Source organism: Mixophyes fleayi, chromosome 2 (assembly GCF_038048845.1).
Source record: "Mixophyes fleayi isolate aMixFle1 chromosome 2, aMixFle1.hap1, whole genome shotgun sequence".
NCBI classification, from domain to species: domain Eukaryota; kingdom Metazoa; phylum Chordata; class Amphibia; order Anura; family Limnodynastidae; genus Mixophyes; species Mixophyes fleayi.
The window spans coordinates 226,270,028-226,342,116 of record NC_134403.1 but is presented as its reverse complement, the minus strand read 5'-3'; the positions used below and the strand labels follow the sequence as shown (position 1 = coordinate 226,342,116).

Sequence of the window (72,089 nt, the reverse complement as noted above, 5' to 3'; positions counted from 1 at the left end):
ATCCTGAAGTCTGGGGACAAGATGTCTGCACTCTGGATCACAAGCTGCTGCTTATATACACAATCAAATACAGTAATACAATGAAGATGGTATGGCTTGCATCTATTGGCCCGGGTCTCAGGAATGTCCAAGGGGTCGTCAATCATTGGCTGGTTCATCCTAAGGAATCCAAAGGAGGGGGTCATCTCGGCAGGGGGTATGCTCTGCTCTTCCCGCCAGGATTCCTTAGTCTTAAGTAGTTCATAATTCCCTATCATTCATAACTTGCGTATGCACTCTGCGATTCCCTCGCAGAGTGAACCAAACAGTAGGATATGTAACAAGGTTCATTATGATACAACTCATGATGTTATTCCTTTAACCCGTTCCGTGTATTTCACTAATATGCATGTAACTCTGATATAACATATAAATACTACTATATTTCGACATAACTGACTATGTGTTGCAAGTAGCATTAATGTGTACTATTTTATAAGTATGCGTGTTTGTGCGAATGTATGGTAAAAGACCAATTACTGTTGCTGCCACGTGTAGTGGATGCGTACGCCCTTTCACGCCGTAGCGTGCCCTTGTACCTCGATGCGTACCGTACGCATCTTTTCAAACAAAGACAACCAAGTTTGCTAGACTTTAATTGAAATGACTTTATCCAATTTGCTGACTTCGACATTCATTATCCAAATCTGTAACTGCAATGTGGGTGATCCTTCCAGCATATGCAGAGGGCGTGCTGCAAATGGTGGAAGGAGCCACCTCTTCCCATACAGTGATGGGAAGGTCAGGCTTCGCAACCACCAACACCCTTGGACTCGCCTTGGGGATTTGTGATGCCATGTCTTTAGAAGGCAGAGTTGTTTGCTGTGTTGTTGATGACAGCTTAACTCTCTTAAATTTTTTAGAGGTGGGGGAGAAGGAGGGCTTAGATCATTGTGTGAAGCTGAACCACTAGTCTTGAACACGGGCCAGGGTTTAAGCCGTTCCTTGCCCCTCCGTGTCGTAAATGGCATATTGGCAAGTTTACGTTTCTCCTCAGATGATTTGAATTTCTTTTTTTTGATCACTTTAGTGACCTTTGGCTTTTTGGATTTTACATGCCCTCTACTATCACATTGGGCATCGGCCTTGGCAGACGACGTTGATGCCATTTCATCGTCTAGGTCATGACTAGTGGCAGCAGCTTCAGCATTAGGAGGAAGTGGTTCTTGATCTTTCCCTACTTTATCCTCCAAATTTTTGTACTCCATTTTATGCAGCACAAGAGAGCGTACCCCTAAACCACACACACCCGGCAAAGGCTTTAAAAATTATATGCGGCACAGGACAGTACCACTGGACTGGAGTTATATAGCAGTACCACTGGACTTATACTGCAGGATCAGTGAACTTTGTTATATAGCAGTACCAATGGACTTATACTGCAGGATCAGTGAACTTTGTTATATAGCAGTATCAATGGACTTATACTGCAGGAACAGTGAACTTTGTTATATAGCAGTACCAATGGACTTATACTGCAGGATCAGTGAACTTTGTTATATAGCAGTACCAATGGACTTATACTGCAGGATCAGTGAACTTTGTTATATAGCAGTACCAATGGACTTATACTGCAGGATCAGTGAACTTTGTTATATAGCAGTACCAATGGACTTATACGGCAGGATCAGTGAACTTTGTTATAAAGCGGAGGTAGCGAAAATTGGAGGAAACTGAGTAGCAAGAATCGCTGGGGTTATGTGAAATACCCTAGCTAGTAAAAACTGGGGAGCGATTCTTGATTGAAATAAGAGGCAATGAGGATAGGTGAAACAAAACGCCAATGCTTCTTGGCTTTTTCAAGGCAAAAGTCTGAAAGCTGTTTTCAATCCAAGCTCCAATGCCCGAGTGAAGATGGCGGCGGGCAGCGGGGAATAATATTAATCCGGATCTGGCGAGATCCGACGGTGGGATGAGGTTTTGCCTCGTCCCGAGTTTTGCGAACGGCGGGAATACCCGAACAGTGCTCGGATCAGCACTGTTCGGGGGTGTTCGGATTTCGGGAATCCGAGCCCGCTCAACCCTAGTCTAAAGTGCCCAGGCCCCCCCCCCCCCCCCAGAGCCTTAATCCAGCTCTGGGCCTGGGCATAAATATATATATATGGATTAAGCAACACTACAATAGCCTCTTTTTATATAGATAAATATATATTGCCCCAAAAACCGCCCTTTAAGGATGGGCTTGCTGTAGTGTGCTGAAATCTGCCAGGCCTCCCCTGGTGATCTTACATGTCCTAATGTGCATTGCAAAAACAATCTTCATAAGTATAGCATTTTTAAATAGAATAAAATCAATGATTTTAAAAAATAGAATGTAAATGCAATCGTTATGAGTAAGTTAGTTATATATTAATTTACCACACAAGTACAATAGCAGAAATCTAGATATTGTCATTTTAGCTACTTCTGAATGCCCACCCAACAGAGTCTGAAACTTAAACAGCAATTTGGGACAATTGTTTTGCAAGCCACAGAAAAGGGATATTTAACTTAAACAGATTAAACATACAAAATAGCATGTAACAGATCGTGTCGCATTTTTAATTTCTGCAATGTGATAATAATGGGGATTTAAACAAATATGGGACCTTTATAACTTAGTGGGATTTTCTTTCAAAGCGTCAAGCAACTCCACCCTAAACTATTTTTTATTTAACGAATGGCAACGTAAATGTTTTGGAAGGCTGTATCAAGAAACCACCTCCTATTTTCAGTCCTGGTTAACGCCTCCAGGATGTATGGTTGAAAACGAAGTTATCCAGACCCAGGCTGCACCCTCCTCCATAGGCCACTCCCCTGACATCGCTTTTGTATTGCATTCTAATGAACCGCTCGTTCCGGGTGACGTCGTCCTGTGACCACGCCCCGGCTATGGACTTCCCTCAGCGTCCCTCCCTTCTGATGTTGTGCAATTCTAATGTAGTGTGCGCGGATTTTCGAGTGTGTCGTCACGTGCGGTGTGCGCGCGCGCGAGAATCAAAATGGCGGCGGCCACAGGAGAAGAAAGCTGAGGTGAGAGCAATGGAAATGGCTCGTGTTTTAAGCGCAGCACGTTCGTGACATCATTGTTAATTGCGATAACCTGTCGCCGGTACATGTCTGAATCTCCACTCACGATTCTCGCGTTAGGCGACTAAGGAGCTTTAGAACCAATTGTATGTGATAGTGGAAGATGTAACAATAAGATGCAATCACACACTAATGTATTGGTATATAAGAGCATTCTATACTGTTTGTTAAGAGAGTTTCTGAAATGCTTGGGTAGCTTTAACAAAGTAAAGCAAAAACGGTACGATTTTGTCCTATGGAGCCCCTTAGTAGTCCATGTGTTTAAGACAAAAGGTCTCAGGCCTTTGTGTAGTAGTATACGTATGGATACCTATTAACCCTAATAGAAATGTTGCAGAGTATTAACAATTTACAAAGACAAGACTTTGAAGATTTAGCTATGTCAATTTCTAGAATACAATAACCCAGTCTTTTTTATTTTTTTCATATATATGTGCTGGAAACATTCATTTGTTGTTTTGCTGTAAAAGTCAGTGGGGCATATTAGTATTCGCCTCTGCGATTACACGTGGCTGCATGGGTCCCGGTACCGCAACATGTAGATTTCTGTGCATACCCCATAGGGCTGCACACGGAAATCCGTGATGTTGCAGTACCGTAATGACACTTTACATGCGCAGCTGCGAATCCTAATTGTATACCCCGCCAATGTGTTTTCAGTATTAGGAGGGAATTCAATTGGCTGTGTTACTGTAACAAGTAACGTGGTCTGTGCACTATTACCGTTATTAGGGTTAATAGTGTGCTTAAATACCGTTATTACAGTAGATTAAATGCTGGCTTTTTGAAGACAAGTAAAATTTACCGTAATAATGGTAATAGGTTTAGCGCTGCACTTATTCAGGGGGAAAGATTGAATTCTCCCCTTAAAATACAATAACATTTCTTTGTTGTCAGGTCTGGTCATGTTGGGCAGAGGGTTACAGATTTGCTTTCAGATCATTTTGGGAAAGTATAGTGTTCAATGTACTTAGTTAACATGATCTTTCTCCAGGGTTGTGGATTACTGTTGTTGAAAAGCATCAAATTTTTATTTTGATAGCCGACTACAGACATAAACTATACATGTCACCCAAACAGTAAATTAAGGTGGGATTAATTAAGCATGCTGATAAGACATTGCCATCCAATCACGCACTAAAGCTAGGTACACACTACAGAATTTGCCACCAACTTTTTATGCCGATCGATTTTACATGCGATCGATGTTCCGATCGCTCGGTCCATGGACTGCATACACACTAGCCTTGTTTAGGACGATAAAGGGAAGAGTGGACGTTCCTTTAGCGACTTTTTACAGCCATGTTGTCGTGAGCAATGACTGTAATTTCGTACTCACTGTTGTGGATCGGTTGGAAGTTTATACACACTCCACAACAGAAACGAGATTGGAACGAAAATATTAAACGGTACGACCAACCAAATGAGACGACAATCATCCATTTGGGCAGACTTTCGACCATCGTGTCACTGCACACACTGACCCGACTTTTGAACGAGTGGTCGTATTTCGGCTGATTTAGCCGATTATTGGATGAAAACCGTGTAGTGTGTACCTAGCTTAAGCAACCACATAAACTCTGGAATAATTGTAGTAACTGGCATCACATTCATTACATTTTCCCAGTAGGGAAATGAATTACAATTTGCCTGACAATTTGTATGACAATAACAACCTATATCGTGTCCTTTTGCTAACTGTAGTTTCCTTTGTATACAGAGTGATAAAATGTATTGGGATTGTGTTCTATATGTGTTTAATATTACACACCTAACAAAATGTTCTTGTAAATTCCTTGAATATGCTGATTTAACTGCTACATGTAACTACACTGGAAATAATTAATTATGTAGTTTTTCAGTTTATTTCAACCTCTGCAGAAATTATAGATCTTCCTCTCTTATGACTGTTTTTGATTTTTGTTCATGAAAAATATATACATAACTTAATTACCTACTGGATTCTTTCATTCCAAGTATAGTTTTCGCTAACTACAGAAGTAGCAGGTGGTGTTGCATCCTTTTTTCGCAATGCAAACTGCCATTTGGCGCACTGGTGTGATACTGAAAATCCCTGGCGACCATGCATGTGATCTAAAAGCTTTTTCGACTGAAGGCATGAAGAAAGGTATTACAGACCTTCAACATCTGTATGTCTGTCTTTCCACGCTTTCTGTTTTCCACTTTTATATTTGTGAAAGAGTGATGTATTAGCATATGTTTTTGGTGTGGTTAAATGATGTTCATTGATATAACATAATTACTTTAACACAATTGTATGAACACAATGTATCATTTCTTGGACTAGAGCAAACTGGCAATAAATACATTTAGCAGAATCTTATATACCCCCCAAAAAACATCTCAAGACTTGTTTAGTTTTTTGCACTTTAAAATGTTTTACGCATAAATAGCAACAGTGCTTTTGAAAATGTAGAAAGTGGCACAACCTATTTCTCATTTGTTAACGTGTGCTGCCAGTATAATTTTATTGGTGAAAGTAAACACATGGGAAACGTGTTAAAAATGTATGACAGTTAACGTCACTAAAGTGCATGTTTGTTTTCATTTGATTTTACCAAAAACATGTGTGAAGAAGTCCTTAAGGGTTTCATTACCTGCTAACTAACTGGTGGTAGTTATCTGAAATAGCATTAGCTGGCTTTGTTTCTGTGGGGCCAACCATTAAAGCCTGAGTTGTTGTGGTAATTAATGCAAGAGTTAGAAAACTGATGGCCTAAAAGCTAGAGAAGCAAAGTGTATAATATTACGTGTAAGCACCCTTTTTGACCATATTGAGAAATGCAGTCATTTGCAGAAACCCGACATAGCTTTATGAAGTTTCTATTAGGAATACTTAGACGTACGAGACCAGCAGCCAGCCATAACCAAAAACAGTTAGGAACTGCTCCATAAAGACCAAGAGCTGTTATGTTAGTAAAAAAAAATGCATTTTGCACCTCCTAACAAACAGACACACTTTATTAGGACAGTTTGTACTGTGAAAGTTTAAACCTGCCTCTGCAGATTCACACTGTTGAGATGATTGCTCTGAAATTAAATATTGTATAGTTTTAACTCTATATTTGTGGAACCTATATTGATGGCTATACAGTGAACATTCTTCTTCTTTTTTTTGTTTTTTTTTTCCCCCTCCTAGTGAACTTGAAGATGATCAGCAGCCAGCCAAAGTATGACCTGATAAAGGAGGTGGGCCGTGGCAGCTATGGGGTGGTGTATGAGGCATTAGTTCGCCGGACTTGCCAGCGAGTAGCGGTGAAAAAAATCCGCTGTCAGGCACCAGAAAATGTTGAGTTGGCTCTGCGTGAGTTTTGGGCATTGAGTAGTATCCAGGGTCAACACCCTAATGTAATTCACTTGGAGGAGTGTGTCCTGCAGAGAGACGGCACAGTACAGCGCATGTTACATGGATCGAGCTCTTCACTTTATCTTCCGGTGAGGAGAAGGATGCAAGTTTGAAATTATGGTTTGTCTAGTTCAGAAAGTGATTGTTCTGGTTGTACACACAGTTGTCTCTTGTTATTGTTCATTTTTATTTTTATGTATACCAGTGATCTGTTTTCCAATGGCATTTGCTTCTCAAGTGTATGTACTGAACTTCCACCTCTGGAAATAGTATTTAACTGAATAGTTGACATTATTTCATATACATTTCTGCAGAAAGAAAAGGTGAGGAATGGTTTTATGAAGGGTCAGTGGACAGCCAATAATAGTCATTGCAGTGTTGGCTCCCTATTCACTGCTTCCCATTCATTGCACTTTCATTCAGTCTTCTGTTACAAATATATAGTTGATCAGATGTGGCGAAGTGCTATCTCGTTCAGCAGTGAAGGGAATAGACGTTTCTTGATTATATCCACCCTTTGGGAACACCATAACATAGTTTTGGGTCTTATTGACAGACCTGATCTGTTGGTGACATCATGAGACATGGCTGGCAAACCTAGAATGAGGACTGCAGTGTAATATTATAAACGTAACATATATATATATATATATATATATATATATATATATATATATATATATATATATATATATATATATATATATATATATATATGTGTGTATGTATATATATATATATATATTTAAAGTTTGAGGCTATTTGTTTGTACAATGTATTTTTATTTTTTTATGTACTGTACAAGTATGAATTTCAGAATGCTCCAGACATAATGGCGACTAACTCATGGGGAGCCATACCATTTGTGAATCAGGAAATCTCAGTGTATTTTGCAGCAGATAGCATGTAGTGAGCTTTCTGATTAGGCTACCAGCACCAGAATCTTGGAATACTGTGTATGATCTGGCATTTTTGAGAGCCAAATTTATACTTGTTCATAGGGGAACTGATCACGTCAATTCCTCTGTGATCGATTGGAATCTGCGGTGGTATGTTAGTTATCGGAGAATAACTTCTGTATAATCAGTTCTTCTCTGTGTAAATATGGCTGAGCAGTGCGTCAGTGAGAGAGAGGGGTCAATAAAGGAGGGGTTAATGAGGATATGGCAGGTTATTGAGGGAGGTTATTAATGCTGAATGCAGGAGTTTATGATGTAGGTTTGTGTTCGTTTGGGGAGGAGGGTAGGGAATGACTGAAGATGGGGTGTAATGAGGATGATAGGCTTAATGTTTGTAAGTAGGGTAATCTGTATGTAAGTGGCTATGTATATGGTCAGCTAATAATTAGTGGATACAATATAATGTTTTAAAATGTGCCTGTTTCCTACATTTCGCATATTCAATTCTTTTTTTTTTTTCGCACCGCGGAAAAACTTACAGTTAATACGGTAATAGTTAGCTGGATTTCAGCTTGCGGCTCAGGGAGCTGCGAGTAAATTACCGCATTAACTGTTTTTCCACACACGATTACCGTAATAACTTTAATCGTACGCGGACCGTGATATTTTCGGCGTTTCCGCCGAGAATTGAATATGCTCCCTAGAGTCTAAAATATTTCAGTCTGGGCTTGGTTACATTTTTAAAAATATCAATGTCTTTCCTCAATCTGCCTCCCTCATTACTTGTCTATCTATCTATCCCTTGTTTTCAGGGCCTAGACAACAGGTCTCCAGATTAAAAAAAAAAAACATAGTTATATTTCCCCTTCTATCTTCTATTAACTGAGATAATTCAGCAGCTAATATAACTAGAATTAAATATACTAGCTTGGTGAAATATCTTTATTCACTCATTCAGCAGACCATTACTATTGTCTTTGAGATATATACTGTATATCTCATAAATGCAGCAGAAATTGTCACTCTCCCTTAAAAACACACACAGGACATAGTATAATCTTTTCAGCATGCTCATATATAACATTGTCAATGACTTTTTGTTTTACATAAAACATTGATCACAGTAAAACTTTTTTCCAATATATTTCAGCTGAGGTAGTGTGTGCTTGCTTCCCAATGCTAAAGTAGTACACTATAAATCATTTCAAGAGGATTTTTATGAGTGATAAAGGAGGTTTTGGTTGCTATGCAGGGACTGTAGGAAAAGGTTTGCTCCGCAATAGTGGCCAAATGCAGTCGTCTAGTTTCAGGACACCTTGTTTATTAAATGTGCTATTGCTATTTTCAGTATATTTTGCAATAGTCAGTTGTATCAGGTATACATGTACTTTTTAGACTAATCATTTTATTTAGTTTTTATAATCACTACAGTGATTTATATATGTGTGGAAAATAAAATTAGTGTTTTTGGTGACATACACTTTTTTTTTTTTTCCTCTTGTAAAAAATTAAAATAGACTAAAATGTATACTTATATTTGGGTGGATATCGCTGTAGTTTTGACATTTAATAGTTAATGGTGGCTGATGCATATGCGGTTTTGTTTTTTCTCCGAAGTGCAATTAAAAGTTGACTCCACCATATTCCGTCTGACTGTGTGATGCATTAATTATTCTGTACTCCAATTTTCTGCATAAGAATTGGTTATCAATCGCCTTCATTTCCCAATTGTATTTTTTGTTTTTTATTTTCTTGAAGTTGGTGGAAACCTCTCTGAAAGGCGAGATTGCCTTTGACCCACGCAGCACCTATTGTCTATGGTTCGTGATGGATTTCTGTGATGGAGGGGATATGAATGAATACATCTTAACCCGAAGGCCAAGTCGTCGAACAAACACCAACTTTATGCTTCAACTAAGTAGTGCTCTTGCATTTCTACACAAGAACCAGATAATACACCGTGACCTAAAGCCTGACAACATTCTGGTGTGTAAAGCCCGGAATGGTATAGATGAACCTACCTTGAAGGTGGCTGACTTTGGATTGAGCAAAGTGTGCTCCAGCTCAGGGCTGAACCCAGAAGAACCAGCCAGTGTCAACAAAAGCTTTTTGTCTACAGCTTGTGGTACTGATTTCTACATGGCGCCTGAGGTATGGGAGGGTCACTACACAGCAAAGGCAGACATATTTGCACTTGGGGTGATTCTGTGGGCCATGCTGGAGCGTATAACTATTATAGACAATCACACCAAGAAAAGACTGCTTGGTGGCTATGTGCAGCGGGGTGCTCAAATAGTTCCTGTGGGAGAGGCACTGCTGGAAAACCCTAAAATGGAACTCCTGCTTCCCATAAAAAAAAAGTCAATGAATCGATGTATGAAACAACTGTTGCATCAAATGCTCTCAGCCAACCCTCAGGAGCGCCCAGATGCCTTTCAACTTGAATTACGTCTTATTCAGATTGCCTTCAGAGACTATACATGGGAAACGTGACATCCACCCATACCAAAGGGTAGAAAACAAGGAGAAGAAATATATGTTTGGGTTTGCAGGGAAGTTTGACTTGAAAGATTATAACTGGGTATTTTCTAGTCACGTGACCAGCATGGTGACCCCAGTATACAGAACTTGTACCTGTAAAGTTCAACATATATAATGGTGTATTTGTATCATGCTTACTTTAACTTTCTCTGATATTTTCTCCTTTCACATGAAGTGGCTGGAGTGGGCTGCATTACCACAAATGGGGGTAACAGAGGACATCTAATTTAAGTTTTTCCACAGTGCTCTTCAAGAGAATTGTTTGCTATTGTATAAAGATCTTCTTGAAGAAAATAGGTATTATTGTACCTCCTACAGGGCTGCTATCATATTTACCATCCCATGGAGAAGAGATCAAATTTAACATTGCACATTACAATGGGATTACTAGACTTCCCAAAGAATGTATGTGATCAGCTGCTGCTGCGTGAATAGACTGTGTGATTGCATGGATCACTCTGAATGTGTATTTATTAATACAACATATGTATTTTGCTCACTGTCACTATTGACATCTACATATTGGTAAGTAGTCTAGTTAAATCAATTTAGTTATATGTGAGAAGGCCTGTCATGTCTTATTTTAAAAGACACCCATTTATATCTTGTGAACAGCAGGAGATAAATGTCTGAAACATCGGTTTCTGCTAATCGCCGGAAATTGGCAACTTTGCAGATGGAATTCAAAGCGGCATACTTGCCTTTAAAAGCCCTGCAAAGTCGTCAATTTCTGGCGACTTGCAGAAACCGAAGTTTCATACATTTATCCCTAGATCTGTTATAAACCCTTATTGCTGACACTAGAATGTTGGGTTTGTTAGAACAGTGTGTGAAAACCATGCAGTTTGGAGTCTACATACTTAATGCTTCATAGTCTCCTTCAAAAAGGTTTCATTTCCCCATGACACTGTAACTGAATTCAAATGGGTAAAACTATGTTCTATATAGTCTTGCTCAACTGCTACTTGGAACAGTGGTTTTTGTACCGACTGTGTGCTGCCAGCCCAAAAAGAAGTATCTGCTCATTTTCAGACTTGTAGACGTTTAAACGCAGCACAAAAATAAGGTAACCCTATGTCTGATATTTTAGAAATAAAACAAACCGTTTCACAAATACCGGAATACAGAACAAAATATTTTAAACATACCACATTGTATTGCTTTTCTAAAAAAAAAAATTTTGTTCATAATCATGTAATTACAATATTTTGAGAAAAATCATGGGGAAATGTGTTAAAATATGTAACTTATTGTGGAATGTTTGCTGATTAATAAATTGCAAATAGAATAAAAGCAGTGTGTCTGTGTCTATGTGATAGTGTTTATTTAGCATTTCATTGGTTTTGCAAACCATGATGACTTAAACACTTTTTGGTTCTATCTTGAGCTGCTTAGCAGTTATAGTTTATGTAGCATTTTGTTTGTTTTGAAACGCCAAACAAAATAAGTAACTTTGTTTTAAATTTCAAAATGAGTGGGCGGTAACGCCCTTAGCCTTTTATTCTTCCACAAGTGTGGCAACACAGACTTTGTTCTGAGATAAGCACACACTACCAAAACAGCTCTTCTCAGCATATTATACAGTGTTCATACCTTCTAAATGACAAGGGTCCAAATTTGTGCTGCTAAATGAAACAGCATGATTTAACCATTTGTAAATCATAAACATTTTTTAAATTCTAAAAGAGCAAGGAAACCTGCTTTTTGAGATATATATATATATATATATATATATATATATTTATTTTATTTGTTATTTTTAATTAAATTTGAGTGTGCTTCATTACCCATTCACTTTGTGTACATGTAAATGGTCACCCTTGAAAATATAGTTCTGTGTCCAGTTGCTAGAAAATATCAGCAAAGTAGATCCTCCAAATGCCTCCTTGCACCAAGACCTTTCAGTAGTCTGCTGCTTTCCCTTTTAAACAAGTGCCGGAATCTGCAAAAGAAAATTGCTTTCTATAACAATAATTATAAAGGAAACACTAGTCACTAGTGCATTAAAAACAGCTCGATTTATTAGGCAGCTATAACAGTACACGAAGTGCATATCATTAACTTCATGAAACAGCGCTTTTATCAACAAGAAGCTCTTTCAGAACTAGAATAGATATTTAGCTGAAATTACAGCAACATGAAATGTATACCACAGAGCTTTTTCCACGTCCCTTTTCCCTTTGTCATAGGGACCTTATTAGAGGGCTGTTCTGCTGCAAGGTTGCCGTGTTAGAAGGGAAGTTTACTAACTTAACAAGCAGATGGGAACAGCTAAACAGCATGGTTTTGTAGAAATGTACAGTATGAATTGGAGGAATCGTACTCGGGCAGGGTCAGGGATGTCACAGCGACTTAGTCTCAAGTTTTTGGCTTGTCTCATATCAAATTGTGAAGTCCTAAACTGCTTAGTATTGCTAACCAGAAGAGGAGTAGAGTCAAAACGTTCTGTCGGATTGCAATGCAGCTCTGTCCAATCAGCATCGGTGTAAGACACAGCACAGTTTCAGTTTGAATTGTTCCTAGCGAGCAGCTCGTGTTGTAGGCTCTGGCTAATTACATGATCCCTGGCAGTGAACTCTCAGTTCTGATAGCTAAAAACATACTGATAAGTTAACGGACTTCTATCAAAATGAAGCTGTTTGTGTGGTAGGGAATATACATTGTAAGCTACCCTTGGAAAGGGACTGATGTGAATGATTAAATATTTTCTGTAAAGTGATGGATAATATGTAGGCTCTATATAAACGTTAATAATCACCTGAAGTATTTATAAAATGCTTAGTGTAGTTTATTCAAGCAGTAACCACTAACAGACATTTAATATTGTAAAGCAGTTATCATTTATTTGTAAGGTTTCAAAAAATTCCACAACACTGGATCGTTGATCTAACAAATTGTATTTAAATATAAATGCTCCTTTTTCGTCATCCTAGTAAGAAAACATGAGACAGAGTGGATAAGGTCTTGCTCTTGAGTTTACAGGTTAATGTTTTGCTATGCAAATAATTTAAAAAAAAAGTCATACTATGGAACTTTCATCTGTCATGTTTTGAGCCATCACCAGCCAGAATTACTGCTTCTCCTTTCTTACCGTCTTTATGAACTTCTGGAAATGGAAGGTTTGTCCTCATTGAGAAACTTATCTGCTCTTTAACACAGTAGTTGTTTTTGGTTTTTATTATTTGATGTGGGAAATTTTAGATGCACAGATTTTGCACCATGTTTAAAGAAGAAAATATTTAGCAGTTTAAGACTGCATACCTGAACTATATATCTGAATATGTTCTATTCTGCAACATTTGAACGTACATTTAAAACATCAAATTCTTAATATGTTTTGTAATAAAATCAAATGCAGTAGCAATGCTGTTGTCCGTAGCATTTCTTCCTTTGATACTTGCATCTAGATATGCAGCGGTGTGAATTGATTGGTCCATCTGTCTTTAACTTCCTTCTGTTTTAAGTTGTGATGCACTTATTCTCAACAACAGCTGATTTTATCAGGGCCACATGACAAGGAGTGTCTGACAATCTCATTCAGCTGCAGTGATAGCTAAAGTACTTGGCTTTAAAATATTCAGGGATTTCTGCTGCTGAACCCAGAAGACCTCATCAAGTGTGTCTCTTACACTACTTAATACTTTATGATCCTCAGTTATTACAGTGTTTGAGCATTACTATATATACTAATTGGTGGATACTTTTATGCATTATGTTCTCTAATGTGGCTTTTAAATTACTTGAATTATCAATTGTCAGAGGACATTCTTTACCATTGCCAGTCTTCTCTAGGACTCCACATATACTTGTGGTATACACTACAGTATGTGTTCTCTCCTTTTATCATGCTTCTGTTAAATAAAAAACTGGTGTTGTTATTGGAGGTAAGTTCCATCTTTCTAAGTGTTGCATAGTCTGTTGGTTTTCTCCTTGGACATATTACATTAAAATCAGGCTGACAGAGAATATCTGCAGGGCAAAACATTTTGCTGATCTTATTGATTTAAAAGCTTCCTGCATGTATACATTTTCAGCTAGAAGAGGTCTCCCCTGGATTAAATATGAAGAGCTTCCCTCACTTCCAGTCCATCTTCAGTAAAAGGGTTAGATGAGTTCTCACAAAATATCAGATTTGTGGGAAGTCATTTATGAGTTAGGTTAAAAAATATACTAAACCAACTACAGTATCCTATGCTGAATGCAAAGAAAGGTAAACTTTCCTTTCATTACAAATGTGTACTTTCTTTCAGCTCCATTGTGCAGCTTCTGTACTTTTGCATCTCACGATCACCGTTTCAGGAGGATGCAGGTTTAAAATCTAAAACTTCGAGACACTTTTCTCCTCTGAGGCTTTTTATCAAGCAGGGCAATAAGCACTTGTCCTGAATTGCTACAAGAAAAAAATGACTGCCATAGAATAAGGCAATTCCATGAATAAGGAAGGAATACAATCCTTCCTGTAAAAGTAGCTGTGCCCCCTGAATCTTTCATTTGAGTGTTGTGTTTGCTGCCTGTTCTCCAGTTACAGGAATTGTAATAGTCTGAATACATATTGTAAATAGCCTGGGCAACCTGTGGCTCTCCAGGTGTTGTGAAACTACACGCCCTAGCATGCCTTGCCATTGGTAGATGGCAAGGCATGCTGAGACTTGTAGTTTCACAACAACTGGAGAGCCAAAGGTTGGCCAGGTCTGTTCAATTATATTTTGGGGAAATAAAGCATACCATAATTGTTCAAATAAATGTTGGCACTATGTGAGGGTTGATCTCTTTTGAAATAAAGAAACACAAGGTGAATAAAAATGATTCATTCACTAGCTATTCATATAAGAGTGTAGGTGTTGTGAAACTACAAGTCCCAGCATACACTTTCAGCAATAAGCTGGTATATATTGGCAAAGCATGAGACTGTAGTTTCACAACACCTGGAGTGTCACAGGTTGGCCAACACTGCCATATAATAAATCAGTGCAGACTTTTAAGGCAATAATGTTTCTTCTGTCAGATTATAAATGAAGTAAAGATGCCATACCATAGTTATACACAGAATGAAGGTTGTATCCCATGTAAAAAAACATGTTATAGGATCAAAGAATTTGATGGGAAACAAATAGATAAAAGGTGTTGGGTATCAGAATGCTGTTACTGATAGGAGATACGGTGAGTCTTTGCAGATATTTAACAATAAACGTTCATGCATGTTTTAGTTTGTTTTTTTTATTTCAAATTGTAGGACCTGATCAGGTATCTGCCATCTGGTGCAAAAAGTACTCTTTTGTGTAATTTTCCATGGAGCCCGCCACACAGCAAAGAACACTTCTGAAAATATGCCTTCTTCACCCGTATCTTATTGCAATAATTTCACTGTACAGAATAAAATCTCAGGTTTGAACTGTTTCACAAAATGAGGCTCTGCGGTGTGCCTGTTCTGTATTTCAGTGGAAGCCAACACTCTCCCCACCACTTCCCTTCTACCTGTTTATATGTTTCTGCAAATATGGCTAATTTGCTTCACAAACCTAGGCACATTTTTGCAAAATGATCCACACACTGGACCCAAAACTGTATTTACACTATATAGCAGCCATTTTGCCCTTTGCAAGTGACCTCCATTCTCTTCATAAAGTCTAAGCACTATATCTCAGTTCACACCTAATTTGGACAAGTTATTAATCTCATGATATTCTATTAACACATGCATGTGTAAAAAAAAAGACTGATTCCGTGTAACAAAAGAGCATCCTTGGTTTGAAAGGTGGACTTTTTATAAAAGGGGCTTTGTTAAGATAACCCTTTTATTTTTTAAGTTACGTATTTTTACATGCTTATTGTGGTTAGATAACCACAGCCTGCTATGTTTAATATTTGTGTTTTGAACAATTTATAATTATTTGCAAGATTTATTAGTTTATTTTTATTGTGAATCTTCCCTCAGAAATATTTTGTTAGGAAGGATAGCTGTGCAGTTGGCACCTTCCCCACACATACGTTTGACATAACCCATACTTGCCAACGCTCCCGGAATGTCTGGGAGACTCCCGAAATTCGGGTCGGTCTCACGGACTCTCGGGAGAACAGGCAAGCCTCCCGCAACCGCCTTCTCAAAAATTACACGATTGCAGTGAATCGTCTAATTTTGGCCCCGCTGTTCGTGACAAAACGGCATTTCCGTTGCGGGGTTGGGGCCAAAATGCTGCATTTTGCCATGCCCCGCCCTCCAGTCACGCCCCGCTCCTGGAAAGAACTTGCCAAAAGTAGGCAAGTATAACATAATCCAGTATAACTGATGCTTTTTACATATTCTTTATACCACTACCTATGTATCATCACTTATGTTAAAGGTTGGTTTTGACTTCACTATTTTTTCATCTTACATAATCTTTTGTGCCTTATTAGACAAATTTATTTTGTTAATACTTCGGCTATTGCTGACAATCTTGTGTCTCTATCAGTGGAATTCAGGATCCCTTACATATTTAAATCAATTCTTCATTCTACAAACCAAAAGGATGTTGACATATTTAAGTTGATTGTCATAGAATAGCTAAGGATATATATGTAACCACTTTCCCTAGCACTCTGAAAAGGGTGGTGAAATGTTGTCTCTGCCTCCACCGAGTCTTCAAAACAGTATGATAGGATGCTGACTGTAACTGGTTCCACCAAGGGTTGACTTGGGAAGCCCCTTGTACCTGACCAAACTAAAGCTCTGAATAATAATGGACAATAATTAATAAGTCGTTCACTGCAGCAGATCATAAACCACAGATTTCCCTAAATGACTAGCAGCTAATCTGTAGCTTCCTTTTTTCAGAAGAACTATAATTTCTTAGATACCTTTTCCATTTTGACTTGCCCTGAATTCATTACAGGAAGAGTTCTGTAGCACTTGCATCCCCTCATACCTTCTCCCCTTCTGACCTCTCTCTCACTGTCGACAACTCGTCTATCTCCCCTGTCCCCCAACTTCACTGCCTCGGTGTCCTCCTCGACTCCTCTCTCTCCTTTGACCCTCACACTCTCTCTTGCTAAATCCTGCCACTTCCAGCTGCGGAACATCGCACGCATTCAACCCTTCCTCTCCCAAGATGCCACTAAATGTCTTTATTCACTCTCTGATCATCTCCCGCTTGGACTACTGCAACCTTCTCCTTACTGGCCTTCTCCACTCTCATCTCGCTCCCTTTCGATCTGTACTTAACGCAGCCGCTAGGCTTATCTTCCTTTCTCGCCGCTTCTCTTCTGTCTCCCCCCTCTACCAAGCCCTTCAATGGCTCCCCTTCCCCTTCAGAATCCTGTTCAAGCTCCTCACACTCACATACAAGCCCCTTGCCAACTCCACTGCTCCCTACATCTCCAACCTCATCTCTATTCACGCTCCATCTCGCCCTCTCCGATCTGCCATTGAACGTCGCCTCTTCCCCTCTGATTACCTCTTCTCACGCTCGTATCCAAGACTTCTCACGCGCTGCCGCCCTCCACTGTAACAAGCTCCCTCCCTCCATCAGAACATCCCCAAATCTGTCCAGTTTCAAACGGACTTTAAAAACCCACCTTTTTCTAATAGCCTTCCAGTCTCCCACTTAACTTCCTTCCTTTTCTTCTGCCTCTTCCCCCTGCCCTGTTTCTGCCTCTGTTTGCCCTTCTCTCCCTCTCACCCCTGTGTCTCTCTGTCTGTCTACCTCTCCACTTAGATTGTACGCTCCCTTGAGCAGGGCCATCTCTCCTCCTGTTTCCACCACTTCTAACTCTGCTCTCCAGCTACCTAGCCCTCCTCCTCGAGGAGCCTTTGCCCTCCAACCCCTATTGCTTCTCTCGTCCCCGCTGTGGGTCTTCCTGTCATCCGCGCCCTCCCTCTTGGGCCCCGGCGTTTTCGGATCTTCCCTCTCCCCCTCCCCCTCTCTCTCTAGCTGTGCTTTGAGCTTACTGATTTACTGTGCTTATTGTTTATTGTACCGTGCCGTCTCACCTCGTACTGTTATTGTTTGTTCCTGTACAACGCTATGGACACCTAGTGGCGCCCTATAAATAAAAATGAATAATAATAAAATCTCAATCAGACTTTTGGTCGAGATATCCATTTGCACAAATTGCCGACTATTAAGGTACGGAATCTCTGCTCACTTTTCTTTGGGGTGCTGTCAAGGTTCCCAGTCTCAAAACCACGGAGAGTTATTCAAAATTAAAACAGTTCTTTATTTAAAGCAATAATCACAGAAAAATTACTTGATGCAGTTAATGGTAATTACAGATAGCACAAGTCCATAGGCACTACAGATAACAGCCAGAGTTAAATGAAATTGATAATGCAATTATTGGCAGTAGTAGTTTCAACAATATAAAACAGATGCTGCACTAAGTGAACAGGAACTGAGTGCTGCACAAGTAGCAGCTATAGCAGACATTGAATATAAGAATATCCTCAAAGGCACAGTCTGTAAATGACAGAAGCCGAAGACTTACATATGGATTGTTTGCAGCAAAAGCAGGGCTGGAATATCCTCAGGAGATAGCAGAAACTGAATGCTGCACCTGTAGCAGCTATAGCAGATGCTGTATAATCCACAAGAGATAGCAGGAGACTCCACGGAAGGAGAACAAAGTAGGATGGGTCAGCAAGCCAGGATCAGAAACCGGAAGATCCACAACAGTACCAAGGAGCAAGCAGAAGCGAAGTCAACAGAACCAGGGGTGGATTGGCCATTGGGCTTACCGGGAATTTTACCGGTAGGCCGGGGACCTGATGAGGCCGACCGTCGGCTGCTTGAAGTTTTTGTTTAATCACATCTTATTTTTTAATCTGTTTTTTTTATTTTATTTTTATCATAGATGCCGGCCGACAATCAGTGCCAGCCTAATATGGTGACGGATTGGGGGGCAGCGGAGGCCCCCTGAATCAGGGGTGCCAGCAGGGGAGCATTGTTGTGGCCGCGGAACTTATCATAAACCCCGCCCCCATGCGTGGCCGCGTCCTTGACCTATCCAGTAATAAACAAAGGTCACATGGGACGTGCATCATGTGACAGGTGCCGTCCCATGTGTACTGTGCAGGAAGCGCCGCTGGAATAAGGTAAGTGTGAGTGTGTTATATGTCAATGTAGCGTGTGCTAGTGTTATGGAAATGTAATAAGGGTCAGGACAGGAGACCTTATGTCAATGTAGTGTGTGTTAATGTAGTGTGTGTGGGCAGGGGGGCTAATGTCAGTATATTGTGTGGGGGCACTAAATTTCCACTTCGATCACTGGGCTAGATTTCCAAGGCAGATCCGGCTCACAAAAAAAACATTATTTTCTTTTACACTCTTTATTTCTCACCTATATCCATGTGGGCACCTATGGAATATTTCTCTTATATAGACCAACCTATTGGCAAAGAAAAGACATATGTAATGATGCAGTACGAGTTTGATAAGAGCTCTTGTCATGAATGAGCTATTGGCGGTTATGCAGTCACATCTACAATGGGTGATTTCTCTTGCCCTGGCAGGTATGAGTATGCTGGCACTTGTAGCACTACAAACACCAACATGCCAAAACAGGTAATGGTGAAACCTGTAGCGCATCAAGGACAAAAGGGTTTATTCTATCTTTTTGCTTACTTAATCCACAACAACCTTTCCAGTGGTGTGGGAATAGCCCTAATAATAATCAGCATGGGGCTGGTTAAACCTTAAACCTGCATTGTGTTGCATGCCCGATCCCCTTAGGGAATCCAGGCCTGAGCTGTTCCACCTAGGGCTGGTTTGGCACTATGGCAGGGAGAACTCACACTGGGGATGTGTCTGTTTATAGTAAGGATGAGCGGGCTCGGATCCCGCTAATCCGAGCCCACCCGAAGAGTGCGGATAAGACGGGATCCGAGCACTGTTCGGGTATTTCCGGCGCCCAAAAAAATGAAACTGAGGCTCTGACATCCAAGTCTCGCGTCGGATCTCGCGAGACTCGGATTGCATAAATTCCCCGCTAGTGGCCGCCATTTTCATTTGGGCTGTGATCAGGGTAGAGGGAGGTTGTAGGGTAGTGGTGCTCCTGCGTGATCAGTCCAGTTGTGCTTTATGCTTGTGTCCAGTGCTCTGTCCTTGTTGAGTCCAGTGGTGCTTTATGCTTGTGTCCAGTGCTCTGTCCTTGCTGAGTCCAGTGGTCCTTTTGTCCTGTGGTCTGTCCTGCTGAGTCCAGTGGTGCTTTGGCCAGTGTCTGTCCTGCTGAGTCCAGTAGTGCTTTAGTCCTGTGCATTTTTGTGCTAAGTCCATAGTAATTGTCTAATTATTAAAAACTCCAAAAAAAATATATAAAAAAAAAATGAAAAAAAATAATAAAAAATAATTTAAAAAGTATAAAAAAATTATAGAGAAATATATTATTGCAGTCCTGAAATATTAGTACTGCAATACCTACATTCACTGTTTCTGCAGTCCAAAAATAGGAACTGCAATCTATATTACTACGTTCACTGTTTCTGCAGTCCCAAAAAATAGGAACTGCAATCTATATTACTACGTTCACTGTTTCTGCAGTCCAAAAAAATAGGAACTGCAATCTATATTACTACGGTCACTGTTTCTGCATTCCAAAAAAATAGGAACTGCAATCTATATTACTACGTTCACTGTTTCAGCAGTCAAAAAATAGGAACTGTAATCTATATTTCTACGTTCACTGTTTAAGCAGTCCAAAAAATAGGAACTGCAATCTATATTACTACGTTCACTGTTTCAGCAGTCCCAAAGTGTGTGTGGTTTAGGGGTACACTCTCTTGTGCTGCATATAATGGAGAACAAAAATTTGGAGGATAAAGTAGGGAAAGATCAAGACCCACTTCCTCCTAATGCTGAAGCTGCTGCCACTACTCATGACATAGACGATGAAACGTCATCAACGTCGTCTGCCAAGGGCGATGCCCAATCTCCTAGTAGAGGGCATGTAAAATCCGAAAAGCCAAAGTTCACTGCAATTAGTAAAAAAGAAAATTTAAATCATCAGAGGAGAAACGTAAACTTGCCAATATGCCATTTACGACACAGAGTGGCAAGGAACGGCTTAGGCCCTGGCCCGTGTTCATGACTAGTGGTTCAGCTTCACCCAAGCATCTAAGCCCTCCTCCTCCCCACCCCTCTAAAAAATTTAAGAGACTTAAGCTGTCATCAACAACACAGCAAACAACTCTGCCTTCTAGAGAGATGTCGTCACAAATCCCCAAGGCGAGTCCAAGGGTGTTGTGGTTGCGAAGCCTTACCTTCCCATCACTGTACAGGAAGAGGTGGCTCCTTCCACCATTTGCAGCACGCCTTCAGCATATGCTGGAAGGATCACCCACAGTCCAGTTACAGATTTGGCTAATGAAGGTGTGAATGTTGTACACCGGGAGGAGGATATTGATGTAGCTGGCGCTGAGGAGGAACTTGACGAGGAGGATGCGGATGTGGTTATCATAAATGAGCCACCAGGGGGGGAAACAGTTGTTGTCCATGGGATGAAAAAGCCCATTGTCATGCCTGGTCAGAAGACCAAAAAATCCACCACTTCTGTCTGGAGTTATTTTTATCCCAATCTGGACAACAAATGTATGGCCATATGTAGCTTATGTAAAGCTCAAATAAGCAGGGGTAAGGATCTTGGCCACCTAGGGACATCCTCCCTTATACATCACCTGAAGAACCTTCATAATTCAGTGTTTAGTTCAGGACCTGTGGCTAGGACCGTCAGCAGTCCAGGGACACCTAAATCCCTTGGTCCTGTTGGATACACACCACCAACACCCTCCTCATCAACTTCCTCCACGATCTCCATCAGATTTAGTCCTGCAGGCCATGTCACCAGCCAGACTGAGTCCTCATTAATACGGGATTCATCCGAGGAATCCTGCAGCGGTACGCCTACTACTGCCGCTGCTGCTGCTGGTAGTCGGTCATCTTCCCAGAGGGGAAGTCGCAAGAACGCTACGTCTTTCACCAAACAGTTGATCGTCCAACAGTCGTTTGCCATGACCACAAAGTACTACAGTAGTCACCCTATTGCAAAGCGGATAACTGCGGCTGTAACAGCTATGTTGGTGTTAGACGTGCGTCCGGTGTCCGCCATCAGTGGAGTGGGATTTATACAGATGATGGAGGTATTGTGTCCCCGGTACCAAATCCCGTCGAGATTCCACTTCACTAGACAGGCGATACCCGGGATGTACAGAGAAGTACGAAAAAGTGTTCTCAGTGCTCTGAAAAATGCGGTTGTACCCACTGTCCACCTAACCACCGACATGTGGACAAGTGGTTCAGGGCAAACGAAGGACTACATGACTGTGACAGCCCACTGGGTAGATGCATCGCATTCCGCAGCAACAGCAGCAGCTGCATCAGTAGCAGCATCTCCACAACGGCTGCTCGTTCCAAGGCAGGCAACGTTGTGTATCACCAATTTTAATAAGAGGCACAACGCTGACAACCTCTTAGATAAACTGAGGGAAATAATCTCGCAGTGGCTTACCCCACTTAGACTCTCCTGGGGATTTGTGGTGTCAGACAACGCCAGTAACATTGTGCGGGCATTACATATGGGCAATTTCCAACACGTCCCATGTTTTGCCCACACCGTTAATTTGGTGGTGCAGCATTACCTGAAGAGTGACAGGGGTGTACAGGAGATGCTTGCGGTGGCCCGCAAAATTGCTGGACACTTTTGGCATTCTGCCAGTGCCTACTGCAGACTCGAGCAACATCAAAAAAGGCTGAACCTGCCCTGCCATCACCTCAAACAAGAGGTTGTGACGCGCTGGAACTCCACCCTCTATATGCTGCAGAGGATGGAGGAGCAGCAAAAGGCCATTCAAGCCTACACAGCCACCTACGACATAGGAAAAGGAGTGGGGATGCGCCTTAGTCAAGCGCATTGGAGACTGATTTCCGTGTTGTGCAAGGTTCTCCAGCCATTTGAACTTGCCACACGAGAAGTCAGTTCCGACACTGCCAGCTTGAGTCAGGTGATTCCCCTGATCAGGCTGTTGCAGAAGCAGCTGGAGAAAGTGAGGGAGGAGCTGGTAAAGCATTGCGATTCCACCAAGCATGTAGCTCTTGTGGATGAAGCCCTTCGTACGCTTTGCCAGGATCCGAGGGTGGTCACTCTTTTTAAGTCAGAGGAATACATTCTCACCACCGTGCTGGATCCTCGGTTTAAAGCGTATGTTGTGTCTCTGTTTCTGGTGGACACAAGTCTACAGAGGTGCAAAGACCTGCTGGTCAGGAGATTGTCCTCTGAAGAGGACCGTGACATGCCAACAGCTCCTCCATTTTCTTCAACACCTGTGGCTGCGAGGAAAAAGCTCAGTTTTCCTAAAAGACCCGCTGGCGGGGATGCTGAGAACATCTGGTCCGGACTGAAGGACCTGCCAACCATTGCAGACATGTCTACTGTCGCTGCATTGGATGCTGTCACAATTGAAAAAATGGTGGAGGATTACTTTGCTGACACCATCCAAGTAGACTTGTCAGACAGTCCATATTGTTACTGGCAGGAAAAAAAGCCAGTTTGGAAGCCCCTGTACAAACTGGCTCTATTTTACCTGAGTTGTCCCCCCTCCAGTGTTTACTCGGAAAGAGTTTTTAGTGCAGCGGGGAACCTGGTCAGTAAGCGGCGAAGGAGGTTGCTTCCGCAAAACGTTGAAAAAATGATGTTCATAAAAATGAATTATCAATTCCTCAATCAAGTACAGCACTGCCCTCCAGATAGTACAGAGGGACCTGTGGTTGTGGAGTCCAGCGGGGACGAATTGATAATGTGTGAGGATGAGGAAGTACACACTGAAGGGGGCGAGGAATCAGAGGATGAGGATGAGGACGATATCTTTCCTCAGTAGAGCCAGTTTAGATTGTACAGGAAGAGATGAATAGCTTCTTTTGTGTGGTGGCCCAAACAAACCAATCATTTCAGCCACAATAGTTTGGTAGGCCCTGTCGCTGAAATGATTGGTTTGTTAAAGTGTGTATGTCCTATTTCAACAACATAAGGGTGGTTGGGAGGGCCCAAGGACAATTCCATCTTGCACCTCTTTTTTTTCTTTCCCAGCTCGTTTTGTGGGGGTCCAAACAAACCAATCATTTCAGCCACAGTTTTGTAGGCCCTGTCGCTGAAATGATTGGTTTGTTAAAGTGCGCATGTCCTATTTCAACAACATAAGGGTGGGTGGGAGGACCCAAGGACAATTCCATCTTGCACCTCTTTTTTTGCCATTATGTGCTCTTTGGGGCCTAGTTTTTCAAACTGCCATCCTGTCTGCCACTGCAGTGCTACTCCTCTAAACCGAAATATGGATTTTAGCACTTTTTATGCTTTTTTTAAAAAAAAATCAGAACCCAAAACCCAAAATCAGAACCAAAATCTTTCGTGGGGTGTTTTGGCAAAACAAATGAGAACCCAAAACCTCAAGCTAATCAGAACCCAAAACACCAAAAGTGCCCGGTGCACACCCTTAGTTTATAGTACCAGCAGCCCTGACTGGCATAACTTAGTGCTGGTACTGGTAAATTCAACGTGACCCCATGTTTTTGCCCCTCTGACTTTGCTGGTACCAGCCTAGGCTGACAGCCTTAGGGCTGGTTATGGGGGTTTTGTTTGTTTTTTGGGTGGGCAGACTATTTTTAATAACACACACGATCCATGATGCTCATCATCATCATCAACACAGATCTTGCAGGAGCTGCAACAGCAGAGATGTATCTGCAGTTAGTTCTCCCTCAGTTCTCCCTAACGTAAGAAGCGTTAATGCCCTAACTGTACTATGTCTATGCCTGACTGCCCACTCTCTTCCCCATTGAAACTGAGAGATACATCTCGGTCTAATAGCAGACTGAGACATAGATGTGTATACTATACATGCACAGTAAGACAAAATTATTTTTGCTCTTACGAGGTGGACGTAGGTCCAGTTCTACATGACCCCCACAGTGTTTTCTGCTTTAGGCCTTATACCCAGCAGTATGTTTAATGAATTCTACATGTGTTTTAATGCATATAAATGTGTATGCTCTGCATTTGAAACTACATGCACCAGGAAGACTACAGTGAGCTTAAAAACAGAAGTAAAAATGCATTGAGTTTTTTAAACATTTTTACTAGTACTTTTTAATGAAAAATCATCAGTCAGCACCATGGTTGGTTTGGGCCCGAATTATAGGCTTTGCAGATTGTTAATGAGTGCACATGAAATAAATCACAACTAAAGTCAAAAGGAAACAAACATAAACAACAAAATAATATATCTCTAGGTTTCCAGTTGCCCATAAGCCTCCCCTCCTGATGTCGGCCACAAGGAAATTTACAAAAAAAAGGTGGGCGGCTCCTTTAATCTCTCCCCATTCTGTCACTGCTGTAAACTTAGGCCGCAAAGGATCTTGCTGCAGCGCATGGCCCAAGCAGGATTCTCTTCCTCCTCATTATGGGCCATGCTCTGCTTATTGAAATTGAGATGTTAGTGAGTGGCCACTTAGTTAGAAAACACCTCTATTCAGGTGAGATGCTCCTGTGTTATTTTCCTTCTACCCAGCTTCCAATAGAGATACATGTATTTGTACGTATCTCTCTCTGTCTTCCTATATATGGCTGTGATAGTTGTGTATCACTTCTCTTTGTGTGTTTCTTGTTTGTTTAGCTCTCTGTCCTCATGTGTATTTCTCTGCATTGTCGCTGCCTGTCCTTCTCTTTTTTCACCATTATATTGTTATGTTCATAATTATTGTTACCAGTAAAGGTTGTCCAGTGCGATCAATGTGGTTCCAACACACAAACAGATTTAATAGCAAAATATAGCAAAGTATAACTGATACATACGCTTGCGCACTGGATCCAATGACAGTTCATCAATCCTGAAGTCTGTGAAGTAAGAGAGAGAGCCTGATACTGCCCAGTGTTTTTTTTATACAGTTTAAATTGAAAAAGACAGTGATGATCTCACAATGTACACAAAGATAACTCTAAGATCAATTTTTATTGGTTCAGGTTTTAAGATAGTCCAGTACAGTGCAGGTCATAGGCAGGGCCGCCAAGAGGGGGGGTGGCGGGTACTATTTACCAGGGCCCGGATCCAGACTGCCAAATTTATTTTTTTTATCCCCAATTTTTTTTTCTTTTGTCTTCCTTTTATTATTTTTTTTCCGCCAAGGGGGGGCTGTTGGTAGGATCTCCGACCCGTTCATTGGTGGGGGGAGCTGGATAGTTTAAGAAGAAAAAAAAACAACTCACGTTCACACTGGAAAGCAGCATGGAGGGTGCAGTGTGATCATAAGGGGGCACAGTGTGGTTGTGATGAAGGGGCACAGTAATGTGTATGTGATGGCACACAGAGCAATGTAGCGTGTGTGAGGTAGGTGGTGGCTAATTAATAGGTGCTATTTTGTTTGTGGGGTGATGGTGGGGCAATTTAATAGTGGGGATTATTAATTTAAGATGGGTTGGTTTGGGGGCTATTGAATGCGGGGCTGAGTTTGAGGAGAAGCAGGTCTCTTTATTAAATGTGAGTATGAATTATTTAATGGCAGTGATGGTTGCGGGAAATCGGTATATTTCTGAAATGTAAATACTATTCATTTATTGCTGGGGGTGTTTGTAGGGAGGGAAATAGGTTTATTTATTAAATGGGAATACTATTATTTTAATGGGGCTGGAGGAAGGCCTAATTATTACTTGTGGGTGCTATTGATTTAACAACGGGGCTGGTTGTAATTTTCTAAATGTACCCATTTTTTTCCAAATAGGGCCCCCAACTTTCCAGGATCCAGACAAGCCACAACTAAAGAAAGCAGCAGCCACAGGTAGTGAAAGTGAGAAGAGCAGGTAGGACAGTCTGTGAAATGTTGTGATTCTAGTGGGACAATCCCGATTTTTGATGACTGTTCTGCATCTAAGGGGCAGGCCAAGACTGTAAACTCTTTATGTACACACTACATTCTTTCTACACTAAACTATGGTGCTAGATGTCCTGAAAGTCAGGAGTGCTGGGACATAAGTTACGATCCGGCAAGCGGGCACTGCACCCTTGTGTCAATGGTGTACACAACAATGCATTTTTTTTGTGTAGGAGGGTAGCCTAGCACCTTCACCTGCTAGCCACACCCCAATGATGGATAGCCACGCCCCAAATAGTATGACCACATCCACATAAAAACATTTTTAAACACCCTCAACTGTAAAGGGGTCCCATGAAATTGTTGTATCGGGGCCCTGAATTCCTCTTGGCAGCCCTAGTCATAGGCCAGTTCAAATGATGCTTCTCCAAAGGTGGGGGCAATTCACTCCAACAGCTCTGTATGTGTCTTCCCTCAGAGGACCGCCGAAATTCTGGTTTAAACTAACCCATTAACAGAACATTTTTGAGTATTAATCTTATACAAATCATAACTTGCGATCGCAATGTGAGATCGATTATCCAATGATACCTGATTCCTGCTGGTGAAACATGGATGAATATGGTGAAACACATTACATTTATTATAACCTGAACCATAAATGTAAACAATGTAGGTTTACCATTGTGTAATAAATCTCTAAATTATTTTATATGAATAATAAAAAAATGTGAATTGAAAACTCTATTAAAAATTAACTATTTACAAATGTGAGTGTGACTGTAAGTGTATTTACTATGTTTTCCTATGTGATTGCATATTTAACCTTTGTACGAAGATGCGTATGAATCAAAATCACACAGGAAACTATAACCACCAAAATTTAATTTAAAATGACTTCATCCAATTATTTGACTACAACAGTATGTATATCTGTCTCCTTTTGTTCTCAAATCACCCCCTTCTAAAACAGATTACATTTATTAATAAAAATGTAAAAAAATGTTTTAAACAAAAAACCTTTCATTGATTAGAAAAAATGCTCTATTCAAAGCATATTTTAACAATATTATTCTGTAATTGCCATCCTGAGACTATAATAAAATAACAGGTGTTACCGTGGTGCAAATACCACTGCAATACTTAATAAACAGGATTCCCCCTGCAAGCATTTGGAAACTCCCCTCTAAAAATCCTGCATTTGCCCTTGTATTTAAATATATGATTCTTTTATTTGAATTGGCTGCTGCTTTGCAATACAGTGGTTGCAAAACTTATTAATAGTGACATAAAGGAGGCATGAATAGAAAGAAAAATAGGGTGTCAAATAGATTCACTTTCCTAGTCCTGTGTTTCATTCTCACTACATTATGCTTTTAGGGCCTGATTCATGAATGCATGTATCTGCCGACTTTGAGCGTATGGTATGCAAAAACATTCTGCGCATTCCCAGAACCAGACCATACACCACTAAACACAGCCATGTCTGCTCCGTGTTTGAGCACAAAGGACACTTACTACAGCCTATCATTTGGGTGAGTGAACAGAGCAGGAAAGGGGCGTTTTGCCATAGTCAAGCTACAGTAAGGTCGTGCCAAACTCAAGCGCACACAGTCACATCTCAATCAAACTCTGGGCATCGCAAAGTTACTTGTTTTTCTGCCGTATCTCAGCCTCCAGCTACAGGGCTAGTCGAAGTCCTGAGTACTGGTTATAACAGTCTTGTATGCATGCTATAACATGTGTTTGCAAACATGAGCAACTTTAAAAAAAAAATTATGTTCAGTAGCCATTAAGAATATCCTAATAAATGTATTTCATGGGGAGAGGGGAGAAAAATGTTTTATCATTAATGTCTATTATTAACTGGTGACATTTATATTATATTCTATATATTTTTTCTGTATGTTATAATCCACATAGACTTTGGACGTATCATGCATTGTCTTGTGTAGTGGAGTACAGCAGACCTACACGCTAATTCATCAGCGCAGGTATCTTGAGATATACTTCTTGATGAATCCGGCAGTGTGCAGAGTTAATTTACATGCATTTTAAAACAAACGCACGTTGCGTTCAGTATGCATGCCTTGATTAATTAGAACCTTAGTGTTCACCTTCCCATTACTATTGAATATCATTTTGTTCAACTTGACAGGCTTCTGGACATATGTTTACACAGTTGCTACTTAACAGCGTGCCTCATATTACAAAGAACATGGCTAACCACATAACTTTTCTTGAGTTTTGAGAAATGTCGCTGAAGTGCAATACACCAAGAATAGACCACCTTTTGCTCAGTTGTCAGACACAAGGTACTTTGCCAGGCAGTGTTATAGTTTAAGAACAGCTGAATAGTCGCAGCCAACACCATCTGTAAGCTGTCGGTGGGAAGACTTCAAGGGGAACACAGTTCTGTGGATCATAATTCATTTTAGATCAAAACCCATAAACTTAAATTTTACGGTTTGCTCCAATACTGCATTGCAGTATGTTGCTATATTTTTCATGAATCAAAAAACGTATTTTTTCATAATTACAAGATTACATACATATATCCAGGTTACATATGAAAATACTTGCATATATTTTACATTTAACTGAAGGATTTGAACATAAAAGGAGCTGGTAGGGTTTTGTGAAGTCTGTAATAAACAAACTGTGCAATTATTCCCAGGAAACAAACATTCAGTAACAGAAACACACACTCTTGGATGTTTAACTGACCATTATATATTTATTCATTTGCTTGCCCTACCCTAAACAGACTTTGCCATCTGCTATCTGCAGTTGGAATGGGCTATGTCATGAATCATCTGTTAAGGCAATAAGTGTTAACTCCTTGACTTGCTACAACAACACGTGAAATCTTGGATACTCATTTTAGTTTACCTGCATTGAACAGTTTGCAGAGATTTCCTATATTTATTTGTTATACAACACGCAAAAAAATAGCATACAACAAACACAGTTTCACAATATAGTTAACAAAAGTTATAATAGAAACGGGGTATATACATAAGGTAAGTGAATGGAAGGGTGAATGGGAAAATGAGGCATACTCCTTTGAATATTGAATTACCCAAATCAATTTCATTTAGGATTTTTAGAGCAAATTCTACTTATTGGCATCCTAAGAGGTGCACTGTGTTCCTGCCGTTGGACTGTTGGGAGAGTTATACACATTGAAGTTTGGGACATTTATACATCTATCTTCTCCAGCACCATCTGGTTGGAGAAATTGCTATACCTGTTATAATTTGATGTGTTTGTTTTTAATAAAGAAATTAGTTTTCAAGGTAATACACCTAGATCAAGTTTCTATGTTTTTGAGTATTTCCTGTGAGCAGGAGATTACAGAACGATAAAAAAGAAGAGCCGCTGGGAGAGTTCGCTTATAATTGATGTTACAAGGCTGTTACGATTCAGAATTGATATAAGCAGAATATCATTGGGGGTGAAATTAACCCACATTGACTGAATACTTATCTAATTAGTGCACTGGGAGCTATGTTTTGGGGAAATTCCATCTACTCGGTGAGGGACCTATTGGTGTATATAGAAGGTCCTTCCTTGATGTACTTCACCAAATATTTCTATTCTCTACTTTTGTCGCTTTGATATCTTCAATTGTGGAGTGGTGAAGAGGAAAAAAAAGGATAAAAAGAAAGTGGATTAAGAAGACACCTATTGATAGCTAGGACTATTTGACAACTCTTTGGGGTCTATTTATTACCCTTCGTTTTTTTTAGTAGAAACTTTTCAATCCTCATCGCATAGATGCGAATTGAAAAGTTTCTCATATTTATTAAAAAATCAACACAGGAACAGCCGTTCCGAAAAACGGCTGCTCCTGTGAAGTATAACACTTACCTAACACTGTCTTTTCTCTTGCGGTCCTTCAATGAAGTTCTTCGGCTTTTTACATTCCTTGTGCGCATGCGCACAGAGCAGGTTAGTGTAAAATGATAAAAGACTAATTATTATGTGATAGGGAGGGATCACATGATCCCTCCACACAAGTGCTGTGCAGCTCTGCTCTTTGGAGCAGAGCTGTTTTCAGTGAAAGTTTTCAATCATGTTAATGTACGCCAGCTTCAGATGGCGCCAGCTTCAGATGGCATACATTAACATGATTGAAAACTTAGTTTCGGCCATTAGTACATAGCGTTACTGAGCACTTCCCATACACTGTTATGGGGAGTGCTTAGAAAAACGATGAGAGAAGCAAAGCAGCAGATATCTGAGATATCTGCTGCGTTGCTAGAATAATACCTAGTAATTTAGTGGTAAATCCCTGAAAACAACAGTTTTCTGGGATTTCACACGGGGGATAGCTTTGATAAATAGGCCCCATTATGACAAAGAATCTAGCGCCTTTTGATCCATTTTTTTGTTATATATATTGTTTTTGGGATGGTGGCATCCTACTCATGTGATTTGGGCTGCTGTGATTTATTGAAGCGCTCTATGGAATATCTATATTTTTATTGTACCAAATTCTACTTATGTCTGAGTAGATAAAAAAAAAAAGTGCTTATAATAATTATTTCAAAGATTATTATTAGTAGAAAAAAGGATAAGCGGAGCCTTACAATAACAGCTTAAGAGCTAATTAGGGAAAAGTGTAGCACACAGAGGGTGTATGAGGAGTTAATGTCCAAAGCAGTCAACAAACGGATGAGAAGGGAGAGTCTGTCTGGAAAGGGTGGAGATTTCCTTGTGTGCCAAACACACACATTCACACTTTACATTGCACTGTGACACGGTTCCTAACTTATTGCACTGTCTCACGCACCCATACTGTACTTGCCTCTTTCTTCGCCCACACTAATAAGGAAGCTTTCAGTTTATTTCATTCTTTTGCTTCCTTTTATCACATACCTACCCTGCTCCACACTTCTGCAAGTTACAAAATGTGAGTCACGGACATTGCGGACACTGAACAGCTGGTTGAGGTGAGAACTTATTCTATATTGCTAGTATTAAAAGGATTATATACAATAATAAAAACATGTTGTTATTTACATGAACGTTAAGTTCTTTAGGATGTAAGCTTTCTTACTTAATACAATGTAATATTCAATTATTTTAGAGTATTGTGGTCTTTATCTATTTCTAACAATGTTAACGTTTTACTTTAGAAAGTGCTCTACTTGAATTAATCATTTTTGATTGAGTTACCAAATTTCTGTCGGTCTGACTGTATACTTTTTTCTTTTAGGTATTTCTCATTTTCTGTTGTGTATGTTTCTATATTTCCTGTTCTTTGATATATTCCTCTTAAAACTAAAACAAAGATTGTGATTGTAACTGGTTTTTGGTCTGACTTTTGTTGTGGACTGTGATGTGCTGTGGTCTTCTGTGCAGATTTATAGCTATTTCTGTCTGGTCTCAGATGTCTTTATTTTTAGCTCTATGAGTTGTTGGTTGGAAGTTGATGCAGGGAATGTGTACATATATTTTAAGCTTTGTTGAAAGCCTATTTTGATCAAGACTACACAAGTAACATACTGAACATTAGCTTTACACATATTTCTTATTTTGCCTTCTGCAAATGTCCAGACCTTCTTCTATTTAGAACTTATTGTATCCCATTTACTTTACTTTTTAAATTTATTCAGTTCTTATATTATTATTATTAGTAGTAGTAGTAGTCTATAACTCTCTCTCCGCTTTTACTTACTTATTCAACATTCTTTACAAAGTTTTTGCATCTAAAATGTTACAATTAAATTCTCTATGTTTTTCAGCTGTTTTCCCCATTTTATTCCATGAAATGCAAATACCACCAACTGCATTGCAGGCCACATGGCATGATCCTTTGCTATCCATGACTCATTTAATGTGACCATGACACCTATCACTCACCCTGCATCTGGTATTGTACCTACTGGAAGAGTAACCGCATCTGACCGCCTGGAAGCTGATAAAGCAAAATATGTGAAATCTCCACAGGTGATTCACCGCAGACAAAACCCAGTCATAAATACCAACTTTACCCCTGGTTTATCAAGAAAATTGAGCTCATCACCTTGTAGTTCCAATTCACAAAGTGAGTACTATTTCACCAGCCCTGCTAAGCAACAGCTGCCACTTCAACACAATGACTCTGAGACAGATCATTATCCTTATCAAAGTCAAACTTCTGCTGTAACCAGCCCTTGCTTACCAAATCAAAGATTTGAACCCAAATCTGTCTTCTCCCACTGTAGTAGCCTCTCTCCTAGCGTGCTACGAAGGCAACTAAATCTTAGTCAAAGTGAACAGCAGAAAGGTCACACACTAACTCCAAACAGCAAACATCCAATGTGCCAGGGTTTCCTGACATCTCATCATGGAAGTGACCCACAAGCAGTCATTGGAACCCCAACAGTCAATCCACACTGTTTGCGGCGATTCAGCGGTAGAAGACTGAACCGACCAGACTCTCTTATTATTTACAGACAAAGGCGAGATGTGGCAGTAACTAGCAAGGAAAACAGCAATGGGGATGCAGGGCTGGTCATTCGACTTCTCCAAGGAACTCCACTATTAAAAAGAAGCACACGGATGTCACAGAATCCCCCTCAAGCCTGCAATCAGGAAGTACCAGTTTCACCTAGGTTACAACAAAGAAAAGAGGGGACTTGTCTATGTCAGACAAATGGCTGCAATTCCTCTAACAAGCAAGATGTTCCACTGAATGAGCAGTTGACTTTTTCTACTTCCGATGCTCAAACATTTTTTGAGAGCTGTGGTCTTGAGGGTAGTTTGTTGAACTTACTTAATAGCTACCAAAAAGGAGAGGAAACATCAATGGGTAGTCTGGAATCTATGGACAAAGTGAGTTGTGGACATGCTGTTGCTGAAGAAGAGAGAGAAGAAAAGACACCAGTATCTGTAATAGAGCGGAATGCCCGTGTTATTAAATGGATCTACAGCTGTCATCGAGCACGGACTATTGGAGGTCATGGAGATAAGCAGATGTCACGTGAATCTACAGTGTGACATAGTTCATAATACAGTGCAAATCACAAGCCAAATAAATTTCTACATCATACCTTTTTCTATCACATTTTTTTCTTATTTAAAATACCTGTGAAATCTGCAATTAAATGCACATTTTAAGACTAAAGTGTTTACGTTATATACTCATGCATGCCCTCAAAGACTTTTTTGGCAGCCCTTTTATGTTTTTTTGCCTCACTGCTCTGTGCTACCTATTACTTTGTCATTTTCACAATATCCTAATGTATGACAATATTTTATTTAAATCTGGAAAATATTACTAAATCATAGAATTTGTGATTATATACAGTACATACAATGGTTAAAGTGGAAATTTATAAGTGGCAGTAGGAAAAATGTAACTGAATGGCCAGGAAAATGATAAAGAAAAATTAACTGAAGCAAGGTTATCCCCACTATGTATGCCACCAATTGCTTGCCCATTTAGCTCTCCCCTGTTTCTTAACCTATACCTCTTGTCTTCTATATGTCTGCCCACTCTTCTTATCTCCAAGTAATTCTCTCTCTCCCTGTCCAACTACTCCCCACTATGCCACATGCACTGTTTCTTTCAATCCCTTTATCTACTCTTGTCTATAATCCTCAGTCCCAGCTGCTCTTTGATTATAAATACTCATTCTATGGGGCCGATTCAATTCAGCCACGTTAGTCTAGGATTAACACGGTGCTAGTACTATCACATTTCATACGGTAATTTTAACCCGGATTTTTACTCACTTCCCCGAGAGGTGCGAGTAAAATCAGCATTAAAATGACCATACTAATGGTAATATTGAGCACTTTTACCGTACTAACGGTAATAGTGCGCAGTATTCTAGGAATTCTAGGAGTAATGTGGCTGAATTGAATTAGCCCCTATTAGTATAATTATTACAGTTAGTACTGTGTACTAGAAGGAACCAGCCGGGAGGAGAGAGACAATAACCGCCACTATTTTCCTCTGCAATGTCTCCAGTATAGCACTTAAGATGGTGTCATTAGTAAGTGACATCATATAGTGTGCCTAAATCACGTCAACAATGACGGATCAGTACAAGACCTGACTGTAGGGTGAGATTAGCATAGTGTCATTTACTTTAAGTGAAGCCATTGTTGCAGCAAACAGCCAACAAAAACTGACCTTCTAGAACTGACATTGCCAACCTGGAGCAGAGTTTACAGCTCACCGTTGATGCGTTAGCTGAGCAGAGTGGAGCAGAGACAGAGGAGGATGCACAGGTAGGCAGCTGGGTAACAGTTACTAGGGGAGCAGAGGGAGGAAGAGGCAGGCCAGCTCTGAGCTAAGCAATCCCAGCAGATTTTCCAGATTGGATGAAGATACCGTGGAAGGCAGTTCAGAATTGGTGGAGTTGGATGAGACTGCTTCCTCTAGCAACCAGGGGAATGGTCTCTCCAGCACAGAGGGGACCAAAGTTACTCAGGGACCCAGGCAGATTGTGGTGGTAGGGGATTCAATTATTAGGAAGGTAGATAGGGCAATCTGTTACCGGGACCGTGCATGCCGAACAGTGTGTTGTCTCCCGGGTGCTCGGGCTCGGCATATTGCGTATCGGGTGGACAGATTGTTGGGAGGGGCTGGGAATGACCCAGCTGTTTTGGTGCATGTTGGCACCACTGACCGAGTTAGAGGAAGAAGGCGTGTCCTAAAGAATGATTTCAGGGACATAGGTCGCAAACTTAAGGCAAGGACATCCAAGGTAGTATTTTCAGAAATACTCCCTGTGCCACGCGCTAGTCCAGGGAGGCAGCGGGAGATTAGGGAGGTTAATGTGTGGCTAAAAGATTGGTGTAGGAAGGAGGGTTTTGGATTCTTAGAGCACTGGGCTGATTTCTCGGTCAGTTGCCATCTTTATTGTCATGATGGATTGCACCTGAATGAGGAGGGGGCTGCAGTGCTAGGGGAGAGGATGGTTAGAAGGTTGGAGGAGATTTTAAACTAGGCTCCGGGGGGAGGGGCAAGCAAGTATTTATGGGATAGACATTGAGAGTAGTAAGGAGGAATTTAACAAGAGTCAAGGGGGTGGAGAGGGGGGAAAGGGAAGCATAGCCGATAAGGAGAGGCCCTTTTTAAAGCAAAAAGAAATACCTAAGGGAGGCAATAGACTTAAGTGTATGCTTGCAAATGCAAGAAGCCTGACAGGTAAAATGGGGGAGTTAGAGCTAGTAGCAATGAATGAGCAGTATGATATTACAGGTATTACGGAAACCTGGTGGGATGATACACATGACTGGGCAGTCAACTTGGAAGGCTATTCTCTCTTCAGGAGGGATAGGGTAAATAAAAGGGGAGGAGGAGTATGTCTTTATAATAAGCCAGAATTAAAACCAAGTATTCAGGAAGTTATATATGAGAATATTGGTGATAATATAGAGGTATTGTGGGTGGAAATATCCAGCGGAGGAAAAAGTTCAGAGAAGTTGCTGATAGGGATATGCTATAAACCGCCAGATATTAGTACAATTGAGGAAGCCCAACTTCTACAGCAAATTGAAAAGGCTACACAACTAGGTCAAATTTTAATTATGGGGGATTTTAATTATCCGGACATTGATTGGAGTACTGAGACCTGCGGTACAGCTAGGGGAAATAGGTTTCTGAGCACGCTAAAAGACCATTACATGTCCCAATTAGTAGAGGAACCAACAAGGAACCGGACTATACTGGACCTAGTAATAACAAACAAAGTAGACATAATATCAAATATTCAAGTAAGGGAGCACTTGGGAAACAGTGATCATAATATGGTCTCATTTGAAATTAGTTTCCAGAAGCAACGGTATAAGGGATCAACTAGGACTTTAAACTTTAGAAAGGCAAATTTTAATATGCTAAAGGAGTCTATAAAGAGCATAGACTGGGACAAAGCCTTTGAAGGAAAAAATATAGAAGAAAAGTAGGCTGTCTTTAAAATGTTGTTGGAAACATACACGTATAAGTTCATTCCTATGGGAAATCAATGTAAAAGAATTAAGTCTAAACCAATGTGGCTAAATAAAAAGGTAAGAGAAGAAATGCAAAGGAAGAAGCGTGCATTTAAATTGTTTAGGTCTGAAGGGTCAGAGGAGTCCTTCCGTAGGTACAAGGAATGTAATAAAACATGCAAAAAGGAAATTAGATTGGCTAAATTAGAAAATGAAAGGCACGTTGCAAAAGAAAGTAAGACAAACCCCAAAAAGTTTTTTAAGTATATAAATGGCAAAAGGATTAAAAAAGATAATATAGGACCCGTAAGAAGTGAGATGGGTGAATTGATAAATGATACTAAGGAGAAAGCAGAGGTATTAAACACTTTCTTTTCTTCAGTATTTACTAGAGAGGAACAAATGGTAGAAGTAATATATAAAAATGGAAATGAAACCATGCCATTAATTAATACTTGGTTGTCAGAGGAAGAAGTCCAAAGGCAACTGGAAAATATTAAGATAAATAAAGCTCCGGGTCCAGATGGCATACACCCAAGGGTCCTTATGGAGTTAAATTCGGAAATAGCTAGACCGCTATTCTTAATTTTCAGAGATTCAATCTCATCAGGCTCAGTACCAAGGGATTGGCGAATAGCAGATGTGGTGCCGTTGTTTAAAAAGGGGATGAGATCACAACCAGAGAATTATAGACCTGTAAGCCTGACATCAATAGTGGGGAAACTACTGGAAGGTATTTTAAGGGATAGTATTCAGGATTACTTGGTACGCCATAAAATTATTAGTGGCAATCAACATGGATTTGTGAGGGATAGGTCATGTCAAACTAATCTAATTAGTTTCTATGAGGAAGTTAGTGGAAACTTAGACCAGGGTAGCACAGTAGATGTGGTCTACTTAGATTTTGCAAAGACCTTTGATACAGTGCCACACAAGAGGTTGGTTTACAAAATTAGGGAACTGTGTCTAGGAATCAACATTTGTACTTGGATCAAAAACTGGTTAGAGAATAGGGAACAGAGAGTTGTGATAAATGGAACATTTTCTAATTGGTCAAAAGTCTTAAGTGGAGTACCTCAAGGTTCCATGCTGGGGCCACTCCTTTTTAATATATTCATTAATGACCTTGGTGATGGTTTAGAGAGTAAAGTTTCTATTTTTGCAGATGACACTAAACTCTGTAAGGTAGTAAAATCAGAGCAAGATGTAGCTTCTCTACAGAGGGACTTAAATAAACTGGAGGATTGGGCGGCCAAATGGAATATGAGGTTTAACACAGATAAATGTAAGGATATGCATTCAGGGATCAAAAACAAGAACGCAATCTATAAATTAAATGGAATTAATTTAGGAGAATCTATAATGGAAAAGGATTTGGGAGTGCTCGTAGACAGTAGACTTAGCAATAGTGCTCAATGTCAAGCAGCAGCTGCAAGGGCAAAGTATTGGCATGCATAAAAAGGGGCATAGATGCAAGGGAAGACAGTGTAATTTTGCCACTGTATAAATCGTTGGTAAGACCTCATCTTGAATCTGCAGGAGATACAAAATAGGTTGAACTTGATGGACTGTTGTCTTTTTTCAACCTCATCAACTATGTAACTATGTAACTGATTTGTCAGCATAAAATTACATTTGTCAATTTCACATATATGAAGAGGTGCATCGTACAGGTTTTTAAATATAGTAAATTATTCAATATTTAAAATGCTTATTAAAGTTTAGTATCGAGTTAAATTATTTTTTAAATATTTGTGACAAGACATTGATATATATGTGCATTAATATGAAAGAACAATTAATCATGGTATATAGGAACTTCAAAACTAAATAAGATCGCCAACGGCTTATACATAAGTTATATTTTACCTAAATATGTGATCAGGATGTAGGTTACATATGGTTGCAGCAAAGACATGGGGGTCTATATTATATAGTTTTGAAAATGAAGTTAAAACAAGGATATGAAGGCAGTCTATCACTTTCTTATTCCTGGCCATAGCAGTTTTGTGTTGCCTAGCTAGGTCATATGAACAGCAGATACATGACTCCTTGATGGTACAGTCCAAAGTCATTGTGGGTGGTCAAGGCCAGTCTCTCGACTTGTCATATTGGTTTGTGTTTTTGATCCAAGCTCAAATATCTTCTTTGAGATGGAGTATGAAATCACATCTCCGTGTAGATGTTTCTCAGGCAACAGGCCCAAAAAACTTTACAGCAATTTTTTTGTTCAAAAGATACACCAACAACAATGAAAGGAAACAATATAAAAGAAACAATAACTAACTTGCTAATAGTAGAAAGATAGAGGATAATAATTTTACTTAGATTTTGCTAGTCACAAACAAATGGACTAGCCCCTCTTATATCACAGGATTCCACTATGGCAGAATCTGTTCATAATACCTTGCAGACAGGTCATTAAGATACACAGTTATGGAAACAACTCTAGTCATTGTTTTCCCTAGGACGTAGTCTTTAGTCGCTCTTGCTTGTTAGGTCTGCTAGCTTACTGGTGAGGAAACTCCACCTAAAAGGTGTCTCCTGTGCTTGTTGAGCTTCATTATGATCGTCTGGAGGCTCTGACAGTACCCCTCTTGCTTCAGAACGCTCAGCAGTGCTTTGATGCCATCTACTAGAGAATACATCCCAAAGAGCCGAGGGCTTTTTCTGTGGAGGGTTGTCTGGAGGGTGAGATAACGGAGATCTGCAGAAAATCAGTGATCATTAGTTCTCTGTTGACCAAAAATTGCTTATCAAAATCATTCTAGAAATCATTCATACTTACTGTTCTACTGTCTGCTCTGGCCTCTCCTCAACTTTCTGATCTGTTCTTTGCTCCTCTTCTTTAGTGAACAGTGAAGTAACGCTTCTCCAACCGAAAGCTCCTTGAACCTGTGAACATTACAATCCTGCATGTGAACATACATCACTCAGCAATATCCTGCATCTTCAGCATAACTGGAACCCAATGCATGTAGACACACAGATCACACGTAAAAAACCTAAACATGAAAACATTAATTTATACATCACATAAAAAAATACACAAAGGTGCATATCACATTACCAGCAACAGGAAAACTTCATTACACAGTTAATGTACACACAACTCCTAACTATCTCTTTTTTTTTTTTTTTTTTTGAAAGGCTGTCCCCCGTTTGAACACAAATTATGTTTTTCCTCTTTTCTTCCAAATTGTCCCTCTTTCCCTCTTTTGTATCTCATGTGATGTATAGATCTGAATAAACTCATCAAACTTGCTACCAATAAAAACAACTGCTCTGTACAACAAATACAGTATGCTTATACATATGGCTCTAAAAATGAAAATAAAACAAGAAAACTAGAAAAACAGAAAAAAGTACAATATTATAACATGAAGTCTGTTTGGCCTTTTCCTGCTACTGCTTTTTTCCTATTGGACACCAAATGCATTAAAAAACTTATAAGGTAAAACTCCTGCTAATTTTGTAAATCTAGGTACATCAAACCTGAATTATTGGAAAATCTAGATACTATTTTAAAATGAAGCACAGAAAATGAAAACACTGAGGCATGTATTCTAAAGGTTAGAAAAATTATTCTTCACCGCACAGAGTTATAACCCCATTACATATATAACGTATATCTCCAAATATCCACATGAGGGGAGGTACACCTACACAGTTAAGTTAATGAGAAAAACAACTGAGTGACAGAATAAATTGTGTTAACAAGGCACTGTTTTTAAATTGGTTTTGTATAATAAACACATATTAAAAAGTATAAACTTTATTGATATAATTGTTAAAAACAACTATAGCGAAATATTTTTATTTTTTTTAAAAAAGAGAAATGATAATATGAATACCAGAAAATCTAATTACTGATAAAATGGTGGAAAAACTACTATGTTGTCTCGCTGTCCTCATATGACTATATAACGTTAATAAAGTGAATCCTGGTGATTATCTTATTAATAAACCCAGGGATCTTTGATTTTTGTTAGGTAAATGTCTAATATGATATTACAATATTTGGAGTGTTCCCAATAAGTGCTGATATGATACTGCAATAAATCCAAAGTGAGTACACCTATTTAAACCAATCAAATCTTTATATAAACATGCTGACACTAAAGACAATTGTAACTATAGTGTGGTATCCTGCGATAGTGCGCCAAGGAAAATATCCTCATTAAGTGCCACAAAGTATATATATTCTATTTCTCATATAGACAATTATATTGCATCATACGGACATCTGCATATGTATTATTGGTGTGCATGTAAAACACGGAAATGTATATTTCACTAAATAAAAAACAGACATACATTCAACACTACATGAGCCCACACATCTACAACTTCAGTTTTTGCTGACAGATTTACCATCAATATGTTTCTTAAAATAGATAGTGCTGTCCTGTATGTATAGTGAAAAAAAATGAACTTTCCTGACCTGACTCATTAACCAAGGCAAATGCCGTTACGTGTCATATTTTGCGTAAAATTGCACTGTGAATGCCCAGATTCAGACCATACACCAGGGAACGCAGTACCGTCCCTTGAATCTTCTAGCGCAAAGGAGCCTTACTACATACTACGATTTCATGGGCGGAGCAGAGAGGGGAAGGGGTGTATGCACGTAGTCAATCTACAGTTCCCCAACAGTTACGTAAGATTCAAGCTCCAGCGCATGCAGAAGTTTGCTTACGCTGTTTTTCAGATGTAAGATTTACACCTGCTCAAGGTCAAATGTAAATGACTGATGATAGTGATGACTAAACACAGCATTCACATCCTCACCATCTAATGAGATAATTGACTATTCACCTGCATACCTGACACCACTCATCTTATTATACAACACTATATAAGACTATAGTGCCATTTCATGTGTTAGAACAATTTCTAAAAAGGATTCTATATGATTGGCTGGGAATTAAAGAGGTAGGTGCATTCTTTCAGATTTAAAAAGCAGTTCATACTATAATCAAGTGCAAAAGCTTGAAATTGTTTCAGCCATTACAAAAATTTTCATACATTTACAAAGTAGTAATTGCTAACAATCATAGCAATGCTGTTGTCTAATGTAAAATAATATACGCCTATTGTCTAGTTCCTACATGGTTACATAAATTTGCAGCGTGGATGTGTGTTTTAAAATCTTGAGACAGTCTTGTCTATGGTATCTACTATGTATGCCTATATAGTAGCATACATTTGTAATGTGGCTCTCATTTTTTTTAGTTGGCTTCTAAAGAAATTAACATCTTTAATAATTTTCATTTCATTTTAATGTACAAGGAGACTCCAAAATCTGCATTAGGTCATGTTTTGTATCCATCTTTCTCACATATAGCCAGGAATGAGCATGATGGAAGCCCGGAATCTGGAGGACGACTAGTGTTGCCCTCCCCGTGGTGAAACAAGGTATTAATATCACCTTAACCAGTCTGCACCTCGTTTCTCACAAACCGTGGACTATAAAAACATATACTTTTTCTAGCCCTCTGGTTCCCCATATTTGTCAGTCATATTTAAACAGAGTATGCAGCAGTGGGTCATAGCCAAACCGTGGGTATAATGGGTCCCCGCCCCACAGCAATTACAGTGCGTATCAGTCCCACCATAAAGATGGCCCTGAAGAAGGGAAGAAAGGGCCAAAGCAGTAACAGCGCAAGGACCAGCACAGATGGGGGCATCCCATTATACCTCCAGAGCTGTCGCTGTCCCCCTGGAGGTAATGGGTCTGTTTGCCCTGGGAGCACCTCTACATGGTCTGGAATGAGGTCAGGAGCTGGAAAGGAGTTGACAAGCAGGAAAAGTTGGGAATTCTGTTTGATGTGTTTGTGCAATGTCAGGCAGAGGCCAGAGCCTGGCACATGGTGAAAGTACCAGAGTGGAAAAATGCACTGGAGTGGACAGCCCATAAGATGTTACAAAATTTGCCAAGAGATTCGAGCAGTTAGTTCAGAAGTTCCAAGTCAGCAGAGAAAGGAGGCTGACCTTGATCAGGTGGATGATAGGAAGCACCGCCTGCAACCCCTTCTCTTCTCAATAGGGAAAGGTCACAGCGGAAATTCTCAGTGACCAGCTTGAGCTGTGTTACAACAGGCCATTTGTATGCTTTTAGGGTGAGGACTTGGTAAGTGAATTCCAACCAGAAGCTGCCATGAATGTTACACTGGGGGAAGCAAGCATCAAACAGGTGAATGCCAGGATACACTGACTGCAAACCCTTCTTCCGTCTAAGGGAGAAGGACACAGAGTGGACTGTATAGAACCAGCAGGGAACACTTGCCCTGATCAAGTGGATATCAGAAGTTGTCGCTTGCAACCGCATCTTTCATGCGTCAGAGTCACATTGTCAGAGAGCGTGGAAGAGTTCCAGGTGGAGGACAGTACATCCACGAGTGAAGTACTGGAGTCTGTCCTTGCCCTGACATCTACAGCTGCCCAGCATATTCAGCCAGGGAAGGTTCCAAATGAAGTTAGACTGGTGGGGAAAAAAACAGAGAAGGCTCAGCATAGTGTAGCCAAAGGGACAGATGATGAGTTACATTGGCGGGAAGAGAGTTGTTATGATCCTGTAACCTCCCTGCAGCCTGCTGTAAACCTGGGTACCACAACAGAGATTCCAACAGAGTTGCATGCAGGATTTGGCACTGGTTCCCCTAGCCCAGTTAACCCTCTGTGGAGGAAATGCTCCCTCCAGATGCGCCAGAGGCAAAGGAGGTGAGCACAGACAGTGAGAAGCCCTTATGTACCCCAACTCTTGTACCAGATTAATTTGGGAAGGAGAACTCGGGCCCAGATTTTTTGGATGGCATTCTGCTGGGACCACTCAATATTTTAACTTTAAACATTGGAGACTTGGCTTTTGAGGGGGGAGCGCTGACAACAGGACCTTTTAGGTCTATTTACTCCTGTGCAGCCAGTCTTGACTTATTGGGTGGGAAGGGCCAGCGGAGAATGCTGTGCAGTAAACCTGTTTCCCCATATAGATTTGCTGGGGGCTGTGAGTTCCGTGAACATAGACAAGTGGAGAAAGAAATGGGGCTATTGGAGTCTGCCCTAGTGCTGCTCAGTGACTGTACTGGCTGAAATTTGTGTAGTGCCACTGGACATATTGACATGTACTGTTTCCCTTGCTGCTTGTCCAATCAAGCAGCCCCTTCCACCTTGGGATTTGTTTGACCCAATTCCTTGGGATACCGGTGGGGAATTCATAAACTATAGACTGCATTCTACTATCACCACGGACCCAGATGACAACCCAATGGATTAGACCAGAGACTTTGGGGGAGGAAATTTGCTTGGGGCATACCACAGCCACCCTGGAACCAGGGCTAAAAAAGTGTGGGAGGAATGTGGTGAAACGAGGTATTAATATCACCTTAACCAGTTTGCACCTTGTTTTTCACAAACTGTGAACTATAAAAACACGTATTAAGATAGGGCAAAGGTCAACAGATAGATGACTACATTATATATCATCATCATCATCATCTTAAATGTAATGTCTCTGGATTGTATCCATACTTGTTTAAACAACTTCTGCTGTACTGCCACAGAACAATACCTATCCTTAATTATATCAAGAGTGTGGCTCATCTGCTATCCCTTTGTCTGTATGTTTACCTGTGAAAAGGAAAACACAGAAAAGGACCAATCAGGCAGGTCCTGAAATTGCTCAGAAGGTCAGTTATGGCTTTAAAAAGGAGCTCCAGAGAACAGCAAATTAGTATTCACTACCCAGTGACAGCTGAATTCAGGCTGGCATTGAAATCCAGATATCTGCCCTGACAGGAAAGGGACAATCGGTCCTTGGAGTACTGTTGATAAATAAAGTTATTTAGTTTATTTCGGATATTTGCCTTGGTGATTTTGAACCTTGGATAGTCATCGGGTAGGCCAGCTGTGCGGCACAAAAGGCTACAGTAAACCTGGTCTCTTCACACACCCCGAAATCAGCAACTCGTACACCATAGCCAGCCCAGGAAGCGTGTCTTCAGGCCATATGTTAGCCTATTTGGGATATCTGATGCTAAGGTGGTCCGTCACTATCAGCAACCACCTCATGTCATCATGAACAACCTGCGCATTCTACAGAGTGACCTAGAGCCATTGCACAATATCCCGATAACAATATCACCGCTGACCAAACTCTTGGAGGTATTGCATTTCTGTGCGTTTGGATCTTTCCAGACCACAGTAAGTGTTGTGGCAGAATTGTCCCCAGCTACCTTCAGTCATATGTTGAAGTTTGTACTGTGGTCTTTCCTGTCGCGCATCTGGCATTTCATCCATCTGTCACTCGATGAAGAGCTCCTTGTGGCCAGAAAGCAGCCGTTTTCCACCATGGCTGGCATTTCCCGTTGAGTTGAAATGTTTCTATTTATTCGAATAGAAAGCATTTTCACTTGATCAATGTCCAGGCTATATGTGATGCGTCTCTCCAGATTCAATGTCTGGTTGCTAGATGGCCGGGGAGCTCCTTATATAAGTAACGAGCAGAAGAATGCAGCCTGTAGTACTGCAAAAATTTGCATCAGGTGCAGGTTCAGTAGCATGCGCACAATCATGCAGATGTAGCGTCATTTGCGTCACATGCTAAAGTGCCAGCCCCAGCTCCTTTCTGAACTCAGTGGTGAAATTACAAGGTGTAAATCCTCAAAAAAAAATACAAAAAAAATATAGATTACAGTATGATCTATCCCAATGTAAAAGAGAAAGTATTGTACTTTGTAATTTGGTTTGTGTGTGGCTTCATCTCACAATGTACAAGGCCAATGTAATGTAATAAGTTAATTTCTCTTAATGAATCAGTATAAGTATGTGATTACATACTGAAGTTTTCAAACAACTCCAAGGTCAGCACAGTGGCCTAGTGGTTAGCACTTCTGCCTCACATCACTGGGGTCATGAGTTCGCGACCATGGCCTTATCTGTGTGGAGTTTGTATGTTCTCCCTGTGCTTGCGTGGGTTTCCTCCGGGTGCTCCAGTTTCCCCCCACACTCCAAAAACATACCAGTAGGTTAATTGGCTGCTATCAAAATTGACCTTAGCTTCTCTCTCTGTCTGTCTTTGTGTGTATGTTAGGGAATTTAGACGGTTAGCTCCAATGGGGCAGGGACTGATATGAGTGAGTTCTCTGTACAGCGCTGCGGAATTAGTGGCACTATATAAATAACTGATGATTATGATGATGAAGGTCAAGTCCATATGCAAGTGGTGTAGAAATGTTTTTATTTGGCCAGTGTTGAATTAATGGTCCGTGTGTGGTATTGGATAATTAACATTAAAATCTCACATTATAGGGTAAATTGAATTCCCTGCGCACTATTACCATTACTACAGTAATAGCTGCGCATTATTAACGTTACTAAGGTAATTTCAACACTGATTTTCGCTTGCATCTCTGTGAGCCGGCGGTAAAAATCTGCGTTACAATTACCTTAGTAACAGTTATAAAGCATGGCCCTGCGTTGTTCTAAAGAACAATGCGGAGAATTGAATCTGCCCCTATATGTATGTATGTTGGAGAGTGACCTAATATTTTTTTTTTTTTAAAAAAAACGAATGTGTCTTATTTCTTCCATGAGCAATCCCTTTTCCCATTCCCCAAACATTCCCTTTCCCCATCTCCAGAGGAAGAGCCCAGGCAAAAAATTGTGAGGGACCTCTAATAATTATGGAAGAGCCCCTGGTGGAAGAGGCCACAAAGGAGTCCCTGTTGGAGAAGATCATGGAGGAGTTCCTAGTGGAAGAGGCCACGGAGGATATCCTTGTGGAGTAGGCCATGGAGGAGTCCCTGGTGTAGTAGGTCATGATGAATACCCTGGTGGAGGAGGCAGGAACATTCCAACTCCATGCAGAAGAAAGTAAATATCTTGATTTTATAATCTAGTCTAATATTATTTATTTTATTTTGCAGCAAAAGAATGTAGCTCTTGGAAAGCCTTTCTTTATTAAATGTGCCTAGTCCTAAGACATGAGTGCAATTCAACAGGTGTCTGACTTCATGGGCCTAATAAGTGTTTGTTGCCAAGCAATCCTCCTCAATATGTCAGCATGCCCCATCAAAATGCAGTCATCTGGCTAGTACTGTGTTCAGAATAAGATTGTCCTTGCAGAGAATTTCTCTTATGTAGCACCTCTGAAATCTGCCGAGTTAGAAAAATGTGGGAACAAACTAGAGCGATAAAGCTAAGATATGTTTACAAAATGTCACAGTATTGTGAATTTAAAATCTTTTATTTAATTATTTTTTTTAAGCGGCGAAGATTAACCTGGCCAAAATTATTACATAAGATGGGAAAAAAAGAAAATCCTGATGGAACTAAAAAAACCTTTGGAATTTTAATATATTTGATTTTGGGTTTATAAAAATTCATTTTGGTTATTGTAATTTTTGTAATTTACAAAAAAGTTTTTGAGTTAAAAAAAAAACTTTGTGCGTGTTTTTATTTTTTATATGCAAATGTATAGTAATTTGATAGACGTACGTTCTGTATGGGTTTTAGATTTCATGCAATATCATATTAATATTCACATTGCAACAGTACAGGTTGATGTGATAATCCATGATACACAGGGTTAATATGCAGGGTATATTACATCATGACATCATTGTTATATTAAACAATGATGTGATGAAACGCGTGTATAATCAGGTGAATAAGAATAAGGAAGGATTTGCATGCTTGTATGTTCCTCTGTCAATAGGTAATACACAAAGGTACGTCAGCCAGGGAATCAGATAGAGAAGCACATAAAAAGGCAAATAAAAATGTACTGCTACGTGCGCAGAGTACCTCCCGTATTCCTCAAGTCACGTATTGATTGCATACACTACACTGGACCTAGAATAATAACAACTGTATGCCCAATGTACGTGCGTTTGCGTTTTTTTTAAAAAAAAACCTGCTCATTAAATTGCGTTTAAGCGTTTTAATTTAGTATCTCTTCTAAAGTAAAATCCTGATTGAAAGCTGCTACTTGAGTCTAAGGGGTATATTTACTAAACTGCATGTTTGAAAATGTGGAGATGTTGCCTATAGCAACCAATCACATTCTGTATAATGTACTAAATAAATGATAACTAAAATCTGATTGGTTGCTATAGGCAAAATAGACCCCTAAGTTTGTTTTGAGTTAGAAATTGAATTTGGGGATGATCATGCATATTATAAATCGCTGAATAAGAGGAGAGTAATTTGTTAGCTATAATATTTGGGTCATAAGCCAAAACATTTTGTTTAGTTCGAATAGTAGAAAGGTGATTGGAACTTAGTTTTGCCCTAAGTTTAGACACAAACCAGTTGTAGAACTTCTGCTGGAGGTATTTTTTCATGTATTTGCTGCTCTATTGGAAAGGAGAGCATTCAGTTGTCCCTAAGAGATGGAAGGTGATTGGAAAGTGTTTGCTGGTGTTTTGGAGAAAATCAATGATTTGTGATTCCATGCCCTTAATCTTTTTCAAAGACACTTTTCTACTAATTGTAGCAATATTAATTTGTCTACAGTGGATGACAGCTTTGTGAGCTTTCCAGACTGTGGAAAGAGAAACACGTGCTTTAAGGTTAAGGTTGAAATATTCCTGAAAGGCTTAAAAAATATCCTCAGAAAGGGTTTTATCAAGAAACAATGATTCATCAAGGCGCCATTGCAGTGAGGGTGGTCTAAAATATAAAAAATATTGATCCGTATATGTTCGGACCAAGACATGGGGGTGATATCTGCATTCAAAAGTTGCTTTGTCAGAGATGAGGACACAAATATGTAATCTATTCTGGAATACGTATCGTGAGGATTAGAGTAAATTTTTGCAGATCCATTTTAGACACCACATAATAAAAATTCATCATTTCTTTTGATAATTCAGTAAAGAGTGGCTTTCTTTTGGGTTAATAGAGCCCACAGCAATAATAAAGTGACCCATGGTATTAGTGACTGTTTTATTTGGAGTAAAGTTAATATTATTACTAATACTGAAGCAAAGAAAGTTTGGCCAAACAATCATTTAGGGATGAATGGACACCACAAAAATGGGTCTCTTGAATAAAGACAATATCAGATTTCATATGCTTGACCATCCCAAGAGCAATTGTTCTTTTCTTTGGAGAGTTTAAACTACTAACATTAAGTCAATGTATTTTTATGTCCATAGATCAAAAAGAGAATCAGTGTAAACTACTGACAAAAGTCTTTACTTTATAGTAACGATGAGCGGGCTCGGATTATCGCAATACGAGCCCACCCGAACAGTGCGGATCCGAGGGTGATCCGAGCACTGTTCGGGTATTTCCGGCGGAGAGAAACAATGAAAACGAGGCTCTGACTCCAAATCCCGCCGTCGGATCTCGCGATACTCAGATTCAATAAATTCCCTGCTTGCCGCCGCCATCTTCAGTCGGGCATTGATCAGGGTAGCGTGAGGTCGGGTTTTAAGTGGTGCTGTGTCCTTCTACTCTGTCCTGCTGAGTCCAGTGGTGCTTTGTCCTGTGCTCTGTCCTGCTGAGTCCAGTGGTGCTTTGTCCAGTGCTCTGTCCTGCTGAGTCCAGTGGTGCTGTGTCCTGTGCTCTGTCCTGCTCAGTCCAGTGGTGCTGTGTCCTGTGCTCTGTCCTGCTGAGTCCAGTGGTGCTGTGTCCTGTGCTCTGTCCTGCTCAGTCCAGTGGTGCTGTGTCCTGTACTCTGTCCTGCTGAGTCCAGTGGTGCTGTGTCCTGTGCTTTGTCCTGCTAAGTCCATTGTTATAAAAAAATTATAAACAAATAATAAAAATATTATAAAAAAAAATCAAAAAATTATACAAAAATAATAAAAAAAATATATAAAACTTTTTAAAAAAGTATAAAAAAAATTCTACTGCAATATTTAACTACGTTCACTGTTCCTGCAGTCCAGATATACTAGTACTGCAATATTAAACTACGTTCACTGTTCCTGCAGTCCAGAAATATTAGTACTGCAATATTAAACTACGTTCACTGTTCCTGCAGTCCAGAAATATTAGTACTGCAATATTTAACTACGTTCACTGTTCCTGCAGTCCAGAAATATTAGTACTGCAATATTTAACTATGTTCACTGTTCCTGCAGTCCAGAAATATTAGTACTGCAATATTTAACTACGTTCACTGTTCCTGCAGTCCTGAAATATTAGTACTGCAATATTTAACTACGTTCACTGTTCCTGCAGTCCAGAAATATTAGTACTGCAATATTTAACTACGTTCACTGTTCCTGCAGTCCAGAAATATTAGTACTGCAATATTTAACTACGTTCACTGTTCCTGCAGTCCAGAAATATTAGTACTGCAATATTAAACTACGTTCACTGTTCCTGCAGTCCAGAAATATTAGTACTGCAATATTTAACTACGTTCACTGTTCCTGCAGTCCAGAAATATTAGTACTGCAATATTAAACTACGTTCACTGTTCCTGCAGTCCAGAAATATTAGTACTGCAATATTTAACTACGTTCACTGTTCCTGCAGTATAAAGGAATTTGTACTGCTGTATAACTCCAGTCCAGACTGGAAATGAGTGGAAATGAATGTTATTGAGATTAATAATAGTGTAGGAGTGCAAAAAAAAAAAAATAAATATGGATTTTAGCACTTTTTAAAAAAAATCAGAACCCAATACCCTAAATCAGAACCAAAACCTTGAGTGGGGTGTTTTGGCAAAACCAATCAGAACCCAAAACCTGAAGCTAATCAGAACCCAAAACCCAAATCACGAAAAGTGGCCGGTGCACACCCCTACTTTATTGATGTAATAATATCCTCCATGTGATTTGCTGCCCCTAGCCCCCTGCCCCCAAGGGATATTGTACGGTGGGTGGGGGGGGGGGAGTCATGAAGCAGAGTGGAATTTGAGAGAGAGATAAAGGAAGCACCTTAACGGCCCAAAACCTATATGCAATCATAAACATGGATCCCTATCAAAATGTAAATAAAAGTGAACTAACAGTACTATGAAATGGTTATATATATTCGGACTACGAAAAAACTGGAGAGATTGTGATGAAGTGTGTTTTCCCTTCTTTCTCCCTCTCTTCTTTTTCAAAAAGGAAAAATGAAAAATATTTCAGAGATAACTTACAAAAATAAAAAAATGGAATGGAAAGGAAAGTATATTTAAAAAGATACAAAACCAAGCAAACTAAAAATGTATAGAATATGAAAATCACAAATAACATACACGATAGAATCTATCCAAGTATCTTAGAATACCTTTGACCAGATCGTCTGGGGTCAGGTTTCAGGAGTAGTGGTGGGGATTGGAGTGGGAGCATTTACTGCAGGGGAGGAAAAAAGGCCCGTATGTGATAGGAGGTCTATTCCTCCATCAAAGGTTTTAATTTAAGTAATCTTCTTATCCTTGATGATCAGAAGTTTAAAGGGGAAGCCCCAGCAGTATTGTATTTTATCACTACAAAGAGCTTTTGTTACAGAGATCAGATCTCTACGTTTCTTGAGAGTGAAAGGTGCCAGATCCAAGAAAATTTGTAACTTTGCACCTTGGAAGGGAACCAGATGTACAAACCTGACCCCAGACGATCTGGTCAAAGGTATTCTAAGATACTTGGATAGATTCTATCGTGTATGTTATTTGTGATTTTCATATTCTATATATTTTTAGTTTGCTTGGTTTCGTATCTTTTTAAATATGCTTTCCTTTTCATTCCATTTGTTTATTTTTGTCACAGTTATCTCTGAAATATTTTTTATTTTTCCTTTTTGAAAAAGAAGAGAGGGAGAAAGGAGGGAAAAGGGGTGGGGATTGGAGTGGGAGCATTCACTGCAGGGGACGAAAAAAGGCCTGTATGTAATAGAAGGTCTATTCCTCCATCAAAGGTTTTAATTTAAGTAATCTTATTGCTCAGAGAGATAATCAGCTTCTTGTAATAATGAAACCAGATGAGAAAGTAATCAGGAGGCTGATTGTCATGTGCAAGCTAATTTTTAGGCATATAAATCTGCAAATATGTGCTTGTGAATTAATTCCTAGAAATAGTGTGACATGGCTCAGAGAAGCTGTTTAAATCAATGTGTTTGATTATGTTAAACTAACCAGAGGGTGCTGGTAGAAAAGAGCCTAGATCCATTGTAGGACCATGTATCCTTTATGGCAAGTGGCAAAAGTGAAAGCCTTTGAAAATATCTCTTTCAGGATAGTGAAATCTAAAACACCTCTGGGAAGCCTCAGACATGCTGACTGCAGAGACAGGGTAATATGTCAATGACAAATTCAAGCTGAATAGGGTGACACGAAAATATCATTTTCTCCAATATCATACTTACCAGGGGCATGTGTGGTATGCAGATGAAGGGGAACTTATGGCCTGTTGTGTGGAGGTAAATTCATGTTTGTATGCCATACTGGTGAAAAGTTAGAACAGAACAAATAAATCCTGACTAGAAAAGGTTTTTGTCAACAGGAGTCATAAAACCCTAATTTGCATTTGCATAGAACTTTCAGTTCTGACATCACTGGAAGGGGGACTGTAGGCCCAGCAGCTTGGTTTTAAAACTGCACTGTGAGTCTATGTTTTTGTTCACATTTGGGAGTCAATCTGATATTGAAGAGTGTCCCATTTTTCTGCTTCTCTCAGCACCAGAAACTTGATTATATGTGAGTTATCAATTCTGTGTTTTATCCTTTTTATTTTATAAGAAACAATTGCAATATATTTAGATGTCATTTTACAACTTTTTTATCTTAAGCATTTTGGATGTATTTTCCATATTAAATTACACTTAATAAATTCAAGTCTCTGTGTTCTTACGAATGCATGCAACAGTTTGGTCAAAAAGCTACATAATTAAAAACCGGAGAGAACACTGTGGTCTATGTTAACTCTGACTAAAGTAAATTGTGATAGATTAGTTCAAAGGGAGAACCGAAGGCTTCCTAAAAAAGAATGTCAGCTCTTCATAAAAAAAAACCTTGCTGGTGGCATAGTTGGCACGGCAAAGCTAGTGTGTGGCATAGATAAGGAAGGATTTAATCATTTTAGACAGATCAGGTGGTTGATTTTGGTTAACCCTTTGTCACACACGTCACGCAAGCTCAGGTTAGTACTGTTCGTGACACTGATGATCATCTGAATGAGGGTGTTCAGTGTGACCTATCTAATATACGTTCTTCAGAGGTAGCTTCTGGTATGATTTGTTTGAAAAAAAAATACAAGATATGTAGGGATATCATAAACTTATTGAACAACAGTAAAAGCTATTTAGTAACATATGTGTAAACATTCTAAGGTCACTAACCCAAAGAAAGGAATCATCATTTAGCTTTTGGTAAATCTAGTGCAAGTGTTTGACTGACTATTTACTACACTGTGCAAAATAAAATATATTAGTAAATACTCCCCACTTCACTAACTGACTTTCCAATTATTAGTAGTAACTTTCAGTCAGGTTTGAACGGTATCATACCATATACAGCTGTGTTTTCTTGTACAATTTGAAAATATGATTTTGTTCAAAGGTAGTGTCAGGATGAGAGTATAAATCTGATATGCTAAAATAGAATATTGGATGTCAGGACCCAAAATAACTCTTTGCATGAATACCTAAATTAACCTGATCGTCAATTCAGATAAAGGTGTGACCAAATGAGCCCAGGAGCAGGTAATTTAGTTAAGCAAACCCTGTGTGAAGAGACCAGCTTTAGATATGCAGATCACAGACATCCATTGTATTTGATCATGTATTTCCCTAGCTAATTTACTTCCTTTCAATAGGTAGTGTAAACACAAATTAACTCCTGGGTGTAAATTGGAGAGCCATATGCCTACAGGAGATCCGGGTAGACAGCATGTGAAAGCCTATACAGGTATATAGAAATGTGAACTTGAAAGGAAATTAATTCCTTTATCATATTTTGGGAAATCTGGATGCCACTCTGTACTGAGGGGCAAAAAACACACAAGGGTCTTGAAAGATAGATACCCACTACACAGAGAACAGCCATAGGCACATGTATTTCAGGATGAGATTGGATATTGTTGTAATTCCCTTATGTTTGGTATTTAAACGTGCGGGAGATTATGACCGGTTTATTGAGGGGGGTGTTATTTCTTTGAGGTATATCTGTGAAGAATTACCAACAGGTCAAAACTTAGGAATTGTTTGACCAAACCTGAGGTAACACCCAGGGGACATTTCCGCCCCCCATATTAGCATTCACGCTGCCCCTGTGAATGCCGTCCCATTTGAGTTTGCTTAAAACCCTGTGTCTGGAGGGACAAAGTGTCAGACTTTTTGGGAAATCAATTGACATTGATAAGCTGTCCATCTTCTTAGCCACATTTTCCTTGGCCAGCAATGCAATTCATGTAAGTGCAAATCTGAATGTAATCCTTTTTATTTTAAACTGCTTTTGCTTGGTATGTCAAATTTATTATTTGTTTATTCATTATTTTTCTTTATATCTGAATGCCCTGTACCTTTTGTATATTAAATCTAAAATTTAATACGTTGCGTCCTTGATACTCTAAAGAATCCATAGCCTGTGTAGAAGAGAGATTGCTTGTCCAGGTTACCCTGTGTGTGATTTGTTGATACATTTGATTAACAAGCTGTGCGTGCTTGTATTTACATTTGTGTAACAGTCTGGAGGTGTGAAGAGTTAACCCTGTGTGTGCTGGTGTAAGTCTTGCTAGTTGGTGGAACTAGAAGCCTGTGTGCCAGTGTGAGCCAGTATATTGGGGTCCTATTGCCCGTACCCAATAGGTGGTGGTTGATCCTTGAAGTGTCTGGGGGGGGTGAGAGCGCTGTGTTTGGGGGCGATTCCGTAGGTCTAGAACCTGTGTGATAGGTGAGAGAGACTGCGGGCTGAAATCGTGTGTGACCTCAGACAGCAAACACCCCAAAGTCACGGCAGCTGGGAGCGCGTTCGTGACAGGTAGCATAATGTGTACATTTACTTTCTAGCAGGTGCGCACTTAGGGGATTTCCAGTTGCCTGAAAAACCCTCGACCAAGCAATGGGGTGGTCGAGGACCCAGGCTGCAGCTCTGTATGCTTCCATGGATTGACAAATGGTCCGTTTCCCAGGACCAACCACCTTTTTACATGCATCCTCCCCTTTCATCGCCTCTGTGTGTGCCTCTCTCTCACTCCCCAAATTAAATTAAATTTTAATACTATTAATTTAATGTCAGGGCTGGTTGGGGGGAACCATGCCAATTTATTAAATGTGAATGCTATTATTTTAATGTTGGGTCTGGTTGCAATTAACAAAGTGCTTGCTATTCATTCAACATCAGAGCTAGTAAGGGGTATGGAGGTTTAGACTGTTCACTTATTGCTAAGCTTTCTATATTTTATATACCTATTATCACGCACCGGGTGTTCGGGCAGTGCACCCTACACCCGGCAGACTTACCTGTTCTCAGCGCTCCGCTTCCCACTGGGCGCCATCTTGGATCCGGGTCTGCAGCTGCACTAATCCCTCTGCCTCCTCCTGATTGGTCCCTCTCCCTGGCGGCAAGTTTAAAAGGCACCTCCTCCCATTCTTCTGTGCCTGTTCTTTGAGTCACCTCCTGGTGATAGAAGTGGCTTCCTTCATGTCCTGTCTTTTGTCCGCAGAGCTGACGCTTCTCCTGCTTCATCCGCCACAGTGGTCTGCAGAGCTGACACTCATATCCGGAGTCTACTCTACAGTTGTCTGCAGAGCTGACGCTTCTCCTGCTTCATCCGCCACACAGTGGTCTGCAGAGCTGACGCTCATCTCCGGCATCTACGCTACAGTTGTCTGCAGAGCTGACGCTCCTCCTGCTTCATCTGCCAGACAGTGGTCTGCAGAGCTGACGCTCATCTCCTGCATCCACGCTACACCTGTCTGCAGAATTGCCACTCCTCCTACGGTGCTATTCTCTGTAGGCTTCCGTACTCTTTTTTTTTTTAAAAAAAAGTTTTATTTTTGCAAGGTCATGATAACATCAGAGAACGATTGACATAGTGCATACTGTTAGCAAAAATAGTCAAAAAGTAACAAAGTCAACGACCAACGTAGAACATATGAAACGCTAAGTCAACCATACTTATAATCTTAGTAGTAACGAGTGACCCAAAGTTTTTATAGAAAAAGGGAAGGTGGAAAGAGAGTATATAGAGGAGGAAAGGAATGTGAAGTGAAAAAGAAGAGGGAGGAAAGTGATAACTGACTAAATCCATTGTTAGTTGGAGAGAAGTCCAAGAGTAACGTGAGGTTTTAAAACTGACTTAAGTAAAAGGTGGGCACGCCTGAAAGAAGGATAACCATGGGTCTCAAACCTTGGTGAAAGCTCTCGAGGAATTCCGGATAATACTGGTCATGATCTCCATCCGTTCAGTCTGCCAAATTCTATTAATTACGGACTGTATGGAAGGAGGGGATTGCGATCGCCAGTCTGCTGCTATTTGGCAGGTAGCTGCCGAAACAATGTGCCTAATCAATTTATTCTGGTGTCAGGATGCCGAGGGAGCTCCCATAGGAAGAAGAAAAAATTTGGGCTCTAGGGGAATATCCACCTGGAGGATTGTATTAATCAGACTTGTAATCTGAACCCAGAAGCCTGACAGTATTGGGCACGACCACCATATGTGGAGGAATGTACATTCATGGGAGCACCCTCGCCAGCACCGATCAGATGAATCAGGAAGGATTTTGCGAAGATGCGAAGGCATATAGTACCATCGATATAACACCTTATAAACGTTCTCTTTAATTCTTACGCAGATGGAGCTAGAGGTGGCGTTCTCGTAAATTTCAGACCATTCCTCATCCAGTAGCTCTTCACCAAGGTCCCATTCCTAGGCTAGTTCATGGGGGGCTCTAAGCGAGGGAGAAGGAGCAAGTTCGTAGTAAAGCGTTGATATTAGGCCTTTAGTTGAAGAATGGCGTTGGCATAGAGCTTCAAAGGTGGAAAGAGGTCGGGCTAGCAGGCGATCTAGACAACACTATGAAAGTGGCGAAGTTGCAAAAACTGGTAGAAGTGCTTTGAGGAGATGTGGATGTGCAATTGAATTTCAGAAAACTGAGGAAAAGTTACAGAGGTGGATAGATGATTTGGGTAAATGACTCCCCGTGAATACCACGGCTGAAATGAACTATGATGAAGTCCGGGAGGAAATTCCGGAGAGTTGAAGAGCGGAACAACCAGAGAGGGATGGGGAGACAAGGCATATTTTTGGGATGTTGAGTCCCAAATAGATAATGAGTGTGAAACTACTGGGTGAGATAATGGTCGTTTAGGGTGACGAGACCTTGGGACCCATAGGAGAGAGGATAAAGAAAGCAATCCCAGACCTTCTGCCTCAATTTTAGACCATACTCTGGCTTCCGTCGGACCGGACCACAAGACACACTGAGCGAGTTGGGCGGAAAGGTAATATCTTCGAAAATCAGGAATCCCCAAGCCTCCCCCCCTCGGGGACCTCTGAAGAACCTTAAGATGGACTCGGGGCCGCTACCCGACCAGACAAATCTAGAGACATGGAATTGCAGGAATTTAAAAACATATGGTGGGATGCGGATGGGAAGGGTCTAGAAGAAGTAAAGTAGTCTAGGAAGGATATTCATTTTGACGGCGTTAATACGACCAATCCAGGAAATATAAAGCTGCGACCATGATGCGAGATCTGTTTTTACTTGGTCAAGTAGATGAGGGAAATTGGCTTGGAAAAGATGTCGATAGTGCTTTGTGATGTAAACACCCAAATATTTAATTTTGTGGTGGCCCCATTGGAAAGTGAAGGAGCGCTCTAGTAGTAGCTTGTCTATAGCCGATACATTAAAATCTAGAACCTCCGTCTTATCTGGATTAATCTTGTAGCCCGAGAAATAGCCATAAAGGTCTAGCTCATCTAGGAGGGGGGGGGGGGGGTACCGACATTTTGGGGTTAGTAATTGTCAGAAGAACGTCGTCCGCATACAGGGCAATCTTATGAGTAGAGGGGCCCACCTGTATGCCCGATATCTCGTGGTTGACCGTACAGTACTCTTAGTGGGGACCGCGACCTGCGAGGCAGACGCGGCTAAGCCCATACTGCTTTGCGGCGGTTCTTGGTGAAAACTGTCTCCTCGTTAGACTCCACGCCCTGCTGGAGTAGTGCAAATCTGTACGAATCTCTAAGATTCGCTGCATCTACTGAATTCCTTCGTGAGAACCGTGACACCTATCCTTTTTTTGACAAGATTCAAGCTTCTGACAAGAGATGCAGTAGGTAGTGAAAGTTGCAAGAACAGGTAGGAGAGCGCAAGACAGTCTGCTAACTGACCCACTCTGTCAGGACATCATTGTCTATGTACTTGAATTGGCTGGAGAGCAGCCTAGCATTGTCTAAAATTATAGCTACGCACCTGGCATGTTGGTCATGCCCACTCTGGCAGTGTGACGTGGAAACCCTCCCTAGAAATCCTATGTTTACCCCTGTTCTAGCGCTGTTCACCCTATCAGCATAACAATGTATTAATATTAAATACAATCAAATGATTGCTATTTAAAGCTCTTAGAATAAACTTAACTTCTGCTCATCGTAGCTGACAGTCTAACCTAAACTTGTCAATTTCTTGCAGATAAAACTATGCAGGCTGATTACCGTACTTTCTAATAAGTAGAGATGGGCGGGCTCTGTTTCATTGAAACCGAACCCACCTGAACTTCGGGGATCCGCGTACTCTCGCGCCTATTCGGATTCCAAAACGAGGTAAAACGTCATTGTGACGTCGTCGGATCTCGGGAGTTTTGGAATCAATAAATACCCGCCCCCACGGCGATCTAGCGCCATTTGAGAGAGGGACAGAGAAGGATTAGGTCACAGTATAAAGCAGACACAGTGATAGAGTATAAATAGGAGGGTGGGTATTTTTCTGAATTTGCACTACAAAGTGTTTGGGGTCTCATATACCCCCTTATAAAAAAAAGTTGTATTTTCTGAGTGCTGAAATCCTAGTATAGCACTGTATTTTTTTCTGAATTTGCACTACAAAGTGTTTGGGGTCTCATATACACCCTTGTAAAAAAAAGTTGTATTTTCTGAGTGCTGAAATCCTAATATAGCACTGTATTTTTCTGAATTTGCACTACAAAGTGTAGGGCCTTATTAAAATGGATTCACAGCAGTACACAGATAAGCTGGAGCAGCAAGCAGCTGCTGCCACCAGTCCTGATGGTAGTTTTCCCTGTACGTCATCTGGTAAAGGCTATGTAAAAGTATATAGTCTTTTGAAGTCAGGGAAAAAAATCAAACAAAAAAACACCTTTTACCGTGTTGAAGAGAAAAAGAGCTGTAATACAGGAAAAGTTAACTGCCGAAAAAAAATAATTGCGTACATGCCATTCTACACACACAGTGTTACTGAGGCTTCTTCTTGTAAGGTAACTCGTGACCAAGCAAGACCAAGTATTTCGGAGTCCAAAAGTGGTGCACAACTACTGTTACGAGTGAAAGCCGAGCTGGAATTAAACAGTAAGGCATTAGAAATGTATGCTCAGGATCAGAAATGACACCAATCCCTGGGGAGAGTCCATCCACGAGTCGTATGTGTAATTGTGACCATAAAGAAGGGCCCTTTCAGCATTTCTGCTGATGTGTGCCTAAACAGCCCGAGTGTAGCCGGTGATACACCAATTGAGTATGCCACTTTGGAATTGTAAGAGGATGAGGGGGATATTTGTGTAGCAGACGAGGGCGCTAATGAGGATGTTGATGAGGATGAGGTTGTTTGTGTAAGTCCTGCAGTTCTGGCACGTGACAAGAAGGCCATTGTCATGCATGGAAATAGGACCAAAAAAGCTACTTCTTATGTGTGGAATTATTTCTACCCAAATCCTGACAACAGTTGTATAGCCATTTGTAGTGTATGTAAAGCCACAGTCAGTCGAGGGAGGGACCTTAACCATCTTGGAACCTCATCCATGTTACACCATTTAACGCGAGTTCATGGCAAGCTGTTGGGACAAGCTGAAAGTTATGCCTAAAAAATAACAAACAGCAGTCCATCATCAGCTAGGACCCTTCTCTTACCTACATCCCAACGCCTGCAATCGACACAGGGCCGGATTAAGGGGGGGGCACGTGCCCCGGGCCCCCTTCTCTCAGGGGGCCCCCCGGACCAGGTGTGGCTCTTTTGCTGCCCCCAAATGTCGGATTACAGGGGGCAGCACAGGGTTCCGAGTTTAAGTGCTCCTGCTCTGTCGGCACTATCAGCACAAGCATGCTTTTGCTTTTTTTTTTTTTTGTCTTCTGGGCTTATGTAGCTGCCGTGTAGATGACAGTGTGAGGAGGAGCAGAGAAGAGCTGCCCTGCCTGTCAGGCATAAGGTAAGTTAAGATCTAGGGGGAATGTGTTTGTGAGGATGAGTAAAGTATATAAATATAGTGTGTGTGATTTTCTTAAGTTACTAGCCTGTATAAATAGGTATTATAATGTTGCTGTGCAACTGTCATGTAATATAGTAATTATTAATAATTTTTTACCCAACACCTGTTTTATTAAAGGTACTACTGATATGATATACATAACAAGCTAAAATCTATATGCAGACATTAATTTACATATAAAACCCAGTACCAGGGAAACATCCCTACATTGAAAACAGATGGTTTAAACATGCAAGCCATTACCTGTGCAAATTTATCTTATGGATAATGGAAGACTTTAGCTCCCAGTCAACTGTGATATATATATATATATATAAATAAAACAAAATACGTAATAAACACTGGCGCTCACAACAGTAATGTATGAAGTAAATAAATAGATAGTCCACAAAAGCACCTCTTCCACATATAGAGGCAGCCTTCCTTGTAATTGGTAGGTAAATCCAGAATTATATAAAGTCAAATAAGGATACGGCGCACAATGGTGTGTTACTAGGGAAATTAACCCAAGTTCAGTGGGGAAGTAGTAATAAGACAACAGTTCAATGTATATATATATATATATATATATATATATATATATATATATATATATATAGTGTGTGGGCAATGTATATATAGTGTGTGTGGGCAATGTATATATAGTGTGTGTGGGCAATGTATATATAGTGTGTGTGTGTGTGTGTGATGTATATATAGTGTATGTGATGTGTATATATAGTGTGTGTGTGTGATGTGTATATATATATATATATATATATAGTGTGTGTGTGATGTATATATAGTGTGTGTGTGTGTGATGTATATATAGTGTGTGTGTGTGATGTATATATAGTGTGTGTGTGATGTGTATATATAGTGTGTGTGTGATGTGTATATATAGTGTGTGTGTGTGATGTGTATATATAGTGTGTGTGTGTGATGTGTATATATAGTGTGTGTGTGTGATGTGTATGTATAGTGTGTGTGTGATGTGTATATATAGTGTGTGTGTGTGATGTGTATATATAGTGTGTGTGTGTGTGTGTGATGTGTATATATAGTGTGTGTGTGTGTGTGTGTGTGTGTGTGTGTGTGTGTGTGTTGTGTATATATAGTGTGTGTGATGTATATATAGTGTGTGTGTTGTATATATAGTGTGTGTGTGATGTGTATATATAGTGTGTGTGTGTGTGTGTGATGTGTGTATATATAGTGTGTGTGATGTATACATAGTGTGTGTGTGGTGTATATATAGTGTGTGTGTGTGTGTGTGTGTGTGTGTGATGTATATATATTGTGTGTGTGTGGGCAGTATGTTAATATATTGAAAAACAGAGAGAAAACGAAAGAAATAATGAGGTGCACTGAAGCTCGCTAAGATGTCACCAATTCATAGAGTGGGTTCAGAAATTATGAAAGTATGTTAATATATGTAAGGGAAGGGGGGTTCTTAATATAGTGTGGGAGGTAGGCTATTTAATGGTGGAGTGCAGGTGGGGGCTAATTATTTAATGAGTGCTATTTTATTTGTGGGGTGATGGTGGGGCAATTTAATTTAATATTGGGCCCTATTAATTTAAGATGAGATGGTTTGGGGCTATTAATTGAATATGGGACTGATTTTGGGGAGGAGGGCTATTTATTAATTGTAATTGTAAATATGAATTATTTAATGCTGGTGATAGTTGTGGGAAATGGTTATATTAAACGTAAATGCTATTTAATTTATTGCCAGGCTGTTTAGTTGGGAGGGAAATAAGTTTATTTATTAAATGTGTGCACTATTCATTTAATGTCGGGGCTGCTTGGGGAAAATAGTTCTATTATTAAATGTGAATATTATTAATTTTATTTAATTTCAAGTTTGGGGCTGGTTGCAGGGAGGGAGGCCTAATTATTAAAGGGGGTGCTATTGATCTATTAACAGGACTGTTTGGGGACTCCAAAAGATTAAGTACCTTTTTAACTTTTTTTTTTCAAAATAGGGCCCCGACATCCCAGAATTTACACAAGCAGCAACTGAGCTCAAGACACCAGCAGCCACAGGTGGTGAAAGTGAGCAGAACAGGTATGAGAGAGCAGGACCATCTTCCAACTGTCCTCAATCTGGTGGGACAGTCCAGAATGTGGGTGACTGTCTCACTTAGTCAGGATTTGATCTGACTACAAGGACAGTTGGGAGGTATGTCCTACTTCACACTGTTATGCTGTGATGGCTGAGCTGCGTGCAACTAACAGTAGTGCACACAGCATTGCCTGTTTATTTGTCCAAAATGAAGACCATATTACACAATAGGGGGCCCCCCTGTCTTAAGTGCCCCGGGCCCCCCAGAACCTTAATCCAGCTCTGAATCTACACCCACAACACCATCCTCATCAATATCCTCAGTAGCGATCGGAGTTAGCCCTGCATCCAACTTGGTAAGGCTCGATGACTCCTGCACTATAATTGATTCATCTGAAGAATTCTTGAGCGTTAGTCCCACTGCTGCTGCTGTTGCTGCAGCGGGTGAATCTTCCTCCCATAAGCAGCCCAAGAAGAGCACTAGTACTTTACAACAATTAACTGTGAAACAATCTATTGCTAGAGGAAGCAAGTATGTCAGCAGTCACCCAGTCGCAAAGCGGATCACAGTCGCCATGGCGACTATGCTAGTGTTAGATCTGCGTCCAATATCCACTATAAACGCAGCTGGTTTTTCACAGTTAATTGATGTCCCCGTTACAAAATTCCATCGTGACACCATTTTTCAATAAAAGCTATTCCCTTAACTGTACCAGAATGTTCGGAAAAATGTACTAACTGGGCTCAAAAATGCCATTCTACCCACTGTACACTTAACCACAGATATGTGGACAAGTGGAAGTGGCCAAACCAAAGATTATATGACTGTGACAGCCCACTGGGTTGGTCATTCGCCTTCACAAGCAGGAACAGCAGCAGCATACACATCACTACGTAACATTTGTCACAGGCAGGCTACTCTTTGTATCACCGGCTTCACTAACAGGCATACAACTGATAATTTGTTATGAAAACTAAGGGATGTCATTGATACATGGCTTATACCACTTGGACTCTCCCCAAGACATGTTATTTCTGATAATGCCAACAATATTGTGCGAGCATTACAGCTGGGTGAATTCCATCACATTCCCTGTTTTGCTCACACAATAAACTTGGTGGTGCAGAGCTTCTTGAAAAATAACCATGAGGTGCAGGAGATGCTTTCGGTGGCCAGTAAAATTTCGGGACATTTCAGGCAGTCTGCCACAGCATGTAGGAGATTGCAGCAGCTCCAAGAACAATTAATTTTGCCCTGCCACTAACTTAAGCAAGGTGTTAACAAGGTGGAATTCCACCCAGTACATGCTTCAGAGGATGGAGGAACAGCGCAAAGCCATACAAGCGTATTGCACAAGCCATGACATTGGGAAAGGAGGGGGAATGTATTTCAGTCTTGCACTGTGGAGAATCCTTTCTGTGCTGTGCAAGGTGCTGAAACCATTTGAAGTTGTGACATGTGAAGTGAGTTCAGACTCTGCTAGCTTGAGCCAAGTCATTCCCTTAATTCGACTATTGGGAAAGCAGCTTGAGAAACTGAAGGAGGAGATGAAAGAAAGGCAATGTTGGCCTTGTAGATCAAGTACTTAATTCGCTTTGCAATGATCCAAGAGTTATTAAAATCTTGAAGTCGGATCACTATGTTTTGGCCACAGTGCTTGATCCTAGGTTTAAGACCTTCATCGATTCTTTGCTTCCAAATGACCGAGATCTGAAAAGTTGCAAGGAGCTCTTGGTCAGCAAGTTGACCGCTGAACTGTGCCTTGGCTTGACGTCTCCCCCTTCAGTTTCTCAGGCAGCTGCTGCTCATAAAAAAATGCACTTTCCAAAGAGAGGCAAGGATGACACAGGTGGCAGACCACAACAGTTTGACATCTGGTCTGGTTTGAAAGATTTTGCCAAAAAAGTGTGACCTCGGCCATAACTCCATCCAATCCTACTATTAACATGCATAGGATGGTGGAGGATTATTTTCAAGAGTTAATTGATATCAAAATGTCAGTCCCTTTCCATACTGGGAGGAAAAACAAGCCATTTGGAAATCCATGTACAAACTTGCTTTGCAATACCCAAGCTGCCCACCCTCCAGTATGTACGCAGAAAGAGTTTTCAGCACAGCCGGGAACCTTGTCAGTGATCGATGTAGGAGGTTACTTCCTAAAAATGTGGAAAAGATGATGTTCATCAAAATGAACTACATCTCCCACGAGGAAGGCCTTTTACCGGCAAATAAATCCAAGTACTGACCCATCTCTAATGGCGGATTCCAGCGGAGATTAATTAATCTATGATGATGATGTACACACTGATGAGGGTGAGGATGATGCTGAAGATGATTACGACATCATCTTGACAGTGTGGAATTCACTTCACAGCACTGTTGGTCTAACATGCCTTTAGGGCATTGATAGCTGGTTTAGTGGGGGCCCAAACAAACCAAGCACTTGAGCCACAAAAGTGGCAGCCCTTGTCGCTGAAGTGCTTGGTTTGTTAAAGTGTGCATGTCCTTTGTAAGATCCAACATATGGGTGGGTGGGAGGGCCCAAGGACAATTTCAACTTGCACCATTACTCTTTCCTGGCACTGATGTGTGTTTCTGCCATTACTTTAACAAGCCCATTGTTAGCTTGTTTAGGGAGGGCCATGTTGGACTTGCACTTCAGCCACAAAAGTGGCACTCCTTGTGGATGAACTGCTTAGCTTTATCAATTGTACATACTACCTCTCCTAAAATTGAATGGAAATCAGTGGAAACTTGTGTTAGTGAGGTTAATAATAATGTAGGTACAAAATAATAATGAAATTATGTGATTTTACCCCAAAAAAGTAAATTTAGTAAAAAATAGCTAAACAAAAGCAAAACCAAAAGACGCAAGGGTGGTTTTGGCAGAACCAAAACCCGAAGCTTATCCAGATCCAAAACCAAAACACGAGGGTCAGTGAGCATCTCTACTAATAAGTAAGTGGTAAATATGAGATGCACGTGTAGTGTGACACACCATCAGTTTACATAGACATTGATAATTGGGCTAATTAATAATTTTAGTGGCACAATGAAAATACTAGAAAATTGACAGTAATGTATTAGAAAACACATGTTACTGAATGCACGGCACAAATAGGGGCTCATTTAGAGTTAAATGTAAAAATGCAAGCCAAACATAGATGCAAAAATGCATCTGAACATTTCTGTTTTTATGTGTGCATTTACATGCGTAACTTAAAATCCAGCATCTAGATGTGACCAGAGAGTGAAGTTGCAGTCAGAGCAAAGATAAGTCAAACATGATCATCAACTAACTTGTGTATATTGCCACTGTTAAAATATTAAAAAGGCATGTTCCTCCCCCAAATGAATAACCAGCACTATAGTCTGCATTTGGTTCCCACTAAAGTAGGAGGACAATGAGCATGGGGTACACCTGCTAAAGAAATAATCAGCACCAGCCTAGAACAGACTGGACTAATGCCACCACAGCAAAGGTCTCTGTCATGGTGGAGCCAGTCCCAGCCTGTTCAGCTCCATGTCTGGAGCCTCTGGGAAGCAGAAAGGGGGAGGGGGTAGTCTGTGCCAAAAATTAAAATAGCGGGGCTCCTTCCTAGAGAGAAAGAGATTTGTGCTGAATACAAAAGGATAACTCCAGCAGTTCCAGCTATTGTGGAGGTAAATGCCCCAGCAAGCCATTATCTGTCAGTGCATGTTGATGCTTCTGGAACTACAAGCACCAGCATGGTCTTGCAGCCATGGCCCACTGGATCATGTAGTTCCACAAATGTATCAAATAGCAGCTTGTGTGTCACTGCTGGATAAAAACGAATGTGCTGAGCACTACTTGGTAAGATATGAAAGCATGGGTGTGTCCTTTGAAGGATTGTCATGGTAGTAAAATTCAAACACACTCCCAGAAATACATTCCCATCCGCATCCCCTTGCAACTGGACCTCATAATCAGTTTGATTTAATTGTCCTTATACTCACTGCAGAAATGAGTTCATATGATTTTTTCTGAAGCTACAGTTTTGTAATGCAGCTGTATATTGATAATGGAGTTGAAAGCATTATCATTTTGCAAGATGACCCAATGAAAGCCAAAAAAGTGAGGTGCCAATGAAAAGGTAAAATAACATAAGTGCAACAGTGAAGTTGAAAAACAATGAATGATCTGATGAATGAGCTGTTATTATTCACTTAAAAATTCATTGCAACCAAAGGTACTTTATTAAAAGGTTTCCTGTCAGGAAACTTGTAATAATATAAAAATATAGCAGTAACATTTGTAGATTTAAAAGCAAACAAGACATAAGCAAAATCTTCAAACGATGCACATCTACAGCAAAAGCTCTTTTAAGAGCTAAAAAAAAGCCTTATGTCAACTCACATCTCGAATTATTATTATTATGCTACACTACACAAAAAAACTGAAGACTACTGAATATCCAAGCAAATTGTTCCTGGCAGCAATGAAGAAGTTGATAGGCCAACTTAATAAGACCCAACATGAGGGAGGCTAAAAGGTCTACAGGTATTCTCAGGTATCAAGCCCACCCAAGTCGGGGAAGAAGAGTATAAAGTGTGGAGAGACATTGCGCTCAAGTACTTGGAAGAGTGGCATTGCCCAGAACCAGGGAAGCTTCAGAGGAGAGTTGAGAGTTTAAGGAGTACCACCATGGAGATAATCCAAGCCACTAGATGAACCGAACCCCATGCCACAGTTTGGGAAAGACCCTTTCATGATTCAGCATGACAATGACTTCATGCACAAAGCGAGGTCCATCAAAAAATGATTTCCAGAGTTGGTGTGGAAGAACTTGACTGGTCTGCACAGAACCCTGACCTCAACCCTATATCATATTTTTGGGATGAACTGCAACACCGATTGCAAGCTCAACCTCACTAATGCTCTTGTGGCTGAATGGATGAAAATTCCCACAGTCATGTTCTAAAATCTAGTGGAATGCCTTACCAGAAGAGTGGAGGCTGTTATAGCAACAAAAGGGAGGCCAACTGCATATTAATACCCATGGTTTTGGAATAAAATTTTCAACAAGTACATGTGGATGTGATGTTTGGGTGTCCAAATATTTTTGTCCATGTAGTGTACATATGGATCTGCAGAGGATAAGATGGATCTGGTCCACCAGATGAGAACCACCTATCCAGAGCAGAGGGAGAAATTGTCAGAGTATGTCTATCGGCTGGAGAAGCCTTTTCCACAAGATTGTGGAGAAATGACCCCGGGAGAAGTGGAGAAGCCACAGGAACCAGCTACCTAGGGGAGCGTTAACACAAGAACCCATTGTTCAAAAGCTGTGGTGTCCAGATGGCTTAGTGGGTTCAGTATAGTCATTGGTTTTTGATTGACTGGAGTTAACATTACCTGGACTACATCACTGTCCCCCTCAATTTCCCCAAAACAGTGACGGGAGTGGACAATGATCTTCAAATACAAGCTATAGTGCACCCAAAGGTCAAGGTTGATTCCAAAGAGGTACCAGTTATCATAGGCACAAATGTGAAGACTTTTGAATACTAGCTCAGTGGTGAAGGAAAGTTTGAGGACAGAATAACCCCAGACTTTAACCATCCACCAAGTGTGCCTTGCTGTTTGCCAGAGGAAATAGAGAACTGGCAACCGGGAGTCATGTAGGTTGTAGAAGGGGACTTGAACCTGCTTTACAGCTTCTCCACTACAGCCTCCAGAACAAGCACTCAATCAGCAAGCTCTAAACTGCAAACCCACCAGGGAGAAGTAGCCTGCAATGTCCAAAGAAGTGTGAGACAGCCTATAGCACCTGAAGCAGAGACTGAGGGCAGAGATATATTGAAACTGAGCAGAGAGAATGCAGTGGAGAGACAAAGGGCACATTCCTGCTCTGAATTAGGGAGGTGATTTTCCAGTTAATCAGGGATGTCCAGTGATCAGAGTCTGCAACACCCTGTGGCATTTGCACTGTGCACCGATATAGAGTCCTAAGGGACACTTATTCAGCCATAACAACCAACCTAGACTGTGTTATATGGTAACACGGAGAGCAAGAGTCAGAAGCATCTCCCATTACCAAAGTTTATCTACTTTTATCCAAGTACCAGAATTTGCTAAGACTTTTTATTGAGGCAATAAATGCAATGCAGTGGTTTTCTTTTCATACTTTGTGTGGTGTGTCAAGTGTATTTAAGGTACTTGATTTGAGCAAGGGTTTCTCGAATTGACCCCATGTGAAAGCAACCAGCCTTTCGTAACCCAGAATCTTCAGACAAGATTTGGGTGGAGGCACTGATTAGGAGACTAAAGGTGAGGAATAGAACCCACACCACACAAATGTACTCTACTCACAGGAAGCCAAGTTCCAGGGTGTTACAATTATTACTATAATTTATTAATAAGCCACCATCATTTTTCATAGTGTTGTAAATTGAGGAAATCAAGATATAAATAAATAACATCAAAATAGTCCTGGACAAATAAGCTCACAACCTAGGAAATGTAGGGAACATTTGATACATAAGGTTAATTATTGTAGCTGGTGCTGGGAAAAGTATGTGTGGCTACTGTAAGGCAGTTAAAGGTGGAGACATGAAAGAAGAACCAGTCACTGCAGAAAAGTGAAAACAGTCAACTGCAGGCAACCAAGACTGTCCTATACAATTGTTCTCAACTGAACCTTCTTTCTGTTCTGGTTATGAAAAAGTTCTTCGGTCTCATGCTGGATTGGCACTCCTGTGGTCATCCACCAGCTCGGGGAAGCTGTGTGACTGGTATTTTTCACTAAGCTTTATTTAGACATACTCTAAATCATACCTGCATGCACACATTAGCATAGAAGCTGTTTTGCTAAACCACACAATAGACACACTTCTGAATATACCACAGTACACAGACAAAGTCAATAACACAAAACTACTCTGTAGATTACAACTCTTGCACACTAAATGCTCCTGCAAGTACATACTAAAATGTATGGAGCCATTCTGGGCCCTATATATAAAGTATAATTAATTTACAAATTTAATTTAAATTTACATTAGAATACACGACTCCACATATTTCCGAGTAACACTGTACCTTTCTTGCGAAATGTGACATGTTTAACTCTTCACCTCCATTATCCAGGTTTTCAGCCTCAATAATTTCTGCAGATTCACTCTGTAATAAATTGCAATATAATAAATATGTGATTTCAATGTATGTATACATTTCTCTAAATAATGTCTGTATAAAGAGTAGGGTCTAATGTCATCACTTCACTGTTCCTTAGAACAGTATATTATGAAGTAATGTTACCAGCAAATTGCTTCATTGGGAGCTGCAGAGATATATAATAAGTGTGGTGGTTTAATTTATTTGGAATAATATATATCCAGTAGCGCCTATATTATTTTTTGTTGTTGTATGTTATGAGGATAATGTACCCCCTACTGTCAATTATTACAGATATTAGAAGTCCCCTCAGATTTATGTAACCTGTATAAAAGCACTCAGGATACAGGTTTGTTCTTTTATGTGGTCACAAACTGCTTATTGACTTCTATCCATATAACTTACACTGGGGGGGGGGGAATTATCTCATCTATTATGTTGTTCTTTTGCTGTCTAATTCTCTTTGCCACTCCCTTTTCCAGTTTCCCCATCTGAAAATTCATCTCTATCATGAATGTTTTATCTAATTTTCTATTTTACATTCACGAACATTCATTCTTTCTTTGAATGCCATGGAACAACAGCAGTGCTTCAAAATACCAAGTAAAGAGTCTCTAAAATCAGAAATTGACTTTCGTAAATACCTCTTTAGAGCTCTACTGAAAACTACAAAGGTAGCACATGTTGTATTATAGCCAAAAAATGCCACAGACATTAAAGAAAAAGAGTTAGAAAAAAGAAAAGACAAAATCACTTAAATATGCTTTACACCATCATTTTATGTTTAATGTTAATGGAAATTGCAAGTACTTTATATTACAAATATTTTAATACTTTTTAAACTTCCATAACAGATTACATTTGTCTAAGCCACTTACTGTTATCCAGTAAACACTTTTTTCTTCTAGAAGACAAGTCACCATCATCCTATTTACGCCTTTCACGTTACTCAAAATTGTATTTGCATATATATTTTATTTCTACACATTTTCTCTCCCCACAGTCCTATCTACCTCAAATATTCTTTGTTTCAATCCATATGATGCTTACTTCTTCATGTGTTTCTCCATCTTGCTCTGCATTAAATGTCTGCAGAACTTTTGCTTTATAAATCTTCCAGAAGCTTTGGCTCATGATACAAGATGTAGGAAATGACAGCAAGAAGAACCGTTTGTTGGATTGAAATTTCTGATGATGTACGTTTCAGGGTTGCAGAACTTTCTAAAGTGCAGACCTTTCTTCCCTGTGACGGACACTTGCAATATGTAGAGCAGGTCCAGGTTTGAAGTTGATCCTGACTCACACAAGGTTTTCTAAATGAGCAGAAATCTTGGAATATGCACCACCAATATGTAGTGCCTCTCCTAGCAGAGTGTCTAATGGTGTGCAAAATTAATTTGGGTATGCAATGCATAGCGTCTCACAATTTTCAAAGCATCTCGGGTGCACGGCACTTAGTCCTTATTGGCTCTGGCACACCTGGGTCTTGTGACCTCATTAAAGTTGCAGGAAGCTCTTCATACAGGAGAAATTTAATAGTTGACATGTGAAAGGCTGAATTAATGAAGGCAGAAACTACTGTCTCATGCATTTTATGTGTTAGCAAACCTCATACCTAACAAACATGGGACTGTGAACATCTATTCTCTGCCAGTAATCAGTACCTGTTGCTACTTTTTGCTTATTTTTGTATGTGTTTTGTATTTGTCATTTCTGAGCTGGCTTATATCATAGAAAGCCCTGTTACTAGGCTTTTCAGTGGGCGATTTTGTTCAAAACTTAAAATACCATAGTACCATCAAAATCCTCCTATTGCCATTTATTTAAATAAAGCACTTTTTCTACGTAGCATAATTATTGTTTTTTACTATTTTTTTTAACTTTTTATTTCTCATTAATTTCTTTTTCATGGAAAGTGGAACTTGATGCCCAATTCAGGACTTCCAGTTCCATTGTGCCTGTGTGAACTGGTAAATCCGAATCACGCATGTGCAGATTCATAGAGGACTGGCTAGCAAAGTGATAAGACTCATCTTACCACTGCCAGCCAGTATACCCGGGTAGTTGAGTATCACTCAGCTGCCATAGAAAATTGGGGGGAGGCTACAATGTGACCTATGGGGAGGAGGATGAAATGAGACCTACGGGGAGGCAACAATGAGACATACAAGGGGGGCTATAGGGAGGGGCAATGAGACCAAGAGGGGGGCTACAGTTAGACATATGGGGAGCTGCAATGAGATCTAAAGAGGGGTTCTCCAATGAGACCAATAGGGGGGCTGCAATGAGAGCTATAAGGGGGCGGCTGAAATGTGACCTACAAGGGGGGGCTGCAATGAGACCTACAAGGGGGGGGGCAGCAATGAGACCAACAGTATAGAGATAGATCTTTTGTAAAGCACTTTAAGTATATATTATTATTATTTTTTTCTCTAGGAAATATTTTAAAAATTACACAAGATTGTCAAGATAACCTCTGATCTGTCCTAATATCTAATGTCATTGATAATTAATAGTTAATGGCATTTCAAACTGTATTATAGGGGTGCGGTAATTCTGAGCTCTGGTAGCACAGACAGGGAGTAAAATATGTGTTCTGTAAATAGTGTTACTGCCCTACACAAAAGTGCACAATTTATTTATATTATGCTAACACACCTGTGGAAAATGAAATGAAAATATGTATGAGAACCTCATTGGTGTGTGCAGCTGTTGGAGTAACTGTGTGCCATGATACCCTTTGGATTGTAATAAGGAATCCAGCTTCATTATTTTTAACCAGAATATGCGCCTCTGTTTTCAGAACAATGTTTTAAATAAAAAACATATTTATTTGGGAGTGACCATGAGAC

General features: G+C 40.2%; 3 protein-coding genes across 6 annotated transcripts; 2 read left to right on the top strand and 1 right to left on the bottom strand.

Moving 5' to 3' along the window:
• Positions 1-2,943: 2,943 nt before the first annotated feature.
• PDIK1L (PDLIM1 interacting kinase 1 like) lies at positions 2,944-13,279 on the top strand. Of its 4 annotated transcripts, none has more exons than XM_075195543.1 (4): positions 2,944-3,051; positions 5,091-5,236; positions 6,269-6,564; positions 9,133-13,279. In XM_075195543.1, exons 2-4 carry the CDS (start codon positions 5,140-5,142, stop codon positions 9,865-9,867), a joined length of 1,128 nt encoding a protein of 375 aa, XP_075051644.1. In that variant the 5' UTR covers positions 2,944-3,051; positions 5,091-5,139; the 3' UTR covers positions 9,868-13,279. The 4 variants fall into 4 exon arrangements, with proteins under 4 accessions (XP_075051644.1, XP_075051645.1, XP_075051648.1 ...); XM_075195544.1 differs by having other exon boundaries at positions 2,979-3,051; positions 5,086-5,236; XM_075195547.1 differs by lacking the exon at positions 2,944-3,051 and adding an exon at positions 3,070-3,194.
• Positions 13,280-31,428: 18,149 nt separating this feature from the next.
• Positions 31,429-33,783, top strand: FAM110D (family with sequence similarity 110 member D). Its single transcript, XM_075195542.1, has 2 exons — positions 31,429-31,699; positions 32,495-33,783. The coding sequence occupies exon 2, from the start codon at positions 32,595-32,597 to the stop codon at positions 33,729-33,731; it is 1,137 nt and encodes a 378-aa protein (XP_075051643.1). The 5' UTR covers positions 31,429-31,699; positions 32,495-32,594; the 3' UTR covers positions 33,732-33,783.
• A 4,708-nt stretch (positions 33,784-38,491) lies between these two features.
• C2H1orf232 (chromosome 2 C1orf232 homolog) lies at positions 38,492-70,604 on the bottom strand. Its single transcript, XM_075195541.1, has 4 exons — positions 70,288-70,604; positions 69,163-69,243; positions 39,463-39,569; positions 38,492-39,381 (listed from the first exon to the last, which is right to left on the bottom strand). The coding sequence occupies exons 1-4, from the start codon at positions 70,369-70,371 to the stop codon at positions 39,153-39,155; spliced, it is 501 nt and encodes a 166-aa protein (XP_075051642.1). The 5' UTR covers positions 70,372-70,604; the 3' UTR covers positions 38,492-39,152.
• Positions 70,605-72,089: the final 1,485 nt, after the last annotated feature.

Excerpts from the sequence above, each read along its gene's own strand:
- PDIK1L (XM_075195543.1), top strand. The coding sequence starts at position 5,140 with ATGCAAACTGCCATTTGGCGCACTGGTGTGATACTGAAAATCCCTGGC. Across the intron at positions 5,237-6,268 it reads GACTGAAGGCATGAAGAAAG|TGAACTTGAAGATGATCAGC; the intron begins GTATTACAGACC and ends TCCCCCTCCTAG. Across the intron at positions 6,565-9,132 it reads GCTCTTCACTTTATCTTCCG|TTGGTGGAAACCTCTCTGAA; the intron begins GTGAGGAGAAGG and ends ATTTTCTTGAAG.
- FAM110D (XM_075195542.1), top strand. The coding sequence starts at position 32,595 with ATGACACCTATCACTCACCCTGCATCTGGTATTGTACCTACTGGAAGA.
- C2H1orf232 (XM_075195541.1), bottom strand. The coding sequence starts at position 70,371 with ATGAGCCAAAGCTTCTGGAAGATTTATAAAGCAAAAGTTCTGCAGACA. Across the intron at positions 69,244-70,287 it reads ATGGAGAAACACATGAAGAA|AGTGAATCTGCAGAAATTAT; the intron begins GTAAGCATCATA and ends AATTTATTACAG. Across the intron at positions 39,382-39,462 it reads CCAGAGCAGACAGTAGAACA|ATCTCCGTTATCTCACCCTC; the intron begins GTAAGTATGAAT and ends GATTTTCTGCAG.